Below are 72,089 nucleotides of genomic sequence, written 5' to 3' on the forward strand. Positions count from 1 at the left end.
AGTCCAGCTTCAACCCTGGAACGTTGACACAACAAACGGCGATCCCTGCACGAGGACGCCGCACCTACCTACGTGCGAGATTTTGTATTCTCATATAGCACAAATCTCGGGGCTAATGAACGGTCAGGAAATCGACATATTTTTCCCAATAATATATAAGCCACTTTTTTTGCAACTCCGAAAGAACAGAGGTGAAGATATATCACAAAGGTCTTGATCTTGGATCGATATATATATATATGCCTATTAGGTGAAACCACGCGTGTTGCTGTGGGAGTTTACTATGATAACAATAAGTAATAATAATATGTAGAGAAAATTGTAACCATGCCATTATAATTTTGTAAAATTTGAGATATGCAATCCTGACCCACATGTCATTGACTCATGTAGGTCCTACATGTCATTAAGATACCGATGGCATATCTCAAACTTTGAAAAATTATAATGGTGTGGTTCTAAATTACCCTAATATGTAAGATAGCTTAAACAACATAAGTTTACATAAACATAAGTTTGTATAAGTTGATATGATTTAAATTAAAATAGTATATAAAATGATGATTCAAATGTAAAAGTACGATAATGTGGCTTTTTGAGAGAACAAAAGAAGAAAGATAATTTAGACCATACATCAAATAATATGGCTTAATGAGAGAAGAAAAGAAGATATAATTTGAACCATAAATTAATCATCTAAGGACTAAAAACAATGTTATATGACTTAATGAGAGAAAAGAAAATTAATATGAACTAACTAAGAACGAACTATATAGTTATATAGGATATTAAAAAAATGATGGAGAAATATTGAAATATTATATGAATTATGTGAATTATGTGGAATGATTTAACATGCTTATATTTTAAATCTCTAAAATTTAATAAATTATAGATAATATAGCATGTTTGTTTGATGCTTAAATGTAATAATGGTTAGTGGATGATGATGTGGTATCTTTGCATGTTAAGTTTTAGGAATTATTGGGTTATAACTTTATATAAGAGAGGATAGAGAAACGTCCAGTGATCTTCGGGCTAGCTCCACAAGGCGGTGGGTTAGCCGGCCTGGGTTCGAAGCATCACCCCTTCTAATTATTTGAAACTATGTCCTTCTCTAATATTTAAGTTTTTTTTATATAAGAGAGGATATGTAATAGCAGTAACTAGTAACGTGATCACTAACAGCTCTGCTATTGCTATTAAAGATATATATTTCTAATGGACGTGACTACGACGCTCTGCTATTGCTATTAAAGATATATATTTCTAAGAGTAAATTTCACAAAACTATAGGTATTTTGATCAAATTATCACAAAACTACAGATTTAAGGAGTTGTATCATAAAACTACATATTTAGCACCAAATTTATCACAAAACTACAGATTTTGGATTAAGTATCATAAAAATACATATTTAATATTGAACTTATCACAAAACTACAACTTTTGGAGTTTAAATCCCAAACACTATTGTTATGGTGGAGCTATAAACATCAATACTTTGTGATTAAATTGCTTCTAAACCTGTAGTTTTGTGATAATTTAGTTACTAAATATATAGTTTTGTGACACTTCATCTTAAATGTGTAGTTTTATGATAAATTTGGTGTTAAATCTGTAGTTTTATGATAATTTGGTCATAGTATCTGTAGTTTAGTTTTGTGAAATTTACTCTATTTCTAATGGACGTGACTACGACGAGATCGTCGCTGGTTAAGCATATCCAGCGACCTCACTTTGGTTACTACACAGTACACTCAATAGTGCAATATTGCTTGTCTTTTTTGTTTTTTATAGAATTTTCTCTTAAACTACTTATCCGATGCCATTAAATCTTTGCAACAAATCTTACTTGATTATATTCTGATAAAAAATATTTATGTTGTAAATTACTTTTATTATATATATGTAAGTTACTTTAATCATATATAAAAATTACTTTTAGATTTAACTTCTTTAATAACTTATATATTTTAAATCACGTATTATTTTCAAGATCTATTTGCATAATTATACTCTACATAAAATATGTGACAAAACAAGATCCATGTTAAATATATTAAAATATTTTATTAATTTAAAAGTAATTTATTTAAATTGTTGAAATAACTTAGCTATGCAATAGAAGTAACTCTCTGTTGTAGAAGTAATTACATTCTGATTGAGTTGAAATAAGAAACTATATAGATAAATTCAAAAGTAAAGTGTAGAGAAGATTTTTAAGTAAATGTATTTATGAAAGTAAATTTAATAAAGTCTAAAAGTAATTTACATCAATCATAAAAGTAACTTAGCACAAAATAAATTATGAATGTATAAGAAGTAATTTAGTCAAATCTAAAAGTAATTTAGATATGATAAAAATAACTTATGTATATGATAAAATTAATTTACAAACATAAATATTTTTATCGTAATATAATCATATAAAATCTTGTTATGAAGATTTAATTGCAACGAACATAATGGTGTAATCGGATGGTTGATCGGATAAGTAATTTGAGAGAAAACTTTATAAGAGGGAAAAAATATGCATATCTAATAGAAAAAAGGCATGCATGCATAGCAGTATTTCTCTCACACCTGTATCGCTGGTTAAGCATAAACCGAAAGACTTGTCGGTTTAGATTTATAATATTAGTTGGTTTTTCTATACAACTCGGAATTCCTATGACTACCAATCTCGGACGTATATAGCCGCACCAGCATTGTAAATTGTCTCTCATCTCATCTATTCGACGACCAACCGTTTTGCCGGCCATCGATCGATCGATCTCATTGTCATCACCGCAACCTAGCCGTCGAGGCGTCGACCAGCATTATAGCAGCACCATGACATTGCCGCCGATGCAGGAGGAGGAGGAGGTAACGGCCACCTCGTCGACGGTCACCGCGACGGCGATCACCGGAAGCCACACGCTCAAGAACTCACACCCCAAGGACACTTGCGTCCCGTCGGCCAAGTTCAAGGCAGCAGGTCACACCAGTGGCGATTTTAAGGGCTAGGCTCCATCAGGCTCTAGCCTACCCTCCGATTTTTACAAAAAAAATTTTAATAGATAGCTCAATCTTCAGGGAAAGCCATGGCAGCGTTCTTGTGGGGAAGAAGATGAACAGTGACGAAGCAGCAGCAGCGCAGCGCTCGCAGTAGATTAGGCCCAAATGGCCAAATGCCCAACTATGGCCCAGCCCAAAGACGAAGACAGAAGAAACGCCTGATGCGGTGACGCCCCCAATTCGGCAAGCCAATTCCCCAACCCTAGCAGGTGACGACGAGACCGGGCGGGCGGGTGGCGGCGGCGGCGGCGTTGCGAGTTGCGACGGGCGGCAGCAACAGCGAGCAGCAAGGGCGCAGCCGCCGACGCGGCGTGGCCGGCTGGCCGCGTGGGCACTGCCGCATTGCCGCACTGGCCACTGGGGAGGCCGTAGCCCGTAGGAAAGCAGCAGCAAGGCAGCAACTAGCAGAGCAGCAAGCGCCAGCGTGGTGAGTCAATTCCATCTTTTATTTCTTTTAATTTAAGCAGCATCAGCAGCTAGATGATAGGATTTTAAAGAATTGAGCCTCACTATTTGATAGTTTGATTTAATGGTAGATTAGCGATGGAGAAGAAAACAATATTGTTAAACCATTATGCAAATGCAAGTGATTCAAGTAACATACTTTCAACTGATGAGAGTACAAATCAACCAAAAAGGCCTCGAGTAGAATTTGATCCTATTGATCTTTTTGCTGATCCTGCACAAATCTTTAGACTAGTGGTAGGCTAAATCTTTTAGTTAATATTTTTTACCTTCCTATTGTCACTAATTTTGCTATTATTATATGCATAGGTGGCTGCTCAGTTTAGTTGGTTTATGGCTTGATGCAAATATGCAATCACTCACTTCCCATTGGCAAGGTACTTCTATTTCATCTTTTTTTAAATCGGTAGTTTCGTGAACTTAGTACTTTGAGGTTGAGGCGTCGAGCCTATCCTCAATTTCTATCCTAGATTCGCCACTGGGTCACACCTAGAGCATCACCTTCTACCCAAATGGAAGGACGACAAAGACCACATCCTGGACCGTCTACTAACACGTACGTAGGCCTCAAGCTCCACGATGGAGCCCCGCCATCGCCATCGCCGGCGACAGTGTCCAGGCCAGAGTCTCCTTCAGGATGGGATGGTCCCCGACGTACATGGAGAGGTGCGACTTCCCGATGTAGTTTACGAAGAGGAGGATGCACCGTGAGTTCTACACTGGGACGACCTCGAGTTGTCGTCGTGGTATATCAAGGACGACATCCTCGTCATTCGCTGCGACATCACCGTCGTCGAGAAGACCGCCGTGCTGGACACGGCAGTGGTCTGGCCGCCGGATGATGAGGAGAGTGAGGCAGAATCCAAGGCCCCAAGGAGGAGCCGTCTTTCAAACCTTTCTTTGGGTTATTCTACCCAGAGTAGCTATCCTACTAATTAATATTGTATCTTCATTTTTTAATAGATGACGTTGTTAACTTTTAAGCACAGGTTTGATCACTTGTCTTATTCTAAAAATTTACATACTTATTATCTATTTTACTATTTTATTATAATTTTCACTTATGCAATTGAAAAAAATAAATAAGATAAATGATCGAACATGTCTCTAAAAGTAAATGTCGTCAGGTATTAAAACTTGGAAGGAGTACATATGCTCCTCCATTATGAAATGTTTTTTTTAGAATTACGCAGTACAACGCAGATACTCACAACGTACGCACACTCACCCCTATAAACGCATGCACACAAACCCTATCTCTATAAGCATCTTGGCAAATCCTTGAGATTGACGAAGAGTCGAACCCAGGACCTTAGGTGCTACTAAGTCTCTTATAACCACTAGGTTACAGGCCCTTTCGCGTTATGAAATGTTTGATATTGGTATAACTATTGTTATAAACAAGAAAGAGATTGGAGTATATGACTCCAATCTATCTAGAATTTTAGTTGCATGTGACTACGTCCTCATTAATTAGAGTTTTGCTAAATTAATTAATTCCTTAGAATTTTGGTTCTATGTTGCGTTAGTGAAAAGCAATCAGTTATGATTAAATACTAGTAATCGCGAGGAGGCTTAATAAAATTTATTAATTTTCGTGGGATCGATGGACGACTACCTTTTCAGCTCGTCTTTATCTAATCTGGAGAGTAAAAAGATAACAAAACAAAAATATTTTGGATGGTTTATCGAATCAATCCCAAAGTCTAACAAACTGACGGATTTAGCAGTAACAAGTGGCCCTACATCACAATAGTGCATGCTTTGTGATTGTGATCAAGAAGCAGAAATTAACGGCACAACACTTGTTAGTTTTCAACTAATCAAACTGCATATTTCGGAACAATGTGTCGGACAAAGTCAACAATTGGCTTAGATATATACCTCAAAATCGAGCGCAACTTATTCACTGAGTTCTTATTGAAAGGGTCAAAACACCTTTGCAACAATATCTAGTTTTTGTTGTCCATTATTGAAAAAAAAATTGTCTTCTAGTCTTACGAAATTATAAACTACATGCTTTTATTTATTTAACATTACTAGAAAAATTGTCCGTACGTTACAACGGGTGAGGACTATTTTAATCGCATTATTGGTAGATTTTTTTGTCTAAAATTATATGGGATTTTTATTTTGGTAGTATTGATATCTAATTCAGAATCCTTATTGGGATGATAGTCATATTCTGTACGTTGCTTTGTTTATGATCTGACAAGAATTCTTAAGCAATTAAGAGTATGACTCTCGTCCCAAATTAGTATGCGAGCTTTTTAAAAGAATTTCTTATACGACTCCTTATGTATTTCTAAAAGCGAACGAACTTAAAAGCCGATGTATTAGCGAAATCATCTTTAATTTTTATAATAGTAGAGATTAAGGATCTACAGAAAATACAAAATTAATGTACATATCTTTATTCTATGATAGTATATTTTCTGTTTGGCCCTAATTTAGTGAAAATAAGATGTAATCTGTAAAATAAAAATGTAAGACAACGTGTCTAATGTATCCTCTGTCTTGCTATATTTAACGCCATTTTAGAAACTAACATATTTGACATTAATTCTCTTACCTAAGATCACTGTTTAAAATTTTTCATTGTAAAAAGGTATTGAAAATAATATGTACGTTCTCCCTCAATTTCTGAGGGCATATGGCTGTTGAAAGCTTTGAACAATTAAACGGCAAATCTACGTGACACTAATACAAGACACGTGATCTATCTAAAATATATGTAACGGATCAAACTTTTAATAACTAACAAGTGCATGCATGCATAGAGATGTGGACTCAACTCTCAACCGCATGTGAATATGCAAATCACGCTATTCACGCAACTGCCCACAATTTTCTCTATAAATACTATCAAGTTCTCACCCATTTAGCTGTAGCATTCTAGTCACCGGGCATTTTTTTTTACAATATCATGTTGATCAAAGCCAATACTATAACATCTCCTCCTTCTGCATCGACCATCGCCTTGACGGCAACGACGGGGTGCCACCTACTCAAGGTCAAGGGGTACTCATATGCAAAGTTGCTCCATGGCAAGCGTTTCATGTCCACCAAGTTCAATGCAGCCGGTCACACCTGGCGCATAATCTTCTACTCCAGTAAGGGTGATTTGGTCTCCTTCTACCTTCATCTCGTCGGTAGATCATCAAAGGATGTCACCGCCGAGGTCCAATTCAGCATGCTACATCATTGCAATAATGCAGATGATGAGATGCCAAAAAACCCATACAATCATCGCAAGATTATTAGGCACACATTCAGGAGCGCGAGCTGCAATGTTAGCAGTTGCGGCATCAGTCGGTTTGTCAATGCAAAGGAAGAAGAAGACGGTGGATATGCCGCTGTACAAGTACACTAACGAAAACGATGACTCCATCGTCGTTCGGTGTGACATCAAGGTGATGAACAAGCCAGCCATCCATGGTGATACCCTCGAGAATCTAGGGTTGATCTGCCACTGCAAGGATGACACCTGCAAACGTCTTCATGACACCTGGCCTCAAATGTCTGCTCAACCTGTTGTTGTTAACAACAAGTGGGCGTTCGCAAGACTTTTCTCATGTTTCCTAGCCTAAGGTTAGTTGTTTCAAGTTGTGGCCTCAGTACACCATCTTGATTATGGTGTCCGTGTTCGATCAATTACTTTCGTTTGGTAGTTAATTTATCATTAGCCGTTTAGAAATTTGGTATATGTACCAGATTTTAATATTTCCTTTGATAAAGTAATAAAGACATTTGTTTTCTTTCATTTTGTGAAAATAATAAAAGAAGTTATCTATAAAAAATCACTGAACCAAGGAGTTGTTGGCTACTCATGCATGGGGAGACTTTCGCTTTGATCCGTTTGTTAAGGTGCATGGACTGTCGACTGATCAAGCCTGTGCATGAATGTTGTGGGAATTGAAATGCATGTATTCTAGACGTTTTAGAGGAGGAGCATATTTCTTTTTTCAAATGGGCAGTGAATTTAATTAAGGTGATGCAACCATACAAGACATGATGATACGAGAAGTTTAATTGATATGAATAGTGAACACGACTCAATTCAACTCTCATCACGGTTATATTAACTTATGGTTTGGAGAATGATTTGAATTGAAATATTATGAAAATGATTTGAGAATGATGATTTAGTATGTGTATGTTTAGTTTTAAAATAAAATAAATTGTAAATATAATTATTATATGCTTGTATGTTGAGCTTTGTGTGTTTAATGGGTTGATGTGGCATGTTTGCATATAGGTTTTAGAAGTGCTAATAAATACTATGTTTGTATATTAAGTTTAGGTGTTCAGTACACATTAACTTTATATAAAGAAAAGATATGGTAAGTGAAACGGTTCGACCGAAGCGATCAGGATGCGAGATCCTACACAGCTTAATTTGGTCGTCGTTCTACATTCTTTTACCCTTTGTCCCCTGACCGACCTTCGTGGATCATGCATGGCTGCCACCCGCCGATAAATACCAACCGCAAGAAAAAAAAAACAGTTTTGCTAAAAAAAACTCCGCAAGAAAAAAAAAACGTGGGCAGAAAAAAAAAATCTCACGTGGGCTAGGCAGGCATCGAACCAGGGATATATCCATCGAACTTGGCATACGTTACGGCTAAAGTTAGGGGCATTTTTTATTAGTAATAGCACTTTTTTTTTATTACATATTACTTATACCCTAGTTATAAAGTAGTTGTATATCTCTTATACCCTATTTACATAATAATTACATGATAGTTACATGGTAGTTATATCGTATAAAATTAGGATTTGCAATTTTTTTTCACGAGCATGATATTACTTTTGAATTTGAAAGTTATTTTTTTCCTTCTACATGTTAGCCAATTTCTGGTCGTTTAATCAGCTTAGACACTAAGATTCGTGGTTTATACTTGTGTGGATTGTTTCCCTGTAACCGTTGATGATAAATCCTGTGGTTAAAATTTTTGAAAGTTCTGGACCTCAAAAATTGTCGACAGCTCACTATCTACTACCAAAAAAAATAGTTAAAAACAGTGCATGTAAAATTAATTAATAATGTGGCCTGTGGATTTATCAAAATAGTTAAGATTTCTAGAAATTGATGGTAAAAATAAAAATATTTGGCTTGGAACAAAACTAATATTTTAAAATGGATGAGTAGATTTATAGATTTACTCCCTCCATTCAAAATATAAGACCCGGCCACTATTAACGCAAAGACAAAAAAAATATTATCACCTTTTCGTTAGGATCACCCAAATAAATAAAATGCATGCACCCAATGGGAATAGAGTTATTGAGAATGGAGGATTGACAAATAATGAATTTTTGAGAGGGGGATGTATAAGTTTTTTCGATTACAGGACAAACACACACGCCACTGTACCGTCACACCTTCGCAAATACACCCCACAACATATGCTCAAAGATACGGAAACAAATGACATATATCCCTGATATCACTAAAATCCTATTGAAAGTACCAGTATTTGAACTCTAGTGAATGGAGTTATGCATCCACGATTCTATCACCATACCGCTAGCGAGTGGCATGCATGCATGTGGGACTTGTATTAATTAAGAAACATCGAAATAACTGATTGTGTCTTTATTTTGGGTGAGAGGATGTATTATTTTGTCTTCATTATTTGTTGTATGCCTAGGAATGATATATGTAACATCCACGACACAGTCGTGCATATGATGTTTTGTCCTTTAATTATAACTCGTTTTCGGCATCAAAGGGCGTTATTGTTTATGTAAATTTTGCATCTATCCGGTATCTCGCATTATAAATATATATATCAGTCAGTGCCATGGTATTTTCTTTCCCTAACACACCAAGACAACCACTCATATACACACTAGGACTGTAAGCACCTTTGAGTGACTGGATCGGTATATTATGAATTTAATAGTCACACTTTGTTGTCTATTACTAAAAGAATAGTTAGTCTTAAATTAATTGTAATTAGGTATATTATGAATTTAGAAGGATCCATGTTAAGTATAGTACTTAGACCTACAGAGTTAGATTATACCACAGGAAATCTAACCAGCGTAGAGGTACCGTAATCGACCATAGGAATCTAATTTATAGCTGAGATATGCTCAGTTTGCAGAGCTAGCTTAAAATTAATGTTGTCTAATAAGTTCGGCGTATAGAAACAAGTAAAGTCTTATTTCACTATTTTTCTGAGTCCGGTATGGTAGTTGGGTGGTGATGGTATATAGATTCAGAATTAGCTAGTGATACTACTTTAAAAAGGCATTTTTTTATGTGGCCAAACCCTATTTATTTATGCGGTTGGGGTGCCCGTCTGTCCGGAAAGGTATGTGAAAATAGCTATTTTCCATGTGGTTAGCGCACACGCATGCGAAAATCCAATTTTTGTATATGGGTGCTTATGTGAGACGCATGTAAAAATAAAATTCCCAAAAAAAATTGAAAAATTGAAAAACCGAAACCCTAGCTAGCTTGCCGCCCGCTGCCCATCCACATGGGTGAAATAGGACACCCCTGGCTAAGTAACCAACTAGGCCAGGGAAACCTTGATGCCAAGGGACAAGTGGATTCGCTGGGGTGATATCGGGGAGGACCCCTGGGCTTCCTGGCATAGCATGGTTTGGGATCTAACCTGTTGTAGGTCCGTGGGACCCCTCCTGTTGGCATATGATGACCCTGAGCCGCCGAGCCCCATCTCCCACCCTGCTCCTCCTCCCATTGGCAGCCACACCACCCGCCTCCCACCACCCACTCCCGCCCTTCAGCTTCTGTAGTTGGCGGCGGCCCACTCACCAAGTCCGATGCCACCTGCCGCCGGCAGCTCGCCGAGGGGAGGAAGTGAGATAGAGAAGAGGAGAGGAAGAGGTTATAGGAGGGGAGAGAAAGAGAGAGAGAGGAGGGGAGGTGAAAAAATTTGAAGTGGTGAGAGGGAAAAGAGAGAGGAGAAGAAGAAAAATATCTATTGAGGAGTGGAAGTATTTTTTGTATATGGATCTCTTAGGAGGTCCACATGGAAAAATAGACTCATTTTCACATGTGGTCCCTTAAGAGTTTTAACTGCGAAAATCGATTTTTGCATGCGGGCCTTAAGTAGCCATATATGAAACGCCGTCATTTATGGTCCTCCGCGGATGCAGATGGTCTGCATTGGTAGTTGGGCATTAGGCCATATCTGAGCCATCCAATAAGAAATGGACGCCTGTGATTCCTTTGAAAATTTTCTAATTAAAACAACAGCTTTTCCTCTCTTCTTGCGCACTTGGTGGAGTGGCCGTGCTCCAGCAGAGCCAAAGACGGAAACAGGCATTCATTGAGGTAGGCACTGCACGGGGCAGCGCCAAGGTTGAAGCCATGAGCGGGAGCGCCCGCCGAGGTTACAGAGTATTCATCGAGGCGACATTATCCGACCGGCGACGACGAGAGCTATACCGGCATCTCGCCTAAGAGCGTTCATCGACAGCAGGGTTGTCACCGATCTAGATCGAGCACAAAACAAGAAAACCAAGGAATGAAGCTGGGCAGCTAGTAGCAATCTTGGTCCTCTGTGCTTGTTGTCGGGAGCAAAAGAGAGGAAAGAAAAGGCTGAAGGAGGAAGAAGAAATCACAGCCGTTCCTGCAGATAGTGTGGTCTGGACGAGATTAGCGCTAATGCACAAAACAGTGCCTCTGCATCCCCCACCCTTAGCTCAGAACCATCCCGATTATGGTCTAAACAATGAATGAGAGTTCTTATATACATAAATTTTACGGTCCTCTCTAGAGGTACTATAAAAGGTACCAAAATTTTTAGCGTAAATTTTTGTATCTCCTATGTTATACCATTTACTTGGTATAACTCAGCTCATATCTTTTTTGGTTCACAGGGTTTGATACCAATCGAGTCTCATAGACTCGATTTTGACGTACATGTCAACGGCCCATTGCTGGAAAAGTCATCCTCTGAACAAAATGATGTTTAGAAATCCCCTTCTAACCTACAGCCTGAAGCAATAGTACCCCCTCGCTGTGATAAACTTTTCCTTTTTTTCCTTTGCTAGATCTGCTACTATCGTCATTACCATCTTCATTGTCTAGATAATTGATAATAACCTCGTTCTCTGCGTCCAAACTTACATATTAATATACATAAACAATGCATAAGGGCATAAACTTTAAAAATTATTTGATAAAGGTTATGAGTGTACGTACCCGGAAGATCATCAAAAGTGCTTTCTTCGTTGATATGTACATTAACAAAATTTGGTGCCTCACATGTTTCATCCATTTCCACTCCACAAGGATTCTTGTTGGGATCCTCGTATGACATTTTCAGGTTCCACCCAGTCATCCCATTAGGGTTAAATAAAGGATATGCCAAAGGATCATAACAACCATGGTATGCTTTGATATAGCTGGGCTTATCACCTTTGGCATGTACCAAGACATGTCTATCAAAAGTTCTTATTGGATCATCCCCCTCGAACCAGATAGCAGCAACCTGCGAGGGAGTGGGTGCATTATATCTTCGTTGGCAGGCGTTACATTGGTGTTGAACTCAATCAAGTAGTCATATAGATTAGGCATGGATCCGACTCTGTTAAAGGTCTATATATATGGGTTCGACGCTAAAATACCTATAATGACTCGAACAAGGTTGATATCAAGGTCATGAGACCTTCGAACTCTATGGGTTAGTGCATTAGCATATTTTGTATCATAAAGTTGCATATGGCGAGGCCCTTGAGAACCTGGAATCAAATTGTCCAGACGATGGTACAATGCACCGTGCACATGAAATGTATACACACCAGTACCCGCTGCAGTGCTGACTTTTTGGTCAAGGGTCACTCCAAGGCTCGTGAATGAGAATTGGGAGTTGAAGTACCGTATGTGATTTCTGAAATACTTTGCTTCATTTTGCACTTGGTGTAACGCCCTGCTTTTCGTGAGACATTAAAAACTAAATTAACAAAATCCTATTCGTGAAAAATTCATTCTTTGAGTGTGATTCTAAGTCGTGTTGTGGATCTCAATTCAAATCCATCCTTGTCCCCTCTCATCGACATCGAAAATCGCCACCTTGAAATTCCAGTTCCAAATCGAGTCTACAAAACAATCAAATTCTGAAATTCAACCTCTTCCTTGAATCATTGTAAAATACTTGTTCCAATTTCCGAAAGTATCAAATTCCCCTTTGAATCCCTTCCTTGAGTCCTCCTTGAACCTTTGGGTGCAAATGCCTAATCCAAATTCAAATTCCAAAATCCAAATACCTCCAAATTAGTTTTCTCTATAAAAGTCTATTATGCGTCCTCCTACTCCCTTGGGCCGTTTTCCCCTTACCAGCCCATCTCCCCACCTCTCTCTCCCTTCCTCCTGGGCCACATCGCTCCTGGCCCATTTTTAGCCCGGCGGCCCGTGCTCCCCCCGTCATGTTGTAGCACGCGTAATTTTATTGTAGTTATTTAAAAACTTTTTCATTTAAAAAGTTGGGGTTAATTTGGTTCTTAATTGTTTTTGTTCCATTGAGATCTCAAATCCTCTCCTAGAAATTTCCTTCAAATTCCTGTGAAACCCTAGTCCAAATTCAAATTCAAATCCCTTCAAAATCTACTCAAAATTCAACTCTACAAAACTCTGGAAAAAGGTGAAAGTTCACTATTCAACTGGGCCGCCCTCCCCTATCTTTTTCCTCGGCCCAGCTCCCCTCCACCCCTCCTCTCTTCTCTCTTTCCCTAAGCAGGCCGGCCCACAGCCTTCTTCCTGCACCAGCCCAGCCCAGCCCCTCACTGCTCATCATCTTCCTCCCCAGACCAGCCACAAGCATGCACTCAAGGTGTTCGACAGAATGCCGACCCAAGACGCCGCACCGTTTTCGTGTCGTGGCAGCGCCGCGTCGCACCGAGCCGCCCTCCCGTGCACCCCGCAACGTGCCAGTGCCACGTCGCGCCACCCCGCGCCAAGCCACGCCACGGCTGCGTCGCGCCAAACCCCGCGGAAACCACCGCGACCTCGCACCGGTTCCCCCTCCGGGAGACACAGAGCCACGTCGCCTCGCGTCACCCCGTCCCTTCGCCGTCCATCCGTCGCCATCCTGTCGCCCATCGCGTCGACGCCAACGGATAACGGCCGCCACCTCGCCCTCCATCACCCCTAGCCCTAGGCCGAGTCATCCTCGGATTACCCTTATCCGTTCGCCATTGCTTCGTAAGGAAGGAGCTTATCCGATAAGCCTTGTTTCTCACTCGCATCGATCTGCCACGCCACCCCTCGTCATCCCCGTTCCATCGCCATGTCGCGTCGCCACCACCGCTGACGCCGCGCCGTCCCATCCCGAGCTCTCGCGGACGCGCGTCCCTTCGCTGTCGCCTCGTCGTCTTGTCGCCGTCTCCTCCCGGGAAGCCGCCGAGCCGCGTCTCTCCCTCTCTCTCGCGTCGAGTCACCACCGTCGCTCGCGTCACCCCTCTCTAGCCCTACCGCCCCAAATCCCGGCCATAGCCATCGTCGGCCGTGCGTCACCCACGTCTCGCCGCCGTTCCCTCTCTCCGCGCGTCACTTCGTGTCGCGTCGCCGTCGTTTCGCCGTCGCATTGCCACTGGTGCATGACGCCACTCCGTCCTGTCGCCATCCTCTCCGCCCCGGAATCCCGCCCTAGCAGCTAACCGTCTACCCCCAGAATGCCGCGCCTAGACTGCCAGCTCGCCACCGCGTCGCCCGCCTATAAAAGGAGGCAAACCCGACCTCCAATTCCTTCACACCATCGCCATCAATCTCTTCTCTCTCTCCTCTTTCCCTGTCTCGTTTTGCTCTCTGTTGCCGTCAGCCAGAGCCACCGCGCTCCACCTTCTAGCGCCGCCTTCGCCGGCGGAGCTCCGCCGGGAGCCGCCGCCGCCTTCCTCGGCCGCCGGTCGCCTCGCCGCGTCCCGCCGCCGCGGCGCGTCGTCGTGTTGCACCAAGCCGGCCGAAGCAGAACGAGGAGGAAGAAGAAGCCGAGCCGAGCCGAGTCTTCCAAGCACCGCCGCCGTCACCGGAGCTCCGCCCGAGGTCGCCGCCGCCTCCCCGGCTGCCGGGCGCCGAGCCGGACCTCGCCGTCGCGACGCGCCCTCAGGCCGAGCCGAGCAGACCGCGAGGAAGAGGAGGAAGAAGGCTTCCCCTCCTCAAGCCGCTGACAACCCGGGCCCGCGCTCCTTTTTCCTTCAATAGCCGCCGACAGGTGGGCCCCCTCTGTTTCCATCCAAAAAACAGAATATTCCAACGGAATATTCCCTCGCCGTTTAAATAAATAAAATTCCAGAAAATCAATTTATCCTTTGAAAATCCATAGAAATTCGACCGTAACTCCGATTGACCCCGTTCAAGTTCCTAAATTTTTCTAAAATTGAGATCTACACAGTGGCACTGTTGTTTCTTTGATTTGAGTTAGTTTTATTGCCTTTTCTTAATTAGTTTTGTTTTTTGCATTTAGAGCCCGGGTACGAGGAAGCTCCGGACGCCGCTTTCGAGGGAGAAGACCCCAACCAGTGCAAGGCAAGCCTCTTTGATCACATTGCCCCTATATTTTTCAATGATATGTTGTTTGCAAAGATGCATTGCTTAGTATACACGAATAACATGTTTAGGCTTCGGATTGTTTATACAACCGACAGACCGACCTAGTAGTCGCACTTATATTTCATAGGTTGATGTTTCCATACCTTTGATAGCTCCACAAATATTTGCGCCGGTATCGTTACATGATTACCGAGGTAGTATCGCTTAGCCATGCTTACGTTGTTCACCGTGTGGGAAACTGGGGTTATTCCAAATACTTGCTTAAAAATCCGGTACGTTGTACCGAGGAGTTGTGAAATAAAATGTGTTGTGAAAATGGTGATGATGCGGAGTCAAGCCTTTGTGGTTTGGCTACGTATTATCGTTAAGGACCGATTCCTTTGGGAAGTCCATCCGAACACGTTACAGTGCGACCACACGGGTATTTATGGGATGCCTCTGGCTAAGTAAATTGTTATCACATGGGGATTGGTGTGCCAATGGTTGTGGAATGCCGAGGATGAGGAGACGAAGTGTTACACATTTATTGCCCATCATGGGTGTCTTTTTGCCTCTATTGTGGCGTGGTATCAGTAGGAGTATGAGGCATCCTCGGTATTTCCTGAGTGGATGACGGCTGTCTTTGCCTGATACTTGGCTATGGATCTTAGCCCAACTAGGTGGCATGCGATTTTCATGGGTTAGCTTTGGAAAGGCCTTATCACGAACTTCCGTTACCGACGGGTAAATGGTGTAAGTTTCGTGTCGTGTGGGTAAAGCGTGCAACCTCTGCAGAGATTAATGAACTGTTCGAACAGCTGTGCCCACGGTCAAGGGCGAGTGTAAGGTGTTTCTCATAGCGTAGATTTGTTTGACAAATGTTTGTGAAGAAGTGATTACTGGGAAGGGTAACATTACCAGAGTCCGCCTGTGTGGCAGACGACTAACCTGTGTGGTTAGGAACGGGTCTGTGTGACCTGGGGTGTCGTCCGACACCGAGGTGTTGTTAGGGCCGTGATGGCGTTGTTGTACTGAGATATTTGTGTGGACTATGCGTTGTTGTGAAAGTGAGAAGAAACTAATAGAGGAAACAAGTTAATTGTTGTTCGTTAATCGTGACAAGTTCTTGCAAAGCAACTTGTGGAATGGGTCGAGGCGTGAGCCTCCTCCCGACAACTAAAACTTGACTCACTCACTAGGAGTTTTGTGAAATAAATCATTTTGCCAAAATGGCAGCTTTCGCAAATAAAACTGTAGCCTCCTTGTTAAACCGACATGTCATTCTTTTCCCCGGCTTGTTGAGTACGTTAAGTACTCACCCTTGCCCCTTATAATAATATATAGAGTATGAAGATGAAGACATCGACCCGACCGACGAGGAGTATCTCTAGGAGCAAGCCGAGTATGAAGACTTCTAGATGTTTCGTGCCTAGCCCCAAGTCTCGCCTGTCGAATAAGTTAGCTGCCTAGGTTCTTTGCCTAGTGCGTAGTTTCTTTGTCGCTTAGTTTCTCCGCGCTGTTCGCTTCTGCGCCGTCGCTTTTATGGTTTTCTATAATGTTGTGTTGCTCATCTATGGGCCTGTCCATGATGGCAACTTATGTAAGGACTACTACCCAGCGATGTAATAAAGCAGTTTACTTTGATTCCACATTTATTCTGTGTGTACCAGCTAGTGTATCCTGAGACTGGTACTATATCACAGGTAATGCATAACACTCCGGTGTGAGTTAGCTGAGTTTATGGCTAATGAATGTCAGGGCGTTACACATGTGCCGTGCACATGCCGAAGCAGAGGCAGTGCCCACCTCACACTCGCTCTCTCTCTCGCTGCCGCCACTGCCGTTCAAACCCGCACCACCACCGTTGCTTCCCGCGTGCACCGGTCGTTTCTAACCGGAAGGACGCCGGGCGTCACCCCTCTACCCGCTGCCTACGCTGATGACCGCCTTGCCCTCGCTCGACGCCAAACCGGCTACCACCTTCTTTTGCCGTCAGCACCGCCGTCATCCCGAGCGCTGCCGCTCAACGCCGCAAGCCTCCAAAACCGCGAGACAGAGCTCGCACTCCCATCCCTCTTCCTTTCAAAATAGCAAGGAACCGAGCCCCTTTCCTCCCTCCCATTTTTCCTTTTTCCTTTTTCCCTTCCTGGACTAGCGATCTGCTCCGCCGTTGGCGCCTACCGCCGGAGACCGCGCGTCTGCCACCGCCTTCCTTGACCGCGCCCGTGCTCCTTCCTTCTCCTCGAAGGAAAAAATATTACTAGAAACTAGATCATAAAAGTATTACTTGGACTAAATATGTGTTTAATTGACTTAATAAACTAGAAACTCAATTTGTTTACCGTTGTAAGTTGTAACGCACAGGCTCTTGGCTAGTGAAGGAAAAGAAAACGGAAGTAATCAAAATAATATTAGAGGCCTAGAATGAAAATACTATGTATTTTTTTCTCATGATACTTTCAAAACAATAATAATATTTGAAATTTATTTTTAAATTTCTTTCATTTTGGACATGTACAAGTCAAAAGCTTTGATGCATTAATATATTTTAAAATCTCTAAGCTGGATGCATGAGACCACACTACTACAAGGATTTTTCCGTGCGGTCAAAAGGGCACTTTCCGTGCAGAGGTCTTGCCCGTCTACACCTATGTGTCTAGGAAAATCAATATTTTAGCGTACGGGCGGAACAACCAAATAGGATAATCGATTATCCCGTGTAGTTGTGTTAAGTCGACTGCATGGGATAATCAATTATCCCATGCGGTCCAGTTATAGAGACCGCAAGGGATAAGCCATTATCCCCCCGTGCGGTCGCGTTATAACGACGACATGGGATAATGTATTATCCTAGTCGGTTAGCATGTGCTAGGGCGACCGCACGGGATAATAGATTCGTGCAGCCACCCTAGCACATGCTAGCCGTTTGGAAAGATGTACGCTTTTTTTGTGTGTTTTTTTTTTCAATTGTAACATTACATATAAATTATACGAGCTCAATTAGAAATATCGAAATATCTAATTACATAGCATATGTACATGTCTAGTATTCGTAATATTACAAGTTTCTCCCTTCGAAATATATCTTTTTTAGTCTAGAGCATGATCCCTCTTCCACTCCCTGTACAATGTGCAACAAAATATCATTCAGGTCTTGCATCATCTTTTCGTTCTTGCAATCAAAGCGTGGACAAAAAATGTCCCTCCGGTTCTCCCTCAAAGCATGTGCCTTTGCCTGCACCGTAAATTTGGATGCTTCCTTCAAGAACGCCGGATGAGCACTTTTTGTGTGTTGTACATCCATGCCCGATCCATCTCCTACAAAACATCTTTCATGAGTCGAATTATACTATATTTAATCATATGAAAAAACAATACAACTTAAACAGACATTATATTACTCTTCATGGTCTAGTGATTCCAATGACATTAATACAAAAAATTACAAATCACCTAGAATTACTAGATTTCAAAAACGAGTATATTCGTCACATTCAACTAGAAAATTTTGAAATAAACGGAGGAAACTAAGCAAATAGTAAATTAAAGTTCTACGGACAATTTAAACATGCGTACAATATTTTTAATCATTAATAAAAAATTGTCCATTTCTAAAAATGAAAAAGTTCTTCCCTTTATCCAATGACAAATAAATTTAATGGAGGCAAACCTAACAAGGAATTAGAGTACTAAATACTTTTAAAAACATGTAATGAAAACAATATATATTAGCTCAAAATTCACAAAAATTGCCTACACTACTCCATTTATAAAAGTGCAAATTTCTTCGCATTGCACCAATAAAAACTGACAAAAGTGAAAGCAAATGAAAGAGGAGGACAAGCTTTACAGACAAGCTTTACACCTTTTTATATGGATCCCAATCAAAAATTTGAGGTCGAAAACATTTCACACTAATTTGCGTAAGTTCAGGAGAGAGAAAACGCCGGGCTAAATGGAGTAGGGTCGGGCTGGGGCTATATAGCCCATGCATCATCGCGTGCGGTCGGGTTATGCAGCCCGCACTGGATTATCCCGTGCGGGCGTCTTAACTGGACCGCATAGGATAATAGGATTATCCTGTGCGGTTGTGTTAAGATGTCCGCACAAGATAATGCATCTTCCCGTGCGGGCGCCGGCCCAGTGCCGGTCTCCCGGTTTTTCCAGGCAGCACCACTTATGGCCCGCCTGGAATCTATGGCCAGGAAAGTGAATTCTGTAGTAATGCCATATGTACAGATTTATTTTCGTAAAATACTTTACTCCATCCATTTTAAATAATTAACTGACAACAGAACTATTCATATTTTAAACTTTTAACGTCCTTTTTTCTAAGAAAATTACAAATACTTAAAAAGATGCCATATATATATATATTCATAGTGTATTGCATCTTAAACACACGCATGGAATTTTGTTTGGCATAAGTTATCCATTTAAGAGCTAATAGTGGTCTAAACGAAACATCTACTTGTCAACACTAACAGTAGTTAGTGCTTGTTGAAACTCGTTTGAGACATCCTCTATTTGATGTTCCCGGCTAGATATTTCACCATTTTGAAGATGTTCACATCAGGATAGCTGCATAGCCGTGGATGGCACGGCATTCGTGTGTTGCGAACTTGCGATGTTGTCCAAATCGAATACGAACAAGTTTGGTTGAGCGCAGCGCTGTCGAGGAACGAATGCGTCGTCAAGGAACGAATCACGTCCACACAAACAAATTCTGGAAGCATCAACAGCACAAAGAACCAAAAATGATTTTTGAACGAGAATATTGAACTGTAGACCGTCCATGTGCTAAAGCTTGTCAGTTTCGAAGTCGCCTGAGGCAAGTCGGACATCAGTGCAGAAAATCCCTGTCTGGTTTCGGCTGAAAAGTACAGAGCTGGACAAAACGTAGGCTGTGTTTAGTTCCAACTAAAATTAAGTTTGGTTAAAACTAGAACGATATGATAATAAAGTTAGAAGTTTATGTGAGTAGAAAAGTTTTGATGTGATGAAAAAATTAAAAGTTTAAAGAAAAGGTTGGGAACTAGCAAGGTCGTAGACTCGAGGAATCAAGTATGGACATGCCGCAACAACCTTGTCGAGTTCAAACAGCGACGGGCAACGGTGGGTGACTGACGTGAAAAGTTGAGTCGCTGGCAAGTTTGACCGACTAGTCCTGGTCTTCGTTCCGACGGTGGTAGTGGTCAAGCTGAGATAAGGCTTGACGATGGCAGCTGCAAATGCAAGTGGTGGATGTGAGGACGCCGTAATATCGTTTTTAAACCCCTGAGGCCTGAGCCAGCGGAGCATCCATCTCAAAGTTTACATTTCACACACCACATACCTAGCGAAACAAAGCAGAATTTCCCATCCTGTGCGCTCCAGCCGAGCAGAGGTGTGCTGTTTTCTCATGCCAGATTAGTACTGTAACATCTCTTTTGGCTTTTTCACTCCCTGCCAGGGTTTAGTTAGTATTAAAATTAGTAGTTGCGAATGAGCTGTGAACGTTTTCAGAAAGTTGCACCTTTGCGCCTTAAATTACTTCTACCTGTTATTAGCACACTTCCATTTGAAACATGGTAAGGGGCCAGGGACTTCGTTAGGATTGTAAGCTTGTTACGGTTGGAGGGTTTGGCTGATTGTAAACCGACGTTTATGCTTTACATTTTGCAGGTACGTAGGTCCTTATGTCTGTCAACCAACCGGTGAAACTCACCATGCTTATGCTATTATCACTGTTGTTGTTGTCTTACGGAGTTAGCAGCATTCAATGCGCAACGGTGCCTGCGAACAACACGGACATGCTCTCGTTGCTCGATTTTAGGGCCATCGCCAACGATCCAACAGGAGCCTTGAGCTCGTGGAACAGCAGCATCCACTACTGTAGTTGGAGGGGCGTCATCTGCAAACCCAAGAACCGAGGGCGAGTCACCGCGCTGAACCTCGCCGGCTATGGCTTATCAGGCCCAATCGCCACCTCTGTTGGAAATTTAACGCTCCTGCATGCACTTGATCTGTCCAGTAATCAATTTTCTGGCAAGATACCTAATCTCAACAATCTCCAGAAAATGCAATACCTTAATCTTAGCTCCAATTCTTTAGACGGGCCTATTCCTGATAGCCTGACAAACTGTTCCAACTTGAAGATAATAGACTTCTATAGCAACTCTCTGCAAGGTGAAATTCCCCTAAGATTAGACCTCCTCCCAAATCTATTGCAGTTAATCCTTTCTTCTAACGAACTCACCGGAGTCATCCCTTCAATCCTAAGCAATATCACTGGCGTACAAAAGCTAGGTCTTGCACACAATAATCTACAGGGAAGCATTCCACAAGAGCTTGGGAATTTGCCAAATTTATCGGCCTTACTCTTGGGGGGGAATAAGCTATCAGGTGAGATCCCGCAGAGCCTTTTTAATCTCTCTTCCCTTCAAATACTCGGATTGGAACTTAATTTGCTGGGAGGGTCACTGCCATCAAATATTGGCGATGCCTTTCCTAATATCCAACAGATTTTGCTGGCTGGCAACAAATTCGAAGGCCACATCCCTTCTTCTTTGGGCAATGCTTCATCGCTCACACTGATAGAATTTTCAAGTAACAATTTCTCTGGTCAAATCCCTAGTTCGTTCGGCAAGCTACGAAACCTGAAACTTTTAAACCTTGAAATGAATAGTTTGGAAGCCAATGATAGCCAAAGCTGGGACTTCGTTCCTGCGATAACAAACTGTAGTAGTCTAGAAATGCTCATACTATATGTTAATAAGTTAAGTGGATATATACCAAATTCGATAGGTAACTTATCTAGCGTCCTTCAAATCCTCAGTTTCGGTGAAAACATGATTTCAGGGGTGGTTCCCCCAAGCATAGGGAATCTTCAATCCTTAATTGAGCTGTCACTAGGTCGGAACAATTTAAATGGTACAATCAAAGAATGGGTTGGGAAGCTAACAAAATTACAAATTCTTAATCTCCAAGTAAATAGCTTCACTGGGACGATTCCATCATCTATTGGAAATCTTACTCAGGTGACTAAGATCTTTTTTGGGAGCAATGAATTTGATGGTCCCATACCATCAACCATTGGAAATCTTCAACGGCCCACCCTGTTGGATCTTAGCCAAAACAATCTCGAAAGTAACATACCTCTAGAGATAACATATCTTGACGAACTCGTCATCCTAGATCTTTCTTCAAACAAGCTTAGTGGGGCAATTCCAGATGGTTGGGGCAAATTTCAAAGCATACAAACCCTCCGAATGGACCAAAACTTCCTCACGGGAAACATTCCGAATTCTTTTGGTAAACTAAAGAGCTTGAGTACACTTAATCTTTCCCATAACATATTGTCGGGAGCCATTCCAATAGCCCTAACTGATCTGCAATATAGCACAATAGATCTTTCGTTCAATCGTCTTCAGGGAAAAATACCAGCAGATGGAATATTCGAAAATACAACAGCTGTATTTCTTGATGGCAATCGGGGACTCTGTGGAGGAGCAACGGGATTCCATATGCCTTCATGCCCACACGTTTCTGGGAGAACCAAAAGATCATATTATTTGATTAGAGTGTTGATTCCAATATTTGGCTTCATGTCACTCGTACTGTTAGTCTTTTTATTCCTTTTGAAGAAGAGATCAAGAAAACCATACCTATCATCACAAGCTTTTGGCCAAAACTTTCCCATAGTTTCCTACAATGATCTAGCTCAATGTACAGGGAATTTTTCAGAATCTAACTTGATTGGGAAAGGAAGTTGTGGTTCAGTATATAGAGGTAAGTTGAAGGAACCTAATATGGAAGTGGCAGTGAAGGTTTTTGATCTTGAGATGCGAGGTGCGGAGAGAAGCTTCATGTCCGAATGTGAGACACTGAGGAGCATTCAACATCGGAATCTTCTTTCTATTGTAACTGCATGCTCAACGGTAGACAATACGGGCAATCTTTTCAAAGCTTTGGTTTATGAGTTCATGCCTAATGGGAACTTGGACACTTGGCTGCATCACAAACAGGACGGAAAAGGTCCTAATCGTCTAGATTTAAATCGAAGAATAAGCATAGCTGTAAACATAGCTGACGTATTGGATTATTTACACCACGACTGCGGAAGACCTACCGTGCACTGTGATTTAAAACCAAGCAACATCCTGCTGAACGACGAGATGACCGCTGTTTTGGGGGACTTTGGCATTGCAAAATTCTATGCAGATTCTGGGGGCTCAGTCAGTTCAGTCGGCGTGAAAGGGACCATTGGATATATTGCACCAGGTAAATTTGCATTTCATTTATTCTAAAATATACTCAGCAGTATTTGAATGTATAGATACTCTTATAATTAATTGTAATCCCTTACACCTGAACCTGTACGATTGTAGCTTAAATTTACACAAAATATAAAACTGCAACTTTAATTTTCTTTGCTTTATTTTATATAGATTAATCTAGCTGTGTTTTGACGCTTCTCCGGATCAGGATTTTTTTTTCATATTAGTTGGGATCGACAAAATAGTTTAAGGGAGTAGCTTAATGAACTCTTTTCTATCTAAATAATTGGCTAGAGGTTAGAGCATCCTTTGTTTTACTTGAAGAAAGGATTAACATACATATAAGATATTTGTAAGGACAGAGAAATTTTAAGACCTAAAAGTTAATTTGTAAGTGCTCTGTTACCAAAAATTGCATCTTTTATGGACCAAAATTGCGGTACGTACTACGTAATGTGCAATTGTACTTCATTTTGACAATATAGAGTTATTTGTAAGTGCTCTGTTACAAAAAATTGCATCTTTTATGGACAAAAATTGCGGTACGTACTACGTAATGTGCAATTGTACTTCATTTTGACAATATAGAGTTCTACTTCAATCTTTATATCTATGTTTTAATAATTTTACATTTATTATTTGTAATTTCTATGAGTTGTGAGTTTGTTTTATATTTAGGTTAGAATAATTTATTTGTCAACCATTATTATAAAAAAATAGACTTTATTTTAAAAGGTAATAACTGGGAGAGAGATGAGGGTCATTAGATTAATTGTTATCTAACTATTAGAAAAAGTGAATTAGTTTTTTAAAAGAAATAGTTACTCTGTTTTAAATTACTCATCATTCTAGCTATGTTCTAAGTTAAATATTTCTATATTTGACCATCTATTTCTAAAAATTTGTATAGTTTAGAACATGCAAGTTATATATTATTAAACCATTTCTTATTATATGAATGTAGAGATATAAATATTATAATGTTAAACTATACAAATTTTTTAAAATTGATGATCAATAAATGGTTGATTTAGGACAAAACAACAACGTAAATAATTTGAATAGAGGGAGTACGTGAAATCTAGATGCTTCCATTTTTTAAAGAAGTAAAAGGAGCACTACCTAATGCCTCAGGCTACGTACTAGACTCCCGTAATCTCCACCCTTCCCCCTCCTCGAAATACTAAACGCATTCTTCCGTAGTGCTTAATAGCTATTTTATTTGTACCTAAGGGTAAGTGCTATGGTAGATATGACTACCACCTCCAAATTTATCTATATCTCTATTAATACTCTCACACCCTTTTTGAGGTTTATGTGGAGGTTGCCTAGCTCTTGATTTAGGGGTGTCTCATTATCTCTCTCCTCACTTCTCTCCTCCACCTCATCTGACACTCTTAGGGGCAGCATATGGAGCATTATACTACTTGTCCTCAATAGTACTTTATCCATCTCAAAATAAGTGCGGTTAGCATTCCAAAAACAAATTAGCAAGTAAGCAAAATAACCTAGATATCCTTCATTTCACTACTACAAAACAAGTGTTTCCTAGTGGCTAAAACTGGTTTTAACTGGCGGCCTACGCCGCCGCCAGCGATCAAAGGCCAAAAAGCCGTCCGCCAGCTAAAATCAATTTTCGCTAGCGGCCAAGCTAAGGAGGCCGCTAGTGAAAAAGCGATTTTCGCTGACAAACGCTAAAGAGACCCGCTAGTTAAAATATTTTTGGGAGCAAAAAAAAAATGAAAATCAGGATCCAAATCCCCCCAAATCCCTAATCACAATACTCAATCACAGTCCCCAAATCACCATGGACGCCGATGTCGTCCCTTGCCTACCGTCGCCCGGCCGGATGAAGCTCGAGCTAGTCCTTGTCGACATAATACTTGGGGTTGATGGAGAAGACAATGGAGTGGCTCTCATCGATAGGGGTCGTCGACCTTGGATCGTTCCTCCTCGGTCTTTTCCTTGGGGCAGCGACAAACTCTACCTCCATAAGGACCCGCTCGAGCTTGAGGATACGGAGGCAGCACTTGGAAAGTGCGTTGAGGAGGCCAACCACTACCTTGGGCCCCTTTCTGCTTGCGCTGCTTGTGCCGACGCTGAGGTCGAGGTCGCCACTGCTGTCACCGAGTCACAACCCTAGCCGTTGGATCCATCCCCTACACCGTCATCGCCCGTCTCTTTCACAGCCGCCGGATCCGCGCCACCGTGACTTGCCGCTGCCGGATCTGCACCCCCGCGACCCGTTGCTGTAAGATTCATGCCCCCCTCCGGCCAGATCTGGGAGAGGGAGGGGAGGGCTGGGTCGCTGTCGCCGCTCCCTGCAACATGGCCGCATAGTCGTCGAGGCCCCCTGCACGCTGGACTAGACCGTGCCGCCGCTTCCCCTGCGCGCTGCCATCGAGCTCCGCCACGCGCTGCCGCTTGGCCAAGCCGTACCACCGCTAAGATATGGGGAGCCAAGAAATTTTGAGAGAGAGAGAGAGAAGTCGTGTTGTTGCTGAGATATCGAGAGAAGGAAGAGAGGGGTTGGATATGGGGCGCCGAGGAAAAAAAGAGGGAGCTGAAAAATTGACTTTCGCGTGCACTGTTTATTCTCCTAAAATTTTCGTTGGTGGTGGCTTAGGTGGGCCGCCAACAAAAATTGATTTTTGCTGGCGGTGGCTTAGGTGGGCTTCTAGCGAAAAGGGTGCATCTTTGCTGGCAGCCCTCTTAACCTCGCCATCGGCAAAGATCCATTTTCACTGGCGGTTCTTAGCCTCTCACCCCTCGTTACATTTTCTTTGGCGGTGATCGTGTATGGCCGCCAGAGAAAAAAATAGGTTGACATCACAAAAAATCAATTTTGTACTAGTGTGTAATTGGTGATGATTGGGGTAATTAAAATGGGGAGAAATTTGCATGATGGGTGGTTGGAGGAAAAAGTTGTACTTAAGAGGTGCCCTTATTTAGGATAAAATTTGAATCCGATAATTGTTTGGAATGGAGGGAGTACATGTACTATTAAGTTGTTGAACATTGTAAAATATGATTTTTAATAAGGAAAACCAGCCACTTATTTCAAGAACAGAGGGGAAAATTAAACTACCTCTATACTTTTTCATGTATGTCCCTCTCAAGAGTATGCACGCGGCGGCAATGTATCAACTTCCGGAGATGTTTACGGTTTTGGGATATTGCTACTGGAGATGATAATAGGGAAAAGACCAACTGATCCAGTCTTCAAGGATGGACTCGAAATCGTCAATTTTGTGGAATCAAACTTTCCGCATAAAATATTCGATGTCGTTGATGCTGATCTGGTAGAAGACTGCAAGGAGTTCTCTCAAGCAATAGAGGTAACAACAGAAGTGGAAAATGTTGTCGACCACTGCCTGATATCTCTGCTAGAGTTGGCACTATGTTGTGCGCGCCCGTCGCCCAGTGAACGACCGAACATGAAACAGGTAGCCAGCAAAATGCATGCAATTGAGACGTCATACCTTGCATGGAAATCAAAGAAGTAGCCAGGGTCCACGTCCATTTGATGTCGTTCTGGAAACATGGCATGTGTGAGTTGAATTTGTTGCTTCGTGTGTGTGTACACACACACTAGCAAATATGCCCGTGCTTTGCAACGGGATCTAGTAAGAGGGGTTAAACGTTTCGTTGCACTCTATTATTGTATGTTTTCAGTTTTTTTAGTGCTACAAAAGGATAATAAAGGTAAAAGGCATCTACAATGGAAAAGAAACATGCACCTTGTAGTATCGAAATAAAATCTGTAGTGGAATATGTTCGAATTTTAGAAATAATTTAATATTTAAGGAAATAATAATTATTTTGACCTGAAACAATCTACTGAATCTACTGAGTGATTAAATAATTGATCATAATTTCCTAGCAATTTTAAATTGCTTAAAATAGTGCCAAGCAAATTTCTGTAAATTTTAAAAAAATTAAATCAGTTGCTTTGAAAAATAAACTGATTAGGGCCCTAGTAAGTTTTGGGGACAACTTGAGGGACCAAAACTGAACTTGTCCGTGCGAAGCGTACACGTGGCCCAATTGCGTGGCGGCCCGGGAACGTTAGCCCGATGCGGGAGAATACGCAGCCGTCCGATCTGATCGACGGTCATGATTGATCCGTACATATATATAAAAAGCCGCTAACCCTAACGGCCTAACCCTAACTCTAAATCATTCCCCCCCTCTCTCTCTCTCTCACGATTGCATAGGCGGCGCGGCGGCGCCTTTCCCCCTCCGCCGCTCCCCCTCTCTCTCCCCAACAGTTGCGCCATTCCCTTTCCTCCGCTCCCCCTCTCCCTCCCTACCGGCGCCGCCGCTCCCCTTCCCCCTCTCCCCACCGGCGGCGACGCTTCCCTTCCCCTCCCCCACCGGCGGCGACGCTTCCCTTCCCCTCCCCCACCGGCGGTGACGTTCCACCTCCCTCTCTCCCTCCCGTCTCTTCTCCCTTCGGCGGCGGTGGCAATGGCCGAGGGCCGCGGTGGAAATGATCCGGCGGCCCCTCTAGCCTCCCTCCTGCGGCAGATCCGCCGGCGGTGGCGGCAGCGTCGGCAGCATCCGCGGGCGGATCCGGCGGCGGCGGGCGGATCTAGCGGCGCCGGCTCGCTCCGCCCCCTCTCGCCTTCCTCCCGCGACGGATCCGGCGGCGGTGGCGGCGTCGACATGGAGGCGGCAGGTCGGACGGCGTGGAGGTGGTCGGCCGGACACTTCTCCCCTTCTCTCTGTGCGGCGGCTGCGGGAGGGCCGGCGACACCCTCCCCTCCGCTAGATCGGGGGGAGGGGAGGTGCGGCGGTGATTGTGGCGGGTCGGACGGCATGAAGGCGATGACCGGGATGGCGTGGAGGCGACCGGCCGGACCTCGCCTTCGCCAGATCCGGTGGCTGGCCAAGACGGCGTGGAGGCGGCGGGCCGGGCGTCACCTCCTCCAGATCCGGCAACATGGAGGCGGCTGCGGCCCGGCGGGGCGGGAGGGGCGGCGTGGAGGCGGGCGGTGGTGGCGTCGGCGGCCGCCTTTTTTTTTTTGCAATTTTTTCCATCGCTATTGCTAATCTAATCGGATTGCGTATGGATGAAAAACGGATGAAAATTAGATGTGAAGACCGGAAAAATACGAATATTTATATTAGTTATAGATTATATATATATATATATATACAAAAGCTTGGAATATAAGAATACAAATTAATTAGTGTTCAGAGGTACACTATATGGATCTCTGTTGAAGATTACTACATCTATATCACTATCTCTACTTATCTAATTATTATCTAATCTAACCAACCTAAAATGTTTATTATGGTCTACTAGTACCACTAGGTACCTCTAAGTACTAGTACCACTAGGTAGCAAATAAAATTAAACGTTCAATCACCATGGGCATGATCGGAAACGAACTGAGCAGTGGCAGGTCCACGACGCGCGCGCGTTCAATCTACTTGATGTTTGTCAAATCTGATCTAGATGATACTATAGAAATAGCCGATCACATAATATTTAGAGCAATATAGATAAAGATAATGTACTAGCTATTACTCTAGTACAAACTTATATGAACAAATCACTATAGAAATATATCAAATAACAATCAACTACCATATTTGACAACATGACCGATGTTGATTTAGACTTGATATATTTATATAGGATGATCTATCCATATAAGTGGCAAATATACATAAAACAGATCATGAAGCATGTATATTAGGTAAGATCGGCTAAAACTCCGATACTATCCTTAATTATGATTAATTCCAGGTTAGTTTCTAAGTTTCTATACAAGACTAGGGATGATGCATCTCAAAGTATGTAGAGAATCCTAAAGTCTAAACAATCAAGTAATTAACCACTTGATACCGGCAAGAACCCTAAAGCGAGAACCAGCCAATAGAGCTAAATCGAGATACTAAGACTAGATTAACTAAGATATATGATAACAAATGGTTATTATAAAAGGACTAAGATATCTAAAGCAACATAATAGCCCCGATAGTACAAGCTATCGAGACAAGTTACCTCTTGTCGAGAGAACTCGCCGAAAACAAGAACAAAAGGGTGGCGATGCGTTGAAAGTTGTATTGATTGGATTGTCGTCCTTTTTTACAATGATCTGGGGTTTATATTTATACCCGAGTACAAACTTAGTCCATTATGGACACGACTCACACTTTCCTAAAGATAAAATACAAACAAGTCCATATGGTGGACTCTTGCCGTATCTCTAATCAAAGCGACACAAATATCCTAATTAATAGATACAGGCAATGACGGTTATTTCAATCTAGGCCCATACGGAGCCCAAGTCAGGCCGTATCGGCCACTTGCCATATCGGCTAAGTTAGATCCGACTCTGTTTCCAACTGACACAATGCCAGCCGATGCGCAGTCCGACTTCAAATCTAACTCGATCATGTACCAAATCTGCTTCGATCTTTCTTCTTCTTCTCCGAATCTGATGCAAAATTCCGTTGTTAACACATGCCCCCCAATTCTGCTGCATTACATAATAAGGCGGAATTAGCTCATATCGATCCCGTGGAATTTTATGGTTTTCTGTTCCGGCTGTTCAGTTCATAAAGAGAGACCGACCGCTGCAAAACTCTTTTTCCGGCTAAGTCCTCTACTGACGCGCTAGCCACGAAAAATTCCCTTCCATCTCCGGCGATCTTATTGATGGAACAGCTCCCGGCGGCGAAATCCTCTGCTTCAAGCAACTTCACGCAAGTTCTCGGTGACGGTGCACACTACAGAGATCCCTGAGGTAAGTCCATCAACCTCATCCTCATCGGCTTTATTTCAACCCTCGAGATCCAGTCTCTTGTATTTCTCTGAATACACAATGCCTGATCCGCTTTTACTCTATCAGTCAGTATCTTAGGAACCAGATTTTGATCCCCTCCTCTCAATCCAAGCCATTATCCTCGGACCGATATGCAACCCTGACCCAGTGGAGTTTTATCAATGCTAAAACTAACTGAGTTCCCGTTAGACAAACCAATCCTGACCTAGCCAAGTGGAAATCAACCATTAGGTCATGGCCATCCTCACTGAAAGGCTATAGAACTTGGTATAAGAGGTTAGCAGCTTCAAAATTAGCCCATTGGGAAAACATGGGAATTGCTCAGTGCCTATCCTTATCCCTAGCCGATAACAAGAAAAATGAGCCAATAATGTCAGTTGCCATGTATTTCTGGTCAGACACCCTCCACTGCTTCTTGTTTAGGCAAGGTCCTATGACCCCAACACTGCTAGACCACTACTACATGAAAGATTTTCTTGCACACCAGACTAGTTTGTTTCCAGGCGGTCCATAAGTGCAACCACACAGAAAAATGAGGAACGGGCATCAGAGCGTCGCCCGCACAGGAAAATCTATTTTCTTGTGCGGGTCAATTAACAGGCCCGCATTAACAGGAAAATCTATTTTTTATGTCAACATTATTATGTTGACAGGTTTGGATATTACTACCTCTATCAACCCCTTCCACCTGGATGTTAAAGGTGACCACATTCTCAAGACCATGATTTCTGGAGGATGGGGTGGATACGGTAGAACATAAAGGAACAGGGCCTGTGACTGAAAGAGAACATATTGCATTTTTGGCTATGTGGCTGGAGAGAGATGTCTTCTGTGGGTCAACTTTTGGTCCAACAGCCAATTTCCAATATTTTGCCCAAGCATTGGTTCAATAGAAACATATTCCCTTGGGCAAATATCTTCTGGGTGCAGTATATCAGATGCTACACTCTGCAGTCTGCAACATTTTGAAAGACCAAGTGATCAACTATGGAGGTCCTTGGTGGTTCTTGCAGCTGTGGCTCAATATGTACACAATTCTGGCAGTTAATAGGCCCATCACTACTAGCTCTGTCAGCCTTCCCCAATACATATGCCGATAATGAACAGCCCAGGACTAGAAGATGCGTGTCTTTTGGAGAAGCAGCTATCATATATCTAGGAGAAAATCAGACGATAAACAACTTCAAAGACTGGTTCTATCGGTTCTATGATGGTTTTGCATTAGCTGCTAGAGTTTGGTTTGCCTATGACACATTTTCAGACTTTGAGCAACCAGCCGATCTGAGACTTAATGTGTGTTTTAATAACCAACAACTAAATAAGCTCATAAGCCGCTAAGTAAAACTCCAATAAATTAAAGAAAATCATAGAAATTACGAAGAAAAAACAAAAAACCATCGATTTCCAATTAATATGGACTAATTATTTTCTACCGTTTAATCTTAGCAATATAAAAATGGAAAAGGCCCACTTTCCACCCCTTCGCATCATGACGATCATAATTGATAGTCCATTAAACTTCATACAAACACTCCTAAAACGTCATGTGGCACCGTATAAATACTCTCGAGTCATCATATGGCACCCTAATAAAACAGATAAATTCAACTGCCGATGAAAAAGTTTACACACATTTGTTAGTTTGGTCAAATTAGTACATAATTTAAAACTATGTTGTCATTTTAATATACTTTAATAGTGTTTTGTGAGAAAAATATAATGTTAGTTGTCGTACAATCTACATGGGCCACCGTGCAAGTTATCTGTAACATAGCACAAATCTTAAAAACAATCTAACTGAACAAAAATTCTACTGCAATCGGCTGGAGAAGGTGGCGACACAATTTTATAGCGTTGTAAAAGGACTCTTGCTCTCTTGATGCTAGTTTGCTAAAGAAGCCCAATTTCTGAAGGGCGTATCTAAAATAGTTCGCTGCGTCTATATATAACCCACGATTTCGTTACATTCACAAATCGCAAACGACTCGGCCATTTTCCGAAGAAAACAGCTCCGTCCTATCCCATCCCACAACCTTGAAACAGACATGGCCAACCACCTTGTATTGATCCTCTCCCATTGCTTCATGTTTCTTTCTTGCGTTGCTGCCGTACTAGCAACCCCTGCTCTCCCAGGACATAACGCAGGCGAGCCGGAGTTGTCGGAGTTCCCGAATGAGCGGCTCTACGGCGCCTACCAAGTCATTCAAAGATTCAAGAGTACCATCAATTCTGACCCAAAAAATATCACTTCCACATGGTCTGGCCATGAGATCTGCGGCAAGACGGCCTACCTGGGCTTCTACTGTGGTACTCCAGGTCAAGCTAAGATTCTCACTGTAACCGCAGTCATTTTGAATGGTTATGAGTTGCGTGCCCCCACGCTAAAAGGCTTCATCGACCAGCTCCCCGATCTTGCATTTTTCCATGCTGCCTCCAATAACTTCGGCACCGATCTCCCCCTCCTTACTGGCCTCACGTACTTGTACAAGCTAAGTGTTGTGGCCAACGACACCCAACCTCAGGTTTACGGTGGTGGGGATGGTCGTGCGATTACAACTATCGGCAGATGTCTTAAGGCCACTATAGATTTTCATTTTTACTTCGACACTGACCCCAAGAAGAAGAAGGGATGTTGCACAGTTCCTGGTGCAACGGATTCCAAGGCACTCCTGCTCAACTACAACAATCTATCCGGACGACTTCCATCCAACCTTGGGTTCTCCAAGTTTAGCTACCTCGCTCTAGCCAACAATAAGCTCACGGGGCCAATCCCACCATCAATCTCTCACTTGCAAGACTCCCTCCTCGAGGTGCTCCTCCTCAACAACCAGCTCTCTGGCTGCCTTCCGCAAGAGCTCGGCATGCTCACCAAGGGCACAGTGATCGACGCCGGCATGAACCAGCTCACCGGCCCGATCCCGTCATCCTTCTCATGCCTTACCAGCGTCGAGCAGCTCAACCTGGGCGGGAACCGCCTCTACGGAGAGATCCCCGATGCGCTCTGCAAGCTCGCCACCGGCCCAGCCGGCCGCCTCGCCAACCTCACGCTGTCAAGCAACTACTTCACGTCGGTAGGGCAGGCGTGCTTGCCCCTGATCAAGGACGGCGTTCTCAACGTCAAGCACAACTGCATTCCGGGCTTCTCCGGCCAGCGGCGGCCGGCGGAGTGCGCGTCGTTCCTCGGCCAGCAGAGGACGTGCCCGGCGGCGAGCGCCACCAACGTGGCGTGTCCCACCGCAGCTGTCAACGCCGCGGCGGCGCCGTCGGACAGGGTGGCCAAGGACTATTCCAGCTACGTGACGTACGCCACCCTGCACGAGTGAGGCCGGCCCCGGCGCCTTGGCGCAGCGTGCATGCATGCATACAGCAGAGGACAGCTAGAAGCTAGCGTCTCGGTGGTATTTGCCTTTGTATTCTTGTGTTCGGTTGGTGTGCTCGTGATGTGGTTTGTTTTCTCTGAACGTGTGGCTAGCTATGGCTGTCACGTCTAGATCTCACCTCTTGTACACTGTATTAATCATATGGGGCTGAACATATCACGTACTGTACGTTTTCTTTAAAGACATTTTGGTCACCCAGTTCCTCCGTTTTCGACGAGAACTCGTGTTCTTCTTTTCAATGACTGAAGCAGAGAGTTACTCTGTTTTATTACAACTCTTTTTGTTTTCAAATGCTAAAATCTTTTATGATGGCTAAAAATTTTGTTGCTATATGCAATATTTTCGTAAAATGTTCACATATATAATTAGCCGTTCTCATATCATGTAGTTGGTCTTGTCCGTACAAAGCTTGATTGCAGTAGAGAATTGCATACCTTAGTTGCACGCATAAACTTTGAGGAAAAAACTGTAAATGAAATCTTCGGATAGTATAAAATTAATTATCCTTTGAATTTTGATACTCTATTTTTCATTCATGACTCATGAGCATTTTATCATGATTTATAGTGATGCCAAATTAGCCATTCACTTTATTGAAAATTATGATAAATATAACTAAATATGTTGGCACTAATCTATAGTAATATAAAAAGTGCCAATTTCATTTTTCAATCCTGCAATCTTTCGGATCCATAGATCGCGTAGGACCCAACCCTCGTCCCAAAAAAACAGTGCGCCAAAAAAACTGTTGGCTGACCGCGTGTAACCCATCCCTCGCCCCGCCTCAAAAAAACGCACACGAAAAAAATGTTTGATTAGATTCACGCTACTATAACTATTATGGTTTTGAAAAATACATGCCATTACAATTTTAAAGTTATTTGAGATATACCACTACTTACCACTTTAAAGCATTTTCTAAATATTTTGAGCCAAATCGCCCATTTCTTCTTCCTCCATCTCCTCCTCTCTTTCATGGTCATCTTGTCCCCTCGTCTCAGATACAGCCAGCTCCAGCCCTCGCGGCTCCTTGCCGGCGGTGGGAATAGATCCTCGCTCTGTGTACACATCTCCAGTGAAGTGCACGAAGATGACCAACCATGGCGCCGCTTCTTCTGTTCTATGCAGATATGGTCACGGATGCCAGCCTGCCATGCATAGGAAGATCAAGGCGAGGACAGTGTCGGCCGCTGTGCATTCCGTCGCCTCGTTGGCCGTTGCTCTTGAAAGTGCTCCACACATCAGGTCAGCAGCCACACATGTCCCAGTCAGAAAATCCTGGGCTGCCACAAGCCCACAACCTCGAACTCCCTGCCATTGGTGGAGACCGGGTCGACGTCGCCTGGTACCATACAGTGGCAGTGCATATAAAGTGTGGTGCGGAATAAAGCTGTCCCTCGGGTGGCATCGGTAGGGTGGAGATTATGGGTACCACATACTTACATGGCTAGACTATCCGATTAGTTATAGGGGATATATTATGTATATAGAATATGTATAAGACTAAAATTCGGGTGTTGCGTTTACTTGTGTATCGAGCAACAGCTTTTATCCTAATCTGTTAAGTTTGTAGATTAGATATAGGAAACTAAAACCGTATAGGGATAAGTTTCTATCTTGTAAGATTGCTTATTCGCCTATATAAGGAGGACATGACGTTCCTTTGGGGGTATTTACAACCAAATCATCAGATCAATACACAACTCGGCGGATTCAAATCTCAAATAGAAGTAGGGTATTACCTCTCATTGAGAGGGCTTGAACCTGTTTAAATCATTGTTTCCGCTTCCATCCACTTTTAGGTCTCGTGCACTACCCCGTTTATTATTGCCGAATTCTAGTTTCGACAGTCGGCATGCTAGGTAGGGGAAAATGCTGAGTTTCCTATCGACAAGTGCGATGGAATCAACTTCATGAGTCGCCGGCTTCGTCTTTCACTTCGGGAGTTTTCGCTTCCTCATCACCGACAACTTCAATAAGCTCTCGCTGTCTGACCCGGATTCAAACCAGTCAGGAGAGATTCAATCTAAGGAGGATAACAACCACGCGACCACGGCGAGTTTTAGATTCAATATGCTATGGCTGCCACCAGTATCACCTCCGTCATCCCCAGGATCTTTTCTACAACAGCTTGGACTTCGTCGCTGCCGCCGAAAATCCGACCAGCTCTAATCAGTCGGCTGAGAAATCACACACCAATTAAAGCAATCAGCAGCGAGATACAAGACCGGCAGCCGTGGAGTTTTTCTCTTCTCATATCAGCTGTGGGGATATATGAATCCGATTGAACACATACATCCACTACCACAGAAAAGGTCATTGGTGCTGGTTGGAAACCCCACAAAGGTGCCAGTTTTCCCAACCGGCACCATGAAAACGGTACAGATTAAAAGAACCGGCACTTTTGAGGTATATAAATTGCAAAAAAAAATCCAGCTCGGCTCAGATGCATCAAAGCAACCAAAAAACATCCAAAAATCTACCAAAAAGGATATCTACACATCAGCATCACACAATCAACAATCGATGGATCACACAATCAACAACTACACATGGAGCCCGTCGGATCTGGAGGAGGGGAACCCGCCGCCGCCGCCCGCCGCTGCCGCCGCCTCCTGCCATCGCCCATGGGAGCCCACCGCCAGGTGCTAGCGACGGGTGAGAGGAGGAAGGGGGCGAGTGGATAAAGAGAGAGAGCCGAGAGAGAGAGAGGAGAGGGTGTGAGAGGGAGAGAGACATGGGTGAGAGAAGGAGAGGGGCGACTGGATAAGAATGCCCCCCTCACCTCCCACTCGGCTTTTTATCCCTCGCCTCCCCGTGCGATAAAAGAAAAAAAAACGGCTGTCTCTCAGCTCAGCTCGACTCATTTGGTAGGGTGTCGGTTTTTTTTAAAAAAAGCACCTATAATTAACCGACACCGATACTATATTAAAGGTACTGTTTTTTTTAAGACCGGCACCTATAGTATAGGTGTTGGTTTTTCTATCGAACTGACACCTATAGTACATTAAAGGTACCGGTTTTATTCTTTTTTCATCTTTTGAAGGGGGAAAAACACTATAGGTGCCCGTTTAAGTTGCACCGACACCTATAGTAACGACTTGTATGTGTCTTTTTTAGCAGTGATCGGAGAGACATCATATCGAAGTCGGCATGCATGCTTTGATAGGCCTTGTCTCAATCTAGCTGTACATGTTTCCTGCTTTATCGCTTTGGTTCTTGCCACATACAAGACACGTATGCAACCAGAAGGATGACCAGGTCAATGCATGCAAAGCTCACGCCATGTAAGCCACGCAGCGCGACCTGGGTTGGATGTTCCAATCTAATTTTTATTATATTAATTTTTAATCGATGTATGATTTCCCAGTATTTTGTTGTTTATCACATGCTGGTTGAATGTGTCCATCATCGTCATCCACTCCTACCTCTTCTCCTTCCTCCCACGCATGGCCGTGCCGTTAGTTGGGTAGAGAAGGCCCGGCCACCAGGAGTAAACACACGCATGTGTTGATTCAATCGACATACACATATAAATTGGAAGTTTGGAACCATGCACGGACAACCAGCGAGCAAACAGGAGCACACGCACATGGATCAGACTATACAGGCAGTGGTTGATTTTTTTCCCAAGACAACAATATGCGAAGCCGTCGGATACGCCCGCCGCAACCAATGCATGAAATCAGACAAAGCTATATTTCCATCTGTGTCTGAATCCGATCATCATGAAGAATAATACCTCAGCTATTGGATAAATTACTGCTCCGACATGTCGATCAGTCATACGCCATCGGACCACCTTCTCCACCACTGACTGGTGCCTTCGCCTCCACCGTTGGTTGGTCACACCACCATTGATGAGTGTCTACATCTTCACCACCGGCTTGCCTTCGCCGCCGTCGACCGGTGCCTTCGCCTCCACGGTTGGTTGGTCACACCACCATTAAAGAGCGACATCATCTTCACCGTCGGCTATCTTTGGTGCCGCTGACTGGTTTCCTCGCCTACACGGTTGGTGTACTCCTCCGCCATTGCTGATGGCGACATCGTCTTCACCACCGGCCGCCATCATCACAGCCGATTAGTTTCTTCAGCTCCACAGTTGGTGGACTCCACCGCCGTTGATGGGCATATTCGCTTTCATCGCCAACCACCTACACCGCCGCCGACTGGTGTTTTTGCCTATACGGTTGGTGGACTCTGCCACCGTTGATGGGCATCTTCTCTTTCACCGTCGATTTCCTTCGCTACCACCGATTGGTGCTTTCGCCTGCACGGCTGGCTTATTACGCCACTGCTGCTGGGCGTCATCATCTTCATCACCAGCTGCCTCGTCTGCTGTAGTCAATTGGTGTCTTTGCCTTCACGATTAGCCTAAGTTGTCGCTGTTGCTGGGCAACTTCTTCTTCACCACCGGTCGCATCGGTTGCCTCCATGGTTGGTGTTTTTGTCGCCATAGATGGACGACCTCGTCCCTACATCGGCCACCTCAGCCGTCACGAGTGGAATACCGAAAAGCTAAGTCATCATTAATTTTCTATTTTATGTGATATTTTCCTTCTCCTTTGCCTCACTACATCAATTGGTTCTCCATTGAGCAGTGAGTCGGAGGCTACATAAGCTATATCATATTTTTCAATAATTTTCATAATGTTTATTTTGATTGCTTGCGAAATAATCCGAGTAAAAAAGTGTCGATCGAGTTATGGAGTTCTATTTCCCTATGCTTTTCGTTTGGTTTTATCAATGGATAGTTGCCTTTAGGCCGATTTCTAACACCCGGGGGCTCATTGGATGGACTGTATAATGCATGGTGCTAAGTATTACTCAGAATAAATCAAAAGCATAGAGATAAGATAATTTGTTTTTTACTCTTAACAATTGCAAAAGTACCCGAGTAGAAAATTTTGATCCGTGAAACTTTGTTCCATTAATGACGAACTCACACTACAACAAAAACCTCATATAGAGGCACTTTTCTAGAGACGTTTTGCAAATTGTTTCTAAGATCAGAAGTTTTATAGTGTAGAGACACTTTATAGAGGCACTTTAAAAATTGCCAAGAAAATTGTTACTCTAGAGACATTTTCAGCTCAGTGTATTAGATTTTATCTTGTAGAGGCATTCTTTCGGCACTATAAAATGCGCCTGATATGTAAAGGCATTTTCTTGAGACATTTTAAGCTATAACTCGACCGCTAGAAGTAAAGGTAGTGGGAGTATCGCTACACCGCTGGTCGAAAACCGGGTGAAGCCTTAACTCGACCACTAAAAATAGAGGTGCGAGAGATCGCTACGGTCTACCGGTTCGAGAACCAGGAGTAGCCTCATCTCTCTACCAAGTGATGGCGAGGTACAAGAGATCGCTACGGTCTACTGGTTAGAGAACCAGGAGTAGCCTCATCTCTCGACTGAGTGAAGTCATGGTGCGAGGACCGCTATGCTATTGCCGTAGTCGTACCTCGACCATCTGAAGTTAAGGCGCGAGGGATTGCTACGATTTACTGGTTCGAGAACCGGCGAGTAGAATTAACTCTCGAGCACCAATGGAAGTTGCGGTGCCAGAGATTGCTACGATTTACTGGTTCGAGAACCAGCGAGTAGAATTATCTCTCGAGCACCAATGGAAGTTGCTAGAGTTGGTTTATTACATGTGCATCTCATGTGGCCAGCATGACTCACATACCCAACTTATAGTATATTTGGATGTCCGCCCGCAGTCATGCCGGGTGATCAGGCCGACAACGTTTGCGAGGAATTATCCGTTAACATCCTTTTCTCGAAATGCCGATGCAATGAGATAGGTCGTCGGTCTTTGTTGGTAGGTTGGGCGTGACGACTCTGCATTTGTCGAGATCGTTCTCGATAATGGGGTGTACTCGACCACAACGTACTCTGCATTTCTAGAAGGCAAGGCATATAGCAGAGAATATCGAGTATGTACTCAAAAAACTGCATGGATCTTCTAGTATTATCAGGATATAACTAGCAGATTAAATATCAGGGATTATGTAAACCATTAACAAGCATGATTTATACAGAAGAAAATAGAGCGAGCCCCCAGCATTACACCGTAGTTGTCCTAACACCGGGAACACTCGCACAATAGATATTGTATAAAAAACATACTCTAGGTAAACATAAAGTATTGATCTGATAATGTTGTATGATCTAAATAGGTACGATAAATTGCATACAAAATATTGCGTACCTTTGTAGATACATGCCGGATGTATCTACGAAATTAGTAGATCAATTTGGAAAAACAATCTACCAATTACCTTATTGCGTACTCGTTCGACATCATATGATCTGACATCTTTTGGTACACCGCGTATCTTGAGGCTTGGATGATCTCGAAAGACCAAGTTGTTGACGACGATGGTTACGATCTTGTCGGGGGACGTACTCTGGTTGGGTCAGACTTCCCAGATCCACAATAGTTGAAATATCCCTCGTCAAAAAATCCATAGTGACGCTGACTTGGTGAAGCTTGACGAAGATCCCGATCCGTCGGAGAACGCACTTCGTTCGGGTCATATCACCCAACATACGAAGTCGTTGAGTAGTTTGCTGGCGAAGAATCCATCTCTCGAACCCATCTCATCAAAATCCTGAAGCACCAAAAAATCCCCCTACCTGGCGCGCCACTGTTGACGATTGATATCGCGACTAGGTATTTTCATAGTATGGGGATCGTTGGTACTAGGATATATGCGAGACTGAGGTAAAAGAGATAGGGACGAGGATTTTTATATAGGTTCGGGCCCCTGAATTGTCAGGTAATAACCCTACTCCTGTTGGCCGAAGCCGGTCGTTACTCTTTATTCACCATAATCACACCAGTACAATATGTGAGGTAGCCTATCTAATCGTTGTCGACTTGGCGGTCTGAAGTGCTGACTCTTAGTCGACAACAAGGTAGTCTTCCTCCTCGAATCCGCATCTGGCGAGATCAAAGACAACGCTATATCTCTCCTGACGGTATCCGTAGACATCGTAGGGGACTAGCCATGCTTATCTCTGAAGTCGATATCCGGCAGCTTGTCTTGGCGTATGTTGGCTTGTATGTTGATCTATTGTTGCGTGTCCCCTCTCCTCCTAGGGGGCTTCTATTTATACCCATAGATAACCCCTTGTCCAAGTAAGAATAGGGAAACCAATATGGATACAATCCGAGTAGTCTTTGTCGTTTCCATGTAGAACTCTAGTTGTCCTTCCTTATCCGGAACTCCCTCCATATCCGAGGTCAGTTTCCGTATAAGACATGATTGTCAAGGTTATGGATACCACATACCTAATAGTAGTTGACTAAATCTCAGCAGGACCCACCACATACCATGTCTTATACGGAAACAACCTTCGGATATAGGAGAAGTTCCGCATAAGGAAGGATGAATAGAGTTCTACATGGAAACGACAAGGACTACTCGGATTATATCCATATTGGTTTCCCTAGTTCTACTTGGACAAGGGGACACCTATGGGTATAAATACAAGACCCCCTAGGAGGAGAGGGGACATGCCACAAAGCCACAAGACATAACATACGCCAAGATAAGACGCCGGATATCGACTTCAGAGATAGCATGGCTAGTACCCTACAGTGTCTATAGATACTGTCAGGAGAGACATAGCGCTGTCTTTGATCTCGCCGGATGCGGATTCGAGGAGGAAGGCTACCCTGTTGTCAGCTACGAGTCAGCACTTCAGACCACCAAATCGACAACAGTTAGATAGGCTACCCCAAATATTGTATTGGTGTGATTATGGTGAATAAGAGCAACGACCGGCTTCGGCCAACAGTAGTAGGGTTATTACCTGACAATTCAGGGGCCCGTACCTATATAAAAATCCTCGTCTCCATCTTTTTTACTACAATCTCGCATATACCCTGGTACCAACGATCCCCATACCATGCAAATACCGGAATCGCGACATCAAACGTCGACAATGGTATGTGGTGGGTCCTGCCGAGATTTAGTCAACTAATATTGGGTATGTGGTATCCATAACCCTGACGCATACCACCAATAAGAATTTGAAGCTATTCTTAACGCCAAAATTTGGTAAGCCCGAAGTCATCATCGGCTAAGAGACAGTATCGGCTTTAGAGTACTGGAATCAGCCGATGGGAGTCGTCAAGTCGCCAGAAGTTGTGTTCTTAATGGAGTCGGATCAATTAAAGGAAGCTTATCTAGAAGAGTCCGAGTTCAAGGAGGATGCGGCATGGCAAGTTATCTATTATTTAGGCATGGTTTAGTTTCCTTTTATCTTTAGGAAAGTGTGCTTAGTGTTTGATAAGGACTTTATGTTTTCCTTTTATCTTTAGGATAGTTTCTTTCTTGTCCGACAAGGACTTGTATCAACCCATGGGTATAAATATGTACACCCGGGGTCTATGTAATCTATCACCACGATCAATACAATTCGGCGCATCGCCACCTTTTTGTCCTTTCTACTTTTTATCAACTGGCGGAACTTGGCACCTAACGCGGGGCTGCATCGGTTCAGTTCGATCTCTGGCGAAGGGGTAAGTTCTACGTTCTGCCGGTCCAGGCAATTGTATCTTCTACATCGGCGTCGTTCAGGCTGCATCAGTACATTCGACCTCTTGGATTGCTCTGATTTGGATAATATATTTGCCTGGCTATTTATCATATGTCTATGTTAATCTAGTCCTAGCATCTCAATTTAGCTCTATCGGCTGCTTCTCGCTTTAGGGTTTCTGCCGATATCGGCTAAATCGCCTTGCTGGATTAGATTAGCTTGATTGTTTAGATATTGTGTTTCTTTTCATACTTAATGCTGCATCAGTTAAGTTTGATCTACTAAGTCGTGCTTAAAACCATAATCTCTAGTCTGCTTGTTGATTGCCAATAAGGGTTTCATCGGGGTTTCAGCCGATGAATTATCTGGACGTTGCATCAGCTTATAAGGATTGTATATATAAGTTGGATTTAGCCGATAACAACAAAGGTTACACTGTTTAATCTAATCTTGTGGATTTAATAACATCGGACCTCCAGCCGATGCATGCTTTAACCTTCGAATCAATGCTTATTCTATCATATCACATTGCTAGTCGATTGATTTATACTGGATTATATTATTGTTATATTACATTATCATCAGCCGATTGCCTTTATATCATTATCTACATTGGACATATAGCCGATTGCTTAAACCCTATCGCTATCGGCTGGTATTAGCATCGGCTATTATCGGCTATCGGCTGGAATTACTCCATCGGCTTGTCAGCCGATCGGCTCATTGATCTATTATTTGCATATCTTGTCAGTTGCAGGGTCAAACTGACTGGCACGCCCGCATCTCATCAACCTTTGGACCTACATTGGAGCTAAGCAGATCTCTCAGGCCAGTATGTGTTTTTCGTATCAACAGCTATACTGTCAAGATTTTGTACAAAGTGCAATAGACACTTGTGATTGTGTGATCATCATATGCTAGAGGATGAAAGCAAATTGCACTTTACAGTAGCATCATGTCATTCTTGTTGACTATAGTTTTGTCCTGTGACTGAGAAATCATTGTTGTTATTAGTTTTTGATCTTAAATTTGATTTCTCTATTTGAGTTGCAATCTCATATTGGTATGCTCACAATTTGTTTGTGAGCGCATTGTGGAAATTAAAAGACCACTAATTACTAATGATGCAGTGAACACCATGGATCTTCTTGCTGGAGTTTTAAAAAATGCCTCCAATCTGCTAGCTAGCATATTGAAAAATGCCTTCAAATCTCCTGGGTGGCATTCTGAGAAATGCCACTGAATACCTAAGTGGCATTTTTGGAAACGCCTTCTAAATATCTTTGGAGGCGTTTTTTAAAACAACCTCAAATCACTTTTCCCGTCGGTAGTATATTCGGCACTTTTTAAAATACCTTGAAAGATCATTTGAGGCGTTTAATCAGGCATTTAAGGCATTTTGAAATGCCTGCTAAGCTATGTCATCCTGTAGTGAGAGGGATGGCGACGGCGCGTGGCGCAGGCGGAGGCGGCGCGGGGCTCGAAGCCAACGGCGACGCGCGGTGATGCGACGGCGTGGCAGCGGCGCGACAGCGAGGGCGCGGGGCTCGGGGCTGGCGCAGTGCAGCGGCGACGATGGCGACGGCGTGACGGTGATGGCGATGAGACGGCCGAGCGGCGGCACGGGGCGTGAGGGCGGTTCGGCGCGGTTGGCGACATGACGCGAGCATGGCGCGGGACAGTGGCGATGGGAAATGGCGTTGGCATGGCTGGGAACCCATCGAACACCTAGGACCCTAATGAACAGTGCCATTTACCTATTTTGCTTATTTTAGTTGATTTCTTCACCAAAGTTTGCCCTATAAATTTTTATTTCTCACCAACGGACTCTACCCTATTTATGAACTAATCAAATGGAAGTTTTCACCCGAATTTAACATTACACATATTTTATTTATATATTTATTTTGTAACCTTGGTTTAGAGGATAATTTATCCACTACTGGAGAAATCGTTTGTAGTCCCGGTTCGTAACCCCCCTTTAGTCCCGGTTGTCCAACCGGGACTACGAATCCGGGACTAAAGATAGCGATCTTTAGTCCCGGGTGAAATAACCGGGACTAAAGATTGATCTTTAGTCCCGGTTGGTAACACGAACAGGGACTAAAGATCGGTCAGCCACGTGGCCAGCTGATCCATCTTTAGTCCCGGTTGGTGTTACCAACTGGGACTAAAGATCTATGTACCATTTTTTTTTATTTGCATGGCCCTGTTTGCTGCATGGTTGATTATATATATATATATATATATATATATATATATATATATATATATATATATATATATATATATATATTACAATACATATATATGCATTGTAATATATATATTATGCATATATATATATGTGTGTGCGTATGTATATATGTATAAATACATATATTACACACATATTTATAATTTAAAGCACTTAATATTTTATGTGCATATATGTTATCAAAATATATATTAACACTAAAGTAAATGTACGTACATATATAAATATATATATATATATATACATGCATGTATAGTACAATTCATTTGCTCGCTAGCTACAGCTACGACTTCGACGCCGGCGTTACGTCAGAAGAGGAAGGACCAACATTATAAATTGTCGATCCGTTATAGTAGAATTCACCATCGGGATTAAGTAGTTCTTCGTTGATGAACCCCATCAGTTGTTCTTGAACAGCCGTGATAAAATCCTTGTGTGGGAGATTTTCCCTCATGTGAATACACTATCATTCGAAAAATAATGACATATCAATATATGAAATTAATAAACAACTTAACAAATCGATACGCAATGAAATTTTGAATGGTTTATGTATATGTACATCGAGCTCTCGTGTGGTGTATATTTGGTTTGATAAGCAGTGGGCATAATCGCATACGTAGTAGCCGCATAAGTTAGTTCCCTGGTCCTGCTTTGCACACTACATGAGAAACGATGAGAGATTTAATATACTCTTTATATTAACTGTAAGTAGAGATTAATTCAATATAATTTTGGATCATGCATGTACTCACTGGAAAATGAAACCTCCGTCCAAGTTTTTCTTTCCAAGTCCCGCGGACCAATTGACGGAACCGATCCCAAGCCCTACATGTGCAGTTGCAAGATATGATTAATTAATTATTACCCGAGATCAACATAATAGCAACAGAGTCCCGCGACTTTGGAATAGATGGCATTATATTACCTGTCTATCAGTTGGAAGACCTTCTCAAAAACCTTCTCCTCTTTATTCATTGAGTCGTACATAGTGACTCTGCATGCGTCCAAGTCGAAAAAGAACAGGACCCAGTGGAATCTGGAATATGCGTGAGATGAGATAAATATCAGAATTTACATGTTATATGTATGGGAATGAAATTTGTTCGAACGACAATAAAAACTCACTCTGTGTTGTACGGCAATAGTATGAACGTCTTGAAATGCTGCTGCGTTAGGAGATGGACGAGATTGTCCTCTGTGTCTTTCTCGTACTTGTCGAGCATTTTGGTGTTGATTTTCTGAGGGTCGATGAACCCAGTATCGTAAACCCCCCACCGTCGGACCCTTTGAATCTCCATTCTACAACAATGAAAGGAAATTATTATTGCTTACATATATGCCAGGAGCTAATTATTGAACGAAACAAATCGAACTCAAAGATACTTACAAAATCCATGCGCTCAGAAGAGAGACGTCGAGGGCGTCCCGATGGTACAGATCGAAGACATCCTTGAAATGGATCCATAGAACATCTTCTCCTTGCAAGAAGTCGGGGTTTCTGATCCTCGCTCTGAACATCTCTCTACCATTGGCGCTCATTTCCATGTACCGTTCATGGAATTTGTACATTTGTGTCAGTAGGGACTGCAGCTGCTCAGGCCTGACAAGCGGTTTACCGAGTTCAAACTTGTATGCCACTTCCGCCTTCGGGATTGGTTCGCCTCCAATCAACTGAGCCACAGTTAGACCGGTGTCCGAAATGAAATCCGTTATGCCAAAGTCTTCGCCGGTCACCAACGGCTCGACTGCTTGGTGTGGTTGTTCTCCAAGCTGAGGAACTGGTTTGGACTTCTTGTAATAGGCTTTCCTAAGTGTTCGGTCATAGTCCGATAGCTTTAAGGCCTCCTTGTTTGCAGTGGACATTCCCTTGAAGAAATTCTTCACGCTCGGGTCAATAGGTATCTTCTTTTCAGGACTCCGAGGCTTGAGTTGCCTCTTCACTTCTCCTGCCACATAAGCGTCAAGCTCCTCTTGACTGCAATCGTATGGCGGCTCCTTGTTTTTGGTGGTGTCAACTTTGGCCTTCTTGGTTGCCCTTGTGCTGGCAGGAGGTGGAGCTTGGCGAGACCTTGTCTTGGGAGGTGCAGGCGGACACGGTGGAGGTGGAGGCGGAGGAGGCGGAGGAGCCGGAGGAGATGGTGCAGGAGTAGGTGGCGGAGGAGCCGGAGGAGATGGTGCAGGAGGACGTGGCAGAGGAACCGGAGGAGATGGTGCAGGAGGAGACGGCGGAGCCGGAGGAGATGGTGCACGAGATGCCGCTTGTCGCCCAGGGAGGATGATGTACCACTTGCGCCATAGTATAATGGCGTGGCTTGTGTCTCGTAGATGCGTATCACCGTCTCCTCCTGGGTAGTCCAACTCGAGGTCCTCGTACACGGCTTCCACCAGCTCAACTTCGACCCTCGAGTATCCTGCTGGAATTGGCCTGCAGTGGTAAGTCCTTGAAATGTCCGTTGGGATGGCCATTCCTGTCGCCACCTTCACGTGATGAGAGGTTATCTATTAGTAATCAACCTAAGCAGCAACTTGCGGAACGTACGAGTCAGAAATCATATATTACATCGAGCATACCTTGATTGATAAGTTCTTGAAGGGAATATGCAGCTCACATGGTGTCCGTTGCGTGATCTCATCAACGGGGCAGGTGGTTTCGTCCTGGGTTCGCATGGCGTCCATGCTATGTGATCCTACCTGCCCCGTTAAGGTGCAGCTGCTACGATTGCCTGATATGATGACCATTGGAGGAGGTATGTTCGGCTGGGGATCGTGTGACCGATGTGCTACCATGCATTCATCCACCTTCCGGGCCACCTCCTCTTGCATGCTGAGCTCGTAGTTCGATACCCTGTACTCAAGATCTGCAATCTTCGCCTCGGTATCTCTCTTGCTCCTCATCCGACTCCTGTACGTGTGGATGTCCTCCTTGAATCCAATCTTCCAGGGAATCACGCCTTTCCCTCGTGTTCGTCCTGGATGCTCGGGAGTCTGTAGGGTGAGTGACAGCTCGTCCTTCTCTCTGTCGGGTCAGAACGTGCCCTGAGAAGAGGCTTCCACTGCGTCCGTTAGTCGATTCGCAGCCTCGCGTATCTGATCGCTGAAGACAAAGGAGCCATCAACTGGGTTGAGCGTTCCACCGTGAGCATAGTACCAGAACTTCGATCGATCAGGCCATTTAGCGGTGGCCGGTTCGATACCCCTCTCAAGCAAGCTTGCCTCCATCTCCACCCACTTCGGCATCGCGACGCTATAGCCGCCTGACCCCAAGTGGTGATGGTACTTCTTCTTGGTGGCATTTTCTTTGTTTCTTTCCATCATCGCCTGCCCTTGTTGACCTATCTTGTAAGCAACGAACTCGTCCCAGTGATCCCTTAGCTTCGGGAATACGTCGAAGTTCGGTGTCTGCCCTTCAGGATGTATTTCCGGTACAAATCTCCCTTGAAGGTCTGGAACTGTTCTACCATTTTCTTAAGAGTCCACTGTTTCACTATGTTCTCTGTACCCGCAGGGAGCATGAACATCTCGAGCATTGTGGTCCACAGCATATCTTTCTCTGATTTCAGGACAAAGCTGTCATTATCCTCGCGTGCCCTTGTTCTGTGCCAGTACACCTTGCTGACAGGCATGTTATCCCTCACAACCCAACTGCTGTGGCGTACAAAATTCTTGGCTGCTTCTGCCGGGGCACTAGGTCGGCCGTCTGCGTCCACCTCAGTTATGATGTGCCGACCCTCTATCTTCTTCGCGGCACCTCGTTGTCCGCGTGCCCTCTTCTGTCCAGCGGAGGGATGACTTCCACTAGCCTCCTCCTCGTTCCCCTCTACATCCCTCTCCACGTTCCCCTCCTCGTTCCCCTCTGCATCCCTCTCCACGTTCAAGTACTGGTTTGGATCCTCGTTCCCCTCTTCTTCGTTCCAGTACTGGCTGCTTCCCTCTGCGATTGTATCGTACAGTATCTGTTCCTTATCGCGATCAGCCATCTGTTCATAGAAGAAATATTTGCTAAGCGTAATATGAACACTCTACTAATCTTGTATTAAAACTCAAATAATCATATATGCTAAGTCTAAGTGTCGTGTATTTGTATGGTAGATAATCATATATGCTAAGTCTAATTAAGTTTCGAATATTACATCTCTAATAATCTTATATTAAATCTCTAACAATCAAATATGCTAAGTTTAATTAAGTTCCGTATATTAAACCTCTAATAATCTTACATTAAATCTCTAACAATCTCTAACACTCACATATGTTAAGTCTAATTAAATTTCGTATATTATACCTCTAATAATCTTATATTAAATCTCTAACTATCTCTAACACTCAAATATGCTAAGTCTAATAATCTAATAATCTCTAACACTCACATATGCTAACTCTAATAATCTAATAATCTTATATTAGAAATCTAACAATCTTATATTATATCTCTAACAATCACATCTTTACATCACTTGCCTGCGCGAATTCCTTCGAGGGCTATCTACCACTTCGGCTTGAGGGACGACGACGACGACGTCTTCTCTGCAACATGCAAAAAAATAATCTTATGCTAAGTCTAATTAAGTTCCGTATATTAAACCTCTAATAATCTTATATTAAATATCTAATAATCTTATATTAAAATTGTAATAATCATAAATACTAAGTCTAACAATCTTATATTAAATCGCTACTAATCTTATATTAAAATTGTAATAATCATATATGCTAAGTCTAACAATCTTATATTCAAACTCTAATAATCTTAGATTAAAATTGTAATAATCATATATGCTAAGTCTAACAATCTTATATTCAAACTCTAATAATCTTATATCAAAATTGTAATAATCATATATGCTAAGTCTAACAATCTTATATTCAATCTCTAATAATATAATAATCTTATATTAAAACTCTAATAATATAATAATCTTATATTAAAACTCTAATAATCTAATAATCTTATATTAAAACTCTAATAATCTTATATTAAATCTCTAACAATCACTTCAATTCGTTACATCACTTGCCTGCGCGAATTCCTTCGATGGCTAGCTACCACTTCGGCTTGAGGGACGACAACGACGTCTTCTCTGCAACATTACCAGGAAAATGTACTAGTCTAAACAGGGCCAAGTTACATATATTGTATTTCATGTTTTAACCTATATATATAATCATATATGTATGCTAGGTTTAATAATCGTTTAATTATCTCGTTCGTACACGTTTCACTCGCGTTCGTTCTCACACTTTTAGTACAAGTGCATTCACTTTCGTAAGCGTTTCGTTCACGTTCGTTCGCGTTCCTTAATGTTTCGTTCATGTTCGTTCGCGTTCGTTCACGTTTCGTTCACGTTCGTTCGTGTTCGTTCGCGTTCGTTCACGTTCGTTAAGCATTCGTTCGCGTTCATTCACGTTCGTTTGCGTTCGTTCACGTTCGTTAAGTGTTCGTTCACATTCCTTCGCGTTCGGTCACGTTCGTTAAGCGTTCGTTCACGGCGGCGGCGTCTCGCGGCGGTGGGGGCACGGTCCGGCACCATGGGCCGGCCCGACAGCGTGGGGGCGCCGCGGCGGCATGGGGGACCGGCGGCGTGCCGCGGCGGCGGCGTAACGTAGTGGCCCGACGGCATACGTGGCGCGGCGGCGGCGTGATCTCGAGACGGGGGCGGTGGCGTGGCAGTGGCGTCGGCGTCATCGGTGGTGGCGGCCGCGCCGAAGTCATTCGTCGGCGGTGGCGGTTGACCGCGGCGTGGCGTAGTGGCGTCGGCAACGAGCTATAGCTAGGCACGCGGCAGCGGTTTGGAGAGAGAGAGCTACATCGAGAAAGAGAGAGAGAGGGCGGGGGCTCTCACGCAAGAGACGCGGCGGCGGCGTCTGCGGCGAAGGCGGCGAGGACCGCCAGGCGACGGTGAGAGACGACGGCGGCGTTGGCGCGGGGATGCCCTAGGCAGTGGCGGCGAAGGAGAAGCCGATGCTCGATCTCGATGGAAAAACGTCTAAGTGTTGGTGGAGAAGACGAGGGCGCACGGGGAATATATATACCCCCCGGATCTTTACTCCCGGTTGGTGAGAACAACCGGGAGTAAAGATATCTTTACTCCCGGTTCGTAACAACAACCGGGATTAAAAATCTTATCTTTAATCCTTTGTAGTTACGAACCGGAAGTAAAGATATCTTTGCTCCCGGTTGTTCTCACCAACCGGGAGTAAAGATATTTTCCCACTATTTCCAAATTATTTTTTAAACCCGGTTAGGGTTAAGAACCGGGACTAAAGATAATAGCACTGAATATTGAATTTCGTTGCATGTGTTCCTAAAATAGTAAATAATGCATTAAAAATTGTAATTAACATATGTAAATCCCACATGCATGATTTAAAACTTTTAAAAATTCTAATAATCATATATAATTAGCATATGCATGATATTAAATTGTTAAAAATTGTAATTAACATATGTAAATACCACATGCATGATTTAAAACTTTAAAAAATTCTAATAATCGTATATAATTAGCATATGCATGATATTAAATTGTTAAAAATTCTAATTAACATATGTAAATCCCACATGCATGATTTAAAACTTTTAAAAATTCTAATAATCATATATAATTAGCATATGCATGATATTAAATTGTTAAAAATTGTAATTAACATATGTAAATACCACATGCATGATTTAAAACTTTTAAAAATTCTAATAATTATATATACCTAGCATATGCATGATTTAAATTTGTTAATCATCATATATAACTAGGATATTCAATACATCCAAAATAGTTTACAACAATTACGGCAATACATCGGCTGTGACGGTTGTCCGCACGTACTTTCTCCTTACTATTGTTCCTTCCTTGTGATCGCTACGTGAGTAAGGGGTGTCTTCATTTGATAGGAGAATGCTAGGGTCAATCGTCACCGTGAAAGGAGGTTACCCACCAAACTGATCGTAATCCTCATCAGTCTTGTCCTCTACTTCGACGATTTTTCTTTTGCCTGGGAGAACCACATGGCGCTTCGGCTCGTCAGGCCCTTTGCCCTTCTTTCCTTTGCTAGACATGTCCTTCACGTAAAAAACTTGCGTTACATCATTGGCAAGGACAAAAGGTTTGTCCGAGTATCCAACCTTGTTAAGGTCAACCGTTGTCATCCCACTCTCATCAATCGTTACGCCTCTACCAGTCAACCTAACCCATTGGCACCAGAACAGAGGGACCTTGAGAGGTCCATAGTCAAGTTCCCATATCTCCTCGATGGCACCGTAATACGTGCCAGTTGTACCATCGTGTCCCATGGCATCGATACGAACAGCACTGTTCTGGTTCGTGCTCTTCATGTCTTGGGCTCTTGTGTAGAATGTGTACCCATTGATCTCATATCCCTGGAATGTTGCGATCGAGCCAGATGGACCCCTCGCCAGGAAGGCCAATTGCTGGTTAATCGTCTCGTTACCCATGAGATGTTGTCGTAGCCATGCGGGGAAAGTATCAATGTGATGCCGTGTAATCCATGCATCAGACTTACCGATGTTTCTGGCGCGAACTAGAGCCGAGTGCTCCTCGATGTAAGGAGCCACCAATGAAGATTGTTGTAAAACCGTGAAATGGGCTTTACGGAATAAATTGTTGTCTACCGTCATTATTGCTTTCCTTCCGAGAGTCCCCTTTCCCCGTAGTCTCCCTTCATGGCGTGATTCAGGTACCCCGATTGGGCGAAGGTCTTCAATAAATTCTACGCAGAATTCAATGACCTCCTCTGTTCCATACCCCTTGGCGATGCTTGCCTCTGGACGAGCACGGTTACGAACATATTTCTTCAGAACGCCCATGTACCTCTCGAAAGGAAACATGTTGTGTAGGAACACAGGCCCGAGAATACCGATCTCTTTCACTAGGTGACAAAACAGATGCGTCATTATATTGAAAAATAAAGGTGGAAATATCAACTCAAAGCCGACAAGACATTGCACCACATCATTCTGAAGGGCTTCTAACCTATCCGAATCGATGACCTTCTGCGAAATTGCGTTCATGAAAGAACATAGCTTTGTTATTGTTGCCCGGACATTGTCTGGGAGGATACCCCTTATTATAACTGGTAGCAGCTATGTCATCAACACGTGACAGTCATGAGACTTTAGGTTTGTGAACTTCTTCTCCTTCGTGCTTATTATTCCCCTTATATTCGTGGAGTATCCAGATGGTACCTTGATGCTCTCCAAGCATTGAAACATACTTTCCTTCTCTGCCTTGCTAAGAGTGTAGCTGGCTGGACTCAAGTAATGGCTGCCTTTCTCCTTTGGTTCTGGGTGAAAGTCGCCGCGTTGTTCCATATGCTTCAGATCATTACGTGCTTCCAATGTATCTTTCGACTTTCCATATACACCTAGGAAGCCAAGAAGGTTTACGCAAAGGTCCTTAGTGAGGTGCATCACGTCGATTGCATGGCGGATGTCCAAGAATTCCCAATAGGGTAACTCCCAAAATATGGTGTTTTTTTTCTACATCGCCGCGTGACCATCTTCGCACTCTATAGGCTGGCCGCCAGGCCCCTTTCCAAACACTACTTTAAGATCTTTCACCATAGCAAAAACTGTTTTCCCGTTGTGATGTTTAGGCTTCGTACGGTGGTCCGCCTTATGTTCAAAGTGCTTGGCTTTCTTCCGTACTGGGTGGTTTGAAGCAAGAAATCGACGATGACCCATGTACACAACCTTCCTACAGTGCTTAAGATACGTACTTTCTGTTTCATCCATACAGTGAGTGCAAGCCTTGTACCCCTTGTTTGACTGCCCAGATAGGTTGCTAAGTGCAGGCCAATCGTTGATGGTTACGAACAGCAGCGCTCGTAGGTTAAACTCCTCCTGTTTGTCCTCATCCCACACGGGGACACCTTCCTTCTTCCACAACAGTTTAAGATCTTCGACCAGTAGTCTTAGGAACACATCGATGTCGTTACCAGGGTGCTTGAGGCCTTGAATAATAATCAGCATCATTATGTACTTCCTCTTCATGCATAGCCAAGGGGGAAGGTTGTAGATACATATCGTAACAGGCCAAGAGCTATGGCCACTGCTCATCTCTCCAAAAGGATTCATGCCATCCGTACTTAAACCAAACCGTATGTTTCGTGCGTCCTTTCCAAAGTCTTTAAATTGTCTGTCGATGTTTCGCCACTGCGAACCATCTGCGGGGTGTCTCAGCATCCCGTCCTGTTGACGTTTTTCAGCGTGCCAACGCATCATTCTAGCATTCCCCTTGTTCCTAAACAAACGCCTTAGCCAAGGTATTATAGCGAAATACCACATCACCTTAGCAGGAATTCTCTTCTTCGTTAGCTGTCCGTCAACCTCACCTGTATCATCTCGTCTAATCTTGTATCGTAGTGCTTTACAAATAGGGCATGCTTCTAGGTTCTCGTACTCCTCACCACGATATAGGATACAATCATTCGGACATGCGTGAATCTTCTGAACTTCCAGTCCTAGAGGGCAGACTATCTTCTTAGCCTCGTACGTTGTCTCGGGCAATTTGTTTCCCTCCGGAAGAATGTTCTTGACGAGTTTCAATAAATCGCCAAATGCCTTGTCACTAACACTATTTTTTGCCTTCCATTGCAAGAACTCTAGAGTGGTATCCAACTTTTTGTGTCCCTGCTCGCAACCTGGGTACAACGACGTTCTGTGGTCCTCTAACATCTTGTCCAATTTATAGGCCCCCTTTTCACTTTCGCAGTCCTCCTTGGCATCCTGCAACATCTGACCAAGATCATCCGCAACGTCGTTATAATCAGCATCTCTGTCCTCCTCGCCCGTTTGATTTCCTTCAAATCCAGTATACTGAGCAAAGTCTAAAATATTGTCGTCTTCCACTTCATCTTCTTCCATTTCAACCCCTTGCTCTCCGTGGGATGTCCAACAATTATAGCTTGGCATGAACCCCGACTCAAACAAGTGGAAATGAATAGTCCTGGATACAGAATACTCCTTCTGATTCTTACACTTATTGCATGGACAACAAATAAAACCCTTCTGCTTGTTAGCTTCGGCCACTCTCAAAAAATAATGCACGCCGTCAATAAACTCTTTCGACCGCCGGTCAGCGTACATCCATTGCCGATCCATCTACATGAAATGAAAAAAAAAATCGTACACAAATAATCATTCGTACAATAATGACAGTAGTACAATAATGATAAAATAATCACAAACTCTTTCAACAGTCGTACAATAATGACATATCATTATTCATACAAAAATTATAAAATATTCCACCAAATAATTCTTATTTATTATTTTTTAAGTTTTAAATTCTTTTAATTTTCAATTTAGTTTGTTTTCTTTTATTTAATATTAACTTTCACTATATTTTCCTACTAAACTATTTTATAAAACCTTATTTAGCAAATAAACAAAATTTCTATATATTCTTTCTTTTCCCACACAAATTTTCTCTCTCATCAACTTACAACAAAATTTTGGAGACAAAAAAGTGTGCAAAACATAGCTCCAAATGTAATATGACCAAAAAAAACATTGGAGGATGAAGTTGCTAACCTTTTAGGCACCTCCGATTTGTATATAATCACCAAAGTAAATTCACTATAAATTTTGGCATGACCTCCCCCTCTTTTTTGAAGAAATTTTGAAGCTTGCTCGGGCTGGAGGAGGAAGAAGACATATATAAATGGGTGGGACTTTAGTCCCGGTTGGTGTTACCAACCGGGACTAAAGATTACCGACCGGTACTAAAGATCACCGGGATCTAACACCAACCGGGACTAAAGATCCCGGGGGGGCCTGACAAGCCCTGATAGCATTTGAACCGGGACTAAAGAAGATTGGTGTTACCAACCAGGACTAAAGATCAAATATGCCCGTTACCCTTTTTAACCGGGACTAAAGATCATCTTTAGTCCCGGTTTTTATTGCAACCGGGACTATTGTGGAATTCGGCCGACCGACAAAAGATGGTTTCTCTACCAGTGATCCTATTCTAGAATTGGTTGAGAAATTCACCAAGACATTTGTAGAGTATGTTATTTATTTTCCGATCTCACCTAAACTTTATTCTAAATTGCATTTCAATTATTTATTGTGCTAATTTCATTTTAGGGTTTATTCCTAATTAATTATTCCACCCACAAGGTTTATTTAAATCCCACAATAAAATCCAAATAAGAGGGTGAGTAAATCCAGCATGGTGCAATTTATTCAAAAAGTTTTTGAAGGTACGAGATTTAGGGTTTCGATTTTTAATGTCCGATTTCCAGGGTGTTACAAACGTATATGGGGAGGTAGATCGACGTGACGGCGGCATTAGGGTTCGGCCCTGCAACGAAAAAAATTGGACAGATAAAAAATGAATCCGAAAAGAACGAATCCTTACCGCGTTTAAAAAAAGGGACGTAAAAAATCTCTACTATTATAAAAATTAAGATGTTTCTGCTAGAATTTTGGTACGTGATCTGTATTTGAGTCGGTTTTAATTTTTTATTTCTGTCAAATCAATTCCTTTTTTTTCTTACGTCAGATTGTTCCCCTTATCTGAGACACACATGAAATAATTGGCCCTGCACCTTTTCACGTGCCCCTTGCCGCATGCAGCAATCGAGCCCATGCCTGAGTCCATTTTCCACACGCGCCTTTTGCACGCCATCGTGATTGGGCCCGCACCACCCTCGAATGCGTGATTTTCCTCATGCCCGATTAGACCCGCGGTGCCCTGGCACGCGCGATTTTCCCTTGCCGCATGTCTGATTGGGACTGCGTCACCCTCGCCCGTGATTTAAAGATTGAAGATGTTTTTGTCAAAACTATGGTATGTCGTCCGTATCCGATTCCCGTCAGGCGTAACATTCATTGCGAAGTCACAACTCGCGAGCAAACTGTCAAAGAGAGTCTGTGTGATATGGATACCAAATGAATGAAACTCGCAGAGACCGTGTGGATATCACGTACGTTGAGCACGTTGAGCACATCATCCGATTCTATTTGTATTGCACGGCATGATTCCTGGAAATGTTAGTCAGTCTCCACACATGCTCATGCGTACTACCAGGGATACCGTTACAATAATCCATAAGAATCAGTTTTACTTTCGAAAAGAACATGCCAACCGAAACAAAGGATGATCGAAGTTGCTCTATTTGTATTACACGGCACGATTCCTAGGACATGTCCATAAGAATCAGTTTTAATTTCGAAAAGAACATGCCAAGCAAAACAAAGAATGATCGAAGTTGTTGATTTCGTCCGTCATCAATTCCTGTCCGACTTAAGATAAAATTGGACGACAAATCAAGCTCGTATTTGAAGGCCTCATTGTTTGGCTTATGTTTATTCTTATAAGCCAATTTTAAATTTTAGAACTTAATTTTGAATTAGACTTTTTGGTTTTCTTTATCGTACTTTATTTTACATCATTTGTTTTTCAATCGCTAAGAACATGTATATAAAAGATTTGTACACAAATAGTCTTTTATTTGGTAATAAGTGATTCGGATAAGCATATGAATAAACGAAATAATAGGATGTGATTATTTATTCACCGACACATATATACAAATTAAATTGACTCTACCCGTAGCAACGCTCAATGCATCTTTTCTAGTAAGATAGAAAACAGATGAAAAAAAGCGACAAAAAAAGCAGATGGAAAAAAAGGAAAGAAGAATGGAAAAGAAGACATGGAAAAAAGGGCAAAAAAAAGGGACGGAAAGAAAAGTAAAACAGCAAAAAACCCGAAAGCCCCCAAAAAAAACGGAGAAAAAAAGACGGTCGAAAAAAAGAAAACAGCGAAAAAACCGGAAGCCCGAAAATAAAGTGGACGGAAAAAGGGGAAAAACGGAGAAAAAAGAGACGGGCGGAATAAAAAAGGAAAAGGGTGAAAAAAGAAAAACGGACGAAAAGAAAAATACGGAAGCCTTACTTATTTTTTTTATTATTAGGTATAGATATAAAACACATCAGATGGTTTATTATATAATTAATATATTTGTTCGGGCTTCTAAACCTACAAAGTTAAAGCAAAAGGCTCAAATTGACCTACCGTCTAGACATCACACTGTACAAAACGAATTTTCTGTACGAGACCCCGTTAGGTTGCATGCGGACCATGGATTGAGATCCTTCGCTTTGAAGAAGAAAATGCAGAGGTGCTACGGTATCTTGCATTGGCTCATGGTTTCCGTTGGATCTTTCACCGAACGGCACAAATCAGCCTGCTACAGTACCGCGCAACAGTGGTCTAACAGTAATCATATTTCTGCATTTGCTGGTCATCGCCCAGAGAAGCGACAACGGGTGGAGCATGTTCACGCTGCGTCGGGACGACGGTGGCGGCGGCGGCGGCGGCGGCGTGTGTGTGTCGCCGATGGTTGGCCGGCGTACGTGAGGCTGGAGGGCCGTTTCCCTCGCCGTCGGCAAACGCATGCTGTCCAGCATTTCGTGGCAAAAAGTCAACCAAACTTGGTGAAGGAGATGTGTAGTGCGCCATCGACGGTGGCATGGGCGTGGTCGTGGATTATTGGCCCATCAACGTGACATCGTGAATCTGGAGAAATCGCCACATCGACTGATGCCGCAATGCTGCCTGCAAATAATTACTATTGACATTAGTTAACAAAGATGAACTCATAGTAGAACTGAGCACATTGTTTCATCCGCATGTACCCTATTAAGAATGAAGATTTTCCTCTGAAATTGAGCCAGAGCATTTGAATGTCATTACGTAGGAGTAATTTGCTTGAACCTGAGCTTCAATTTTTTTTTTCTATCTGTTTGTTACATTCAGTTACAGGTAGCGTTCTCGGGATCTACAGCCTCGTAAAAAAAAGCTGATTGCTGAAGCCTTAGTTGATCAAGAAGCTGCTGTAGATTAACTTGCAGCATTTCTCAGATCAGAGGATAATCTTTGTAGAACATATAATTATATTGTTTGATCTTCTATACTTGTATTGATTCCACATGTTCTCAGATCCAAACGCTCCCAAATCCCACACAATACTACATATACACAAAAGGGACATTACTATATATATATATATATATATATATATATATATATATAGGTGTGTTGACACGTAAAGTTGATTCACGCAACAACAATGATAACCGTCGTGCTTTCGTGACGACGAACGACTAGTTTTCAAGCAAACTAGCAAAGATCTTCACTTTCGTGGAAGAACCCGACTGATTTTCAGCGCAAACCAGCAAAGATCAACCGCACCCTGGATGACTAGGATTCGGCCGAAGAAACGAGAGTAAAAGTACAATAAAAACAGTAGGAGAAAATAATATAGGATGATAATTGTTCCAGCACCCTACCAAGTGCAAAATCCATAGTATATAGTAAAGGTATACGCTGAACTGCGTATATAGAAAACTCTAGGTAAATCCGTGAGTAATTCTATCTAATCAAAACCGTCCTTTTTTAACGACAGCTTCCATGCAGACGTATACGCCTCAGCCGAAAGTCGCCTCCATCCTACAACGCTGCTCCAGCCCAGGTTTCAGAACTTGCCTCCCCTTGCTCCGGCAACAATGTGATCCTGTGTGGCTAGACCTCAACAAGCATATCATCAAACATAGCCATGCATCTAACCCCAGCCACATAAAATCAACCACTGAAGCCTCACATCCATTGAATCGGCAAAAACTCCATCGCTGCATGCTAGCTGCTTGAACTGACAAAATCTGAGAATTGCAGCCTACCAACTTTCTTCTCGAGTTTCTGCAGCTCTCCAGCAACTCGTACACCTCCCGGTGCATCACAAATTCCTGCACTTGTCAAGCTAACCAATTCTTAAGCAAACCACTAAAACAATTACACCAACTATTCTATATAATTTGGCCTGTCTAAAATGACCTAACCAAAAGCCAAATTATGCTACTAACAAGGTGTCAGAAATGTTAAAATCGACACCTATAAAACACCAAATAGAAATATATTAAATGTATATCTGATTCCCCCACCTAGCTATATATCTGAGAATGCACAGCAGACGAGTCAACCTTGTAGCAAAAACAGGGCCCCATGCCTTCAAGTTTATTGGGACCTACACATGGTCAGCTTGACATCGTTAGACATATATATAAATACATTGAATCTAGAAGCTATACAGTTAGCCTTCCAAGTCTTGTGTGAATGGAGATGAATATGTCACATATATATATGGATATTATACTCGGACACACAGACATGGAAGGCATTGGGAGTTCTGGACTATGAAGGAATTACCAAGTCAGGTAGGAGTCTCGGATGTGGATTTCTAAGAAATCACTTGGCTTATTTGGAAAAGAGCGCAACGCTAGGGTGTTCGACAACATCACTCACTCACCGGATGCGGTAGCTGGGGGCATCATTGAGGACAGTGGACATAGCGAGTGGCGGGGTTAGCTGGAGCTTTGCTCTGTGTTTCTTTGCCCTGTCCCTAACCCGTTGAGTTGGCCAAGTCTGCAGTTTGTAGGGCGCTGTAACCCGTTAAGCGGGGCAGGTCTGTAGTTTGCTGGGGTGCGCGCCGCTGTTGAGGTGGGGCTCTGTTTTTCCTTAAACAAGTCTATTATTGTACCATGCGAAATGTAAAATGTTCTTTGTCAATCATAATAAATTTGGTTGTTGTCTTTGTACCGACCTGGCATGAAAAAGTAACTAAAAAGATAACATTCTCCATAACCTATGAGATAAAAGATGATCAATGCTAAGCAATAATAGAATATCGTTCAGCACAAGCAATACTATGAAAATACCAACAATACTAGAGTATCAAACATGTCAAAACGAAAATCAGAAAAATAAAAATAAGAGTTCGAGTTTGAATAAAATATATAAATAACAAAAATTCTTTATGAAAAATATTAAATTTTGAAAGAACAATTCATCTAGAACACAATTATAGCAAATGACAAGAAAAATGAGCTCGTAAAGAAATATGATGGTGGTAGTTAATGGGACATCTAAAACTATAAACGAGAAACCCGAAAGATGATTAGATTCGATTTTACAATCCTAATAGCGATTAAGAGCAGGGACAACGAGAAGGTTGTTAACCGGTATAGTCACGGCGGTTGACGGGACTTCTAGCTAAAAAGTAAAAAATGAACATCAACAGTAATCATTTTTTATTTTTAAAATCCCAATGACAATGAAATGGGGAGGCAGCGGCTAGCGGGCGGGTCGTAGAGGAGTATAGTGAGACGTTTGACAAGACTTCTAAAATTATAAAAACGAAACCCGACGAGGCAAGAAATTCTAGAAACTAAAAAGTCCAAATTTTGAAGGTTTTAAGGCAGATGAATAGAATCCGTGTAGATTGGGCAAGCAAATAAAGAGGTGATAAATGAGTAAGGGTAGCAATATGTGTGACTTTGAAAAACTATAAAATTATTAGAAACCTAGGAATAATAAGGTTCGATCTTTGATAGCCCTAAAACAACGAGATGGCTATTTAACAAATTTTAAGTAGAATCAGGTGTAAAAATATATACTTTTATGGATGTTAGCCGCGCAATTGCGTGGGTCACCCATCTTGTTCTGTTTACTACACAGTTTTTACATAGCGTTTCAATCCAGCCGCATGGCACTGTATCTATTTGAAGGGGGAGAAAGTTCAAAAAAAAACAGAAAGGAAAACGTGGCAGGGAACACGGCCTCAAGAGAATATATGTTTGAGAGCAATAAAAAAGTTCTGATAAAAACAACTTCACACTGATGTTAGTGATATGCCCTAGAGGCAATCATAGAGATGATTATATCACATACTATGTTTACATATTTATCTGACATTGTTCCTTGAAATAGATAACTCACTATTGGTTAATGAATATGTGATTCTTTCATGAGACTCTTTATATTGTTTGTTACTATTTCTAAAGGATCCCTGATCAAATATCATATGTGGAACAAATATGCTTAGATGATCAGCACATATATTAATTGATGATCATGTCTCATGGATCATGGTATAGAGATACCAAATTAATAATGTGGACACATGTTGGGGAACATGTTGTTGGATAGACCCAACATGAGACACTGCAAGAGCCATATGCGTTGTGTCATCAGTGATCTCATTTAGTGTTGGTATTGAATTCTTAGACATAAGATTATCATGGTTCCCAACATATGTAGTAGCTTACTTAAGGACTGCTAAACGCTACTCCTTAATTGGGTAGTTATAAAAGTAGTTTTCGGGTATGCTGTGAAATATGTAGTGGGATATGAATAATCAAGATGGGATTTGCCCCTCCTATGGAAGTGCATGGCCATAGGTGATTGAGGAGTCAATCACAAGTTATATGATCTATCACATGTTCGAGTGAATGATTGAGCTATTAGAGGATGGCACATATCTAGCCTTGAGCTTAATCGATATCGTGAGGCAAAGGGGTTCATACAAGTATACACTATAGGTTCAGCCGATATGATCTTTATGTATGCCCGGTGGGTCAATACGTTCTGCTAGGGATCGCTGTTGACACGTGGACTGAAAAGGAGTTTTCGGGTTACAGCCGAGTGTACATAAACCTACAGGGTCACACGCTTAATGGGCCGGAATAAGGGGATTGGATAGAGATCCAATATGAGCTTAATTCGGATAGGGATCCGAATAGGAGTCCTACGGGCCTTGGAGGCCCGAGTGATGGATCTTATATATTCGTGAGGGGTGTGACCGGCAGAGGTATTGCATCACGTGAAAAACCCTAGCCGCCACTCCCCTCCCCGAGCAAAACCCTAGCCGCACGCGGGTGCTAGCATATCTGCGCTTGGCATTCTGTCCCTGTACGTGTGGATACTAGTAGAGGCGCCGCTGGTTTGCGGTGCTGATCGGCGTGGGAGTACGGCGAGGAAAACGCACGAGGAGGAGAACGTCGAGCCGGTGCGATCGACTACTTCCACCTCTACACCGACGCGCGCTACTTCACGAGAGTTCCTTCGACTTCTCAGCGTCTTCTTCCGCTGCGCAGCGCGTCGAGTGGTTACGATCTATGATCTAATACTTGCATGGTTCCTGGTTTACGCGATAGAAAATTTTGATTTATGCTATCATAGCCTACGCGTATCCCAACAGTGGTATCAAAGCCGCCTTGTATAGTTTATGATATAGATCATTGCATATAGTTGATATGCGGGTGTAGTAGATGAGATCTATTATGTTGTATATGAGTTATTAGATGATCGGAACATGAGATGAACCGATAGCCATATGGGTTGATGAGATCAATCGGTATGTGTGTTGGTGACTTCACTGGAATGTCTAGTACTCACCACGGTCGAGCGCGATTTTGTTCATCGGATAGTCCGATGTCCACCGGAACCGCATGCCAATGAGATAAAACGAGCTAATGAGATTGACTCGGTTTCGGCATAATTTGATTACGCTGTTAAGGTTTTCGCATGGTGAATCGTAGATGAGATCTATGTACCGCCGTGTGCGTTGCCCCTTAGATTTCGCTTGGGGTTTTATATCAATGAATAGAATTTGATTCTATGTCTAGCATATGTTTATCTATCTTACTTTATTGCTGTTGTATATTTGATATGACATTGTAGGATAGATTCCCTCAGAAAAATCAAGTACAATTTATGCTCTTCTAATAATTGCACCTATTACGGTTGTGATCATAAGTGATGGGTTTGCCATAGCAAAGTGTCACTTTTTATCATGATAAAATAGGATAGATGTCGGACATCTATATGCGGAGATTATTGGTTTACTTGACAAGGTTATCAAAACGGTTTTGGACCTTGGGGCATAGGTTGGGTTGGACATGGAGATGTCACCCCAACAGCACAAGAGTCACATATGATGTGACTAGCAAGGCGTTGCTTACCTATTTTGATAGTTGTCTAGCTGTGATGCCAAAGCTCACTAGACACTAATAAAATGAGGATCTTGACTCACTATGTTACTAGAGGGAATTTTGTTTCATAATACATAGTGGGAGTATCTTTTGTTAAATTGTTTAATGAAAGATTAAATGTAAACATGGTGCTGATTTTGCATACGTATATTTCCATTGTAGATCATGGCAGCTCCTGCACCATCCAATTTTAACTTGCGGTCTATTCTTGAGAAAGAGAAGTTGACTGGAACAAACTTCATGGATTGGTATCGCAACCTGAGAATTGTTCTCAAGCAAGAGCACAAATAGTTTGTGCCTCCCCTCCCACCGGATCTGGCGGAGGGGAGGGCGCGGCCGCCGCTGCCGCCTCCGCTGGCCGTGGGAGAGACGAGAGAGGAGGGAGAGCGACAGAGACGAGAACGAGAGTAACAGAGAAGAGAGCGAGACGTGAGAGAGAGGAGACGATCGAACCTTATCTCCTCGTTGCCTCGTCGTGGTGGGGCCCGCTGGTCGGCTTAGCCGCCTCGGCTCGATTTCTGTGAGTGTCGGTTTTTAATTAACCCACACCTATAATATATTAAAGGTTCTGTTTTTTTTATAAAAACCGGCACCTATAGAATAAATGTCGGTTCTTATTCAGAACCGGCGCCTATAATTGCTTAAAGGTACCTTTTTTTGCGATTTCAACCCACGGGAAGTGGGAAAAGGTATATAAGAGCCAGTTTTAGCACTTCCGGCACCTATAGTGCCAGCACCTATTTGATGTTTTGTAGTAGTTAATGCAAATTAGCCATAACAAAGGAATAGGTTCACACCACCCGATGACATTCGAAAATAAATGCACAGTTGAAATATATAGAGAATTTAAATATAGGGTCAACATGCTCAAAGGAATTGTGTTTAGGATCTGCGTGACTTGCCTTGCAATAATCGGTCTTCAATTAGTCTTCCGGAACACTTCCGACACACTCACGAACCTTCGAAACGATGGAAACAACCAGCTAACATGCAAAATGAGGAAAAAGACTAAGGAACTTCAAATATACAGTACATAAAAAGTAAATAAACTGTAGATCATGATTTTATATGAATTTAGAGACTTGAATGGCCTCATTCCGACTTCATATGAATTAGTTATGATTTTTACAAGATTTAATCCAATTAAACCTATTAAAAAAAGACTATTCCAAATTAATTAAAGAATTTACAAATAATTTATTACTGAGATAAAAGACTAAAACATCCTACGGAAAAGATTAGATCAACTTTGGTAAATGACATATGATAAAAAGGACTAATATGCCATTGAAAAGAGATGAACGGATTTATATTGATTTTGGACGGCTGAGATTGATATTGACCGAATTGACCAGGATCGGATGGCTCAGATTGATCTGATCTAGGCTTTTGAGATGGCTGCCATGCGGCACAGAAGTGACGACATAGTGCTAAGGTGGCGGCTGACTGGAGATGACGTGGATGAGCCACGTAGGGTCGACGCCGGTGTGCATGGGAACGGTGGTTGCCGGTGAACCACAACACGATGATGCAATCGGAGGGAACCGGGAGGTAGAGGGAAATGCGGCGGTCCTTACCAACACTTACGCGACGACGGACGACGAAGGAGATGGCCAGCGACGAGCTTCGAAAGGCGGCGAGGTACTGGTCGATGACGACAACGGGGTTTCGGTGATCTTCGGCGGAGGGGAACCGGTGGCCGGTCTTCTCTAGTGGCAACGTCGACCGAAGGCGACGATGGACGACGACGAGCGGCGCGGCTGGAGCGCCTGCCGGCGCCGGAGAGAGAAGGCGAGCGCGGGGAGAGGCAGCTAGGGCACGAGAGCTCGGGACAAGGGTGGGAACCGAGAGAAGAGACTGTGGTGGTTCTATTTATAGGCTCAGGAGGGAGAGATCGGATCGGATTGGAGGGGATTCGGTGAAGGAAAGATTAGGGTTTATGCCGAGTTCGTCGGGATAAGAACGGGGCCAAAAATCCGCGGGATCAAGAAAGAATTTGATGAGGATTTCTGGGGGTAAACGTAGAGGAGATTGAGGGGAATCCGTTCCCTCAACTAATTTGGAAAGATGAGTTCATGAGACACTGGAATGTTGAGGGGACATTGGTGAGACCAAATGGCATTACTCTAAATTGAAATTGGCCATGGTGGGTTTTAAAGGCTGTTTTGTACTCATCTTTCTCCACCATCTTGATCTGGTGATAGCCAGCTTTCAGATCCAATTTAGAGAAAAATTGAGTGCCAGCAAGTTCATCAAGGAGTTCATCGACAACAGGCATTGGAAACTTGCTTTTAATGGTAATATCATTCAATTTTCTGTAATCCACACAAAACCTCCAGGTGCCATCATTTTTTCTTAACCAGTAACACAGGAGAGGCATAAGGACTCATACTAGGTGTAATGAGCCCTGAACTTAGCATCTCTGTAACTTGCCTCTCAATCTCAGTCTTTTGTAAAGGAGAGTACCTATATGGTCTGCTGTTAACAGGGGTTGCATCAGGTAATACAGAGATAGCATGATCAAAAGTTCTATGTGGAGGTAAGGATTTAGGATCCTGAAACACATCCTGAAACTCATCCAAAACTTGCTGTACAATAGGTGCAACAGAGATAGATGCTGCAGGAAGAGAAACAGATTGTTCTACCACAGCAGCTGCCCAAATATCACAACCTTTATGCCATTTGAGAACTTGCTGCAAAGAAATTTCAGACAAACTGACAGGAGAGTCAGATGACTGAACTCCATTCAACTGAATAAAAGAGCCCTTATACTAAAACTTCAAAGACTGCTCAGCCCAATTACACTGCATATCACCCCATTGAGCCAACAAATCCATCCCCAGGTATAGCATCATGACCCCCCAAAGGTAAGACCCTCATGTCATAAGAGAAAGTGAAACCCTGTATCCACCAAGTGAAAGCAGGAATATGATGACGACATGTAATGCATTCCCCACTAGCCACTTTCACCAATGTAGGGGGTATCTCCACTAACTGAAGCCCCAACAACTGAGCAAAATTATAGTCCAAAAAGCTGTGAGAACTGCCAGAATCAATGAGCATAAGGAGCACCTTGTTCTGAACTAGAGCTCTTAACCTCATAGCTTGGGAATGAGAACTACCAGCAAGAGCAGATACAGAAATATGACAAAGATCAGCAGTCTCATCTCCTTCCCCTGCTGCCACAGCATCCAGAATATCATCAGACAAGACTTCTGTCAGCTGCAAAGCCTTCAACTGACTGCCAGGTAAGGTACACTTATGATCAGGAGAAAATTTTTCACCACACTTGAAACATAAGCCATTAGCCCTTCTGAAATCCTTCAGTTGTTTAGCCTTCCATAATTCCCCTTTTTCAAACTTAACAGGAGGTGTGTCAGATGCAGTTTTGAATTGTAACTTCTTGTGTGGTTTGTGAGATGTCAGAGTTAGCACTTCCTCCTGAGCCAAAGCTACAGCATCTGCATGGGACACTGTACTTGGTAATGCCACTAAAACAACAGATCGAATTTCTTCTTTTAAACCCAAGATAAAACAAGTAACCAACATCATACCCTCATAAGCCAGATCAAACAACCACACTTGATACACTAAAGAATCAAAAGCCTTCTTATACTAAGCCATAGATGCAGTCTGAGTCAGAGTCTGCAGAGCAAAAGCTGTTTCACGCTCGGCCTCACACTCAAATTCCTCAGTAATAGCCTGACGAAAATGACTCCAATCATGGACAGGTGTAACCAACTTAAAGGACTGATACCACTGGGCTGCATCTCCCACCAAATGCAACACAGCAGCAGAAATCATGAAATTATCAGGTATTTGATACATCACAAAATAGGTTTCACAGTTATCCAACCAGATGCGAACATCACTGCCCGAAAATTTGGGGAGCTCCACTTTGGGCCGATGTGGTTTCCTCCTGCCCCCATCACCCCCTGCTCTACTAGTGTCCCCCCCCCCCCCCCCCCCCCCCCCCCATCATCTGACTCACGAGGCGTAGGAGAAGGAATTTGAACTTGTGGGGATTTGAGTGCACCTGAAGTGTTCGATGGATTGCCTCCCGGAGATCCCAGAATACCCGCTTGAGTGCGCGCTGGAATCTCCACGTGCAGAGTCCCCTTACTCTTGATAGCTTAGGCCAAAGTGACTTGCTCCTGCTGCATCTTCCCCAATGAATCCATCGTCAAATTCACCTTGGAACTCACCTGAGCAAGTTGGTCTCCTTGTAGCCCAAGGCGCTTGTCCAGCGCTTCCATCTTCGTCGTCATCTCCTCCATTTTTTGCAACAGCTTGCTCTCCAAGGTCTCCATGGCGACCCGCACCGGAGCAGAGAGTTTCGCCGGCGCCGTGGTGAGCTAGCTCTCTCGTCGGAATCGACACCTGTCTCTGATACCACTGTAACACCCCGCCACCTTCACCACCAGAAAGAGAGGATTCGAGAGAGATTGAGACAGAGCAGAGGAGGAAGAACAAGTAAGGAGGAAGAAGAGGCTGAATTTGGGGGAGATTGATTGATTCTCTTTTTCCATTTCATAACTTTCCAGCTGTTCACATTACTATTTGTAACCCGTCAAAACTTACTCTACCCTCCACTGGGCACGCAGGCCCACACCAACGAATTACATGACCCATCGGCCCACCATTAATGGCGGCACATCCTGCTCGCCCCCTGCCACTCATGTCCTCCCCCTGCATGCCGCGACCCTAGCTATCGCCCCCTGCCACTCCTGTCCCCCGCTCTCTCTCTCTCTCACACCTGCGCCGCCTTGCCCCAGGCCGCCAAGCCACATGCCGCGCCGCTTCGCTCGGTCGCAAGCCGCGCCACGTCACGCCCTCCGCCGTTCCATCCCAACCACTCCGTTGCCGACCGCGCTCAGGAGACGTCCTCGACGCTCAGAGTCCTGGACCCCCCCATTATGGCGCCATTAATGACCTCGAGCGGACGGACCGCGCCCTCTGCTTTCTCTCTCACCCTCTCGCCCTGGGTTCCTCTCCAAGCCGACCGCGCCTACAAAGCCCTGCCTCCCGCCCAACTTCGCCTCCACGAACCCGGTGCAGGAATTCTATCGAGCACCTGGTAGGCGTCCAAGAATTCGTCGCCTCTGCTTCCCTTCCACCGCCGCCTGGACTGGCCGGCCACCCTCCGCCCCTCTCCCATCCGAGACAAGAAAACATCACAAGGAATATTTACCACCCCATCACTCTCCAAATCCCTCACCTCGTCAAGCTATTTCGCCATCTTCAACCACTGCCGCCCCTTCCCGTTTCTTCCTCAGCTCGGCCAACGTGGCCAAGCCTGCCCGGGCTACAACGCCCCGGCAAACCCCAAAAACGGGTTCGCCGTGCCAACGTGATGCTCCCTGCGCCCTCGCTTTTCCCGGAGACCCGCCGCCTCCTTCCCATCCCCTCTCTGTCCCGTGCGTTAAACCACCGCCGCGCCGAACGCCCGCCTCCCTGTGCGCACCGCCGGTTCGCCGGGATCCTCCGCATCACCGCCCTTCGCCTCTCGCTCCTCTCCCGCCGCCTCGCAAGGCCAGCCGGCGTCAAGCGCCGTGCCGCCTCTCCGCCTCGGCCACGAACAGGCAACGGACGGAGGTAGAAGAAAGGCGTAAGGGAGAAAAGAAAATAAAAAGAGAAAAGAAAGAAAAGGACTGGGACCCACAGTGGGACCCACGCCGACTTTAATCCTCTGGCCACTTATATGTGGACCCCACCCACCTTAAAAATCTAGTACAGTGCATATCACGCCCCTCTTCCTTCTCGGGCCAAGCCCAACAAGCCATCCCCATTAGGAATAAGTTCACCTGTTGTCCCTTAACTTAACGAATCTGATTTTCGTCCCTCAACCGGAAAACCAGACACAACAGGTCCCTCAACTACCAAAACCGGTGCAGATTAGGTCCCTCGGCGGTTTTGAGGGCGATTTTGGCTGACGTGGCGCCTACGTGGCTAATTTGACTCGATCTTCATCTGACGTGGCATTGATGTGGCGCTTACGTGGCAATTCGATCCGGAAAAATAATAAAATCTGTGGGACCCACATGTCAGTTTCACACACAAATTAATAAAAAATGGTAGGGCCCACGTGGGCCCCACATGTCATCCTCACTCATCCTCTTCTTCCTCCTCTCTCCCCATCTCCCCTCTCTTCATCTCTCTCCTCTCCTCTCTCCAAGCGACGGAGAGGCAACGGCACGCGGTGGCCGGCGGGAGAGGAGGGAGCGGCGCGCAGCGGCGGAGGCACAGCTCCGGCGGAAGAGGAATCAGCAGGCTTGCTACAGCGGCTCGAGCTCACTTGTCTCTATCTCGGGTGCTCACTCAGGGGAGGCCGGCGAGCGCACGGGGAGGCCGACGAGCGGGACAGCACCTCGGCGGCGAGGCGTGGACGAGCGGGCGGAGTGGGCCGGCTGAGCGGAGCGGCGGGGCAGAACAGAGGAGGAGCGGCGGCGATCGAGCTCGGTGACGTCGTGATCATCGCGTAGCTTCTCCCCGGCGGCACCGCCGCGCGCCGCTCCCTCTTCTCCCGCCACCAACCTCCAGCTTCACCGCCACCGGCCCTTCTCTACAATCACACCGCCGCCTCCCGGCGCCGCGCCGCCAGGCCACCGTCGCGCCAGGGCGCTGCCTGCCTTCCGCCCGCACCGACACCACTCGCCGTCGGCCCCACTCCATTCCCCATCGCCGGTTTCCCCTCCACCCCCATGCAGCCGCCGAACTCCCCATCGCCGCTACCTCCCCACTCCATCCCCATGCAGTCACGCGCCATCCCCACTTCCCCGTGGCCACCGCGCCGCGCCACCCCTCCCCCGCACCACCGCGCGTCGTGCTCAGCCACCGCCCCACCGCGCTCCGCTCCGCCGCCGACGCCCCCAGGGCGCCGCCCCATGTGCTCGCACCGCCATGTCCTACTGGAGCACATCGCCCTGGGAGAGAGGAGGAAGAAGAGGAGGGGAGGGGTGAGTTGGACTGACATGTGGGGCCCACATGGGCCCCACCATTTTGTATTATTCTCTGTGTGAGACTGACATGTGGGTCCCACGAGTTTTATTATTTTTCCGGATCAAATTACCACGTAAGCGCCACGTCAGATGAAGACCGAGTCAAATTAGCCACGTAGGCGTCACGTCAGCCAAAACCGCCCTTAAAACCGCCGAGGGATCTAATTTGCACTGGTTTTGATAGTTGAGGGACCCGTTGTGTCTGGTTTTCTGGTTGAGGGACGAAAATCGGATTCGTTGACAAGTTAAGGGACCTCAGATGAACTTATTCCTCCCCACTATAACCTTCAGGATGAAGCACACCAACAGCCTCCCTATCCACTAAAGTTCAAATTACATTCCTACCCGAGCTTCTTCATCTCTGGGCTGAGACCCAAGCTCACACAAGGAGAAGTCTATTAGATCTCCTCCATTCCAGAGAATAATCTTGAGGACAATTCTTCAAAAATTAAACGAATTCCCTTCCAAAACACTGAGAAAACCTTTTCCTCGGTTTACAAATTCATTTAAACTTCGGGATTTCACATCTTGCAAACCGTGACTCCGATTGGGTCCATTCATGTCACATCCCGAAATAACCATAAAATACATTCTTTAAATTATTCCTAAAATAAGTAAAATACGGGTTAAAGCCTCTAATATTAAAATGTGCAAACCTAAAAGTCGAATGGGGCTTGAAGAATTTTAAGTATATTTTCTCAAAGCCTAAAATGTGTAATTAAATTTTAGTAGAATTTTCAGAGATGTAAAAAAAAGAATACTAGAGAAATTAAGCGAAGGAAAAATGATACAACTTTCAATTGGGATGGAAATTATATTTATAATGATCATATTTATTCGGATGACATATACTCCCTCCATCTCAAATATAAGGGGTTTTGGATAGATATAATATATCCTAATACAGACAGACAACTTACCTAGATCCGTGGTACTAGCAGATGTCCCATCCATCTAAAATCTCTTATATTTTAGGATTAAGGGATTATATGGATTCTGCAGAGAGAATACCTATATTTATGACACCGTATTTTCCAAAAATTAATTGAATCATTTTTACATTTTAAATTATCTACACTTACATAATAATTGTATGGTAAGTTTCAATATTTAAATGATAGTTTGTCTCATACTCAATGTATAAGAGAATTATGATTAAAAGTAATCTATTATCTACTTGAGGAAGAGATAGAAGCACACATACGTACGTACAGGAGATAGAGCAATCATATAGAGAAAAAAATGATTGAAATTAAGTGAAAATTTTGACGCTATAGGCCTGGTTTAGTTCCCAAAATTTTTTCCTTAAAACATTACATCGAATCTTTGAACATTTGGATGGAGCATTAATATAGATAAAAATAAAAACTAATTGCATAGTTAGAAAGAAAATCGAGAGACGAATCTTTTGAGCCTAATTAGTCCATGATTAGCCATAAGTGCTACAATTATCCCTATGTGCTAATGACGGATTAATTACGGTCAAAAGATTCGTCTCGCGGTTTCCAGGCGAATTATGAAATTAGTTTTTTATTCGTGTCCGAAAACCCCTTCCGACATCTGGTCAAACATCCGATGTGACACCTAAAAATTTTCTTTTCGCGAACTAAATAAGGCCATAATTTTAGCAAAATTGTTACGCAAATGTCGACCAGGTTCATCCGAGTCTTTCGTGTAGGGAATACGCCATCATGAAAGCTGTAAATAGTGATCATATTTATTCGGATTCTGAATGATCTGGCCGAGGAGACTTCTTATTCTTATAGTAATACTAGGTTTTAATATATTGTGACGGAGGGAGTAACCTCCTCTTATCGCTGAAAATTTTGCCGGCCGGAGGCATCGCGCTGTTGACGAATGGCAAGCCAACAGCTGTCGTCCGCTGCTTTGCATCATTGTTGCGTTTTTCCAAAAGAAAAAATGGACGCCCACTGATGGGACGTGACGCC

General features: G+C 43.5%; 2 protein-coding genes and 1 long non-coding RNA gene across 6 annotated transcripts; 2 read left to right on the top strand and 1 right to left on the bottom strand.

Moving 5' to 3' along the window:
- Positions 1 to 13,746: 13,746 nt before the first annotated feature.
- On the top strand, positions 13,747 to 27,017 carry LOC127754147 (probable LRR receptor-like serine/threonine-protein kinase At3g47570). 4 transcript variants are annotated; one of them, XM_052279623.1, is made up of 4 exons: positions 13,747 to 14,715; positions 14,968 to 15,029; positions 20,697 to 23,294; positions 26,411 to 27,017. In XM_052279623.1, the coding sequence occupies exons 3-4, from the start codon at positions 20,711 to 20,713 to the stop codon at positions 26,794 to 26,796; spliced, it is 2,970 nt and encodes a 989-aa protein (XP_052135583.1). In that variant the 5' UTR covers positions 13,747 to 14,715; positions 14,968 to 15,029; positions 20,697 to 20,710; the 3' UTR covers positions 26,797 to 27,017. The 4 variants fall into 4 exon arrangements, with proteins under 4 accessions (XP_052135583.1, XP_052135584.1, XP_052135585.1 ...); XM_052279624.1 differs by lacking the exons at positions 13,747 to 14,715; positions 14,968 to 15,029 and adding an exon at positions 18,652 to 20,418; XM_052279625.1 differs by lacking the exons at positions 13,747 to 14,715; positions 14,968 to 15,029 and adding an exon at positions 18,653 to 20,418 and having other exon boundaries at positions 20,781 to 23,294.
- A 430-nt stretch (positions 27,018 to 27,447) lies between these two features.
- On the top strand, positions 27,448 to 33,680 carry LOC127754149 (uncharacterized protein At4g06744-like). Its single transcript, XM_052279627.1, has one exon. It carries the CDS (start codon positions 32,139 to 32,141, stop codon positions 33,414 to 33,416), a length of 1,278 nt encoding a protein of 425 aa, XP_052135587.1. The 5' UTR covers positions 27,448 to 32,138; the 3' UTR covers positions 33,417 to 33,680.
- A 24,702-nt stretch (positions 33,681 to 58,382) lies between these two features.
- LOC127754151 (uncharacterized) lies at positions 58,383 to 68,432 on the bottom strand. The gene is made up of 3 exons (XR_008012775.1): positions 67,179 to 68,432; positions 59,255 to 64,125; positions 58,383 to 59,059 (listed from the first exon to the last, which is right to left on the bottom strand). It is a non-coding gene; the product is annotated as an uncharacterized LOC127754151 (long non-coding RNA).
- Positions 68,433 to 72,089: the final 3,657 nt, after the last annotated feature.

This window comes from Oryza glaberrima, chromosome 11, assembly GCF_000147395.1.
Source record: "Oryza glaberrima chromosome 11, OglaRS2, whole genome shotgun sequence".
NCBI classification, from domain to species: Eukaryota; Viridiplantae; Streptophyta; class Magnoliopsida; order Poales; family Poaceae; genus Oryza; species Oryza glaberrima.

Bases quoted from the DNA above. Each gene is read 5' to 3' on its own strand.
- LOC127754147 (XM_052279623.1), top strand. From the start codon at position 20,711: ATGTCTGTCAACCAACCGGTGAAACTCACCATGCTTATGCTATTATCA. The intron at 23,295-26,410 runs GTAAATTTGCAT...GTCCCTCTCAAG, and splicing joins CATTGGATATATTGCACCAG to AGTATGCACGCGGCGGCAAT.
- LOC127754149 (XM_052279627.1), top strand. From the start codon at position 32,139: ATGGCCAACCACCTTGTATTGATCCTCTCCCATTGCTTCATGTTTCTT.